Below are 72,089 nucleotides of genomic sequence, written 5' to 3'. Positions count from 1 at the left end.
AGATTAAAGGAGATTGTCAATCAAATCAAAGGAGCAGGTGGAACTATCGAAGAAAAGGATATAACAAGTAATTTGTTAAGAACTCTTCTACCAGCTTATGCAATCCAAGTCTCTGCAATTAATGAATTGAGGTCTGTACCCAATATTCCAATTTCTTTAGATGCTACTATCGGTAAGCTACATGCATTTGAGTTAAGTAACTTTGATAATAGTGGGTCATCGGTAAATAAAGTTGAGTCTACATTTAATTCTTTTCATATTGATGAATCTGATGATTACAATGATAGAATGAGTAAGTACACTAAAGGGGATCACAGTGGAGCAAGTGAAAGATTTCACAAGAACATGGAAAAATTATAAAAGCTGTATGAGGAAATCAAGAAGCAAGAAGAGTTTGAAGCACTATTAGCCAGAAGGTTATCGAGAGGCAAAGGTAAGTATAAAGGAAAACTACCTTTGAAATGTTTCAATTGTGATAAGATAGGACATATGACCTCAAACTGTCTTGACAGAGAATCAAGTGAAAAGAGAGATTAACGAGATGAAAAATAGAAAGATAATCATTATAGAGGACACCGAGACTACAGAAGAAGAGATAGAAAGTCATGCCTAATAGCCGATGAAGAATCAAATGATGATAAATCTGACGAAACTGATACAAAGGAAGTAGTTTATGTGGCTATCAAAGATGGATCAGATGAAGAAAGGTATGAAGAAAAAGCTTTAATATCTCATATAAATACTAATGATTCTTGGATCATAGATAGTGGATGCTCACAGCACATGACAGGTGATAAACACAAGTTTGTTATATTAGAAGATTATGATGGAGGCTATGTAAGATTTGGTAATTGTAGACACTTAAAAATAATTATTTTAATTATTTTTAATTCCTCACATAATTAATTAATTAATTATGTTAATTCAAATTCCTCTCAATATTAATTAAATATAATTAATATTGTCACTATAGCATATGATTGATTTATTTAATAAATCAATCTCTTTCTTTATTCTTCTAAAAAAATCAAATCCTCACAAATCTTCCTCTTAGCTAATTAATTTCAATTAATTAGTTAACCTACATGATTCCTACAAATCATCTTCTTAATTCATTCTTCTAGAAACTTCCTAAACTCACTTAACATTATTCTTCTAATTTTTTATTCCCTCCATTCATTCTCTCTCCTAGTCAAATTCTCCTACAAATATTAATCCCACTTAACATTTCCTCTAATCCCCCTCCTAATGAGTCGTTAATGGTTAATCATCATGATTAGTCACAAAGTCAACTCTTTGTCCTTTTCATGCAGCCACTAGCTTTAAATGCTCTTTTCCTAGGTGAATGTAAGATTTTCAAAATCACACATTCCTCTAGGTATCCCCTCTCCCAAGGAATTTTTAATTCCTTTTTATTCCTCCAATGCCCATGATATCCTTTTTTGGAGAATTTTTAATTCCTCCAATGCATCTTGTGGAGTGTGGAGATACGAAATGCCTTTAAGGCATAATTCTTGGTCTCCACACCCTCTCTTGGACCTTGTGTGAGATCACAAGTAAATCTTAGCCCTTCATCTTGAATTCATCCTAGCCATCCATTTTCCTCTCCCCTTCCTATAAAATAGGGCTCCATCCCTTTATTGAAAACATCTTGAAATTCAATAAATTTATGTTGCCCTTTTGAGCCCAGGAAATCATCTTGGCAACTTGATCGTCTCATCCTTATCATTTTTCAAATCCATTCCATTTGTGCACAACATTGGAGAGCCATCCACATCCAGCAATCAAAGGAGCACATCAAGTGGAGCATTATCAAGGGGTGCCTTCACTTCATCAAGCTCAATCCAAAGGAGAAGGTGAAATAGCAAGGTGAAATGGTCTTTTAGTGATATTTTAGCATTCTGCATGTTTATTTCGTTATGTTTTGATCATTTGACCTTCAAATCTATTTTCCCCTCTTCATTTTGGAACACTTGGTGGGACCCATGTCCCTAAGAACTAATGGTTTTTTTTTAGGTTTTTGTGATTTGTGAGATGTAGGTTCCAGAATAGCGTGACTGCAGAAAAAAAAAAATCATTTTTTTTGCAGGTTCCAGAATAGCGGCTCTGTATTTTTGTGCAACAACTTCTTTTCTATTTCTATTGCGTTTTTGTTTATGTTCTTTTTCTGTTTCTATTTCAGTTTCAGCATGATAGCTCTGCGATTAGCGCGAGTGTTTTTGTGGGAATTTGAATTCCTGTTATCCGATCTATTATTTGCGCTGTTATCTGCTCTGTTTAATTATAATTTGTGTAAAAGTAGGAGAGTATGCTCTTGTCTATATAGACAATTAGAAATCCAAACCTTTCACTTTTCTATTATGTTTAGCTCGATTGTATGCTCTAACCACAGGAAAGTGTGAAAATAGGAGAGTATGCTCTTGCCTATCTAGACAATCAGAAATCTAGACCTTTTGACACTTTTCTATCTGTTTAGTGCTACTGTCTGCTCTATTAATCTATCTGAAATTTTTAAGCGCTAACTGTAGTCTGCATTTCTTTTTTTTTTATTTCCTGTTATCTACTCTGTTTAAAGATAATCTGTCTGACCACATGAAAGTGTGAAAGTAGAAGATTATGCTCTTGTCTATCTAAACAATCAGAAATATGGACCTTTGGCATTTTTTTTTATTCTATTAAATTTAGGGTTTCCGCTCTATTAAATCTAGGGTTTCTGTCTGCTCTGTTAAATCTAAGGTTTAAAAAAAAAAAAATTCTATTTTTTTGCCATACCTTCTTTATCTCTACTCCATTTTCCTCCAAACTTCACCAGATTCTCTGCATTGCCATTTTCCACATTTCTTTCCTTGGAGACCTTATCCCAAAAATCCACTTTTTGAAGCCCAAAATCCCATATTTCTCTATTTTTAGGGTTTGTCATAACTCCTTCCCCTTTTATCCAATCATCTCCAAATTTTTCTCATATTATCCATCTCCAACTTTTGCTTCTTTGTCCCTCTTGGACAAATTTTCCCATTCCTTCATCTCTCCTCCAAAATCCCCAATTTTCGCTTGCCTATCCCTTGGAAAGTGGCAAAAAACCTAGTCAAACCCCATTTACCCATCAAAGCTTTCTTCAAATTCACATTTGTCTTTAGTAAAAAAGTTTTTATTCATGTTTTTCTATTCATTCCCCAAAAATTAAAAAAAAAATATTTTTGTCATTTTGTTGTTTTTTGCAGGACACTTGTTGAAGACTCTATTTTTTCAAACTACTAATCAAGTTGTTTTGCAGGACACTTGTTGAAGACTCTATTTTTCCAAACTACTAATCAAGTTGTTTTGCAGGATGCTTTTTGAAGACTCCATTTTTCAAACTACTAATCAAGTGGTTTTGCAGGTTGCCTAGCTGATTCAACCAAATATTGTGCATTTATTTAAATTAGGCACCTAGATATTAATTAAAATGGAATGAACCATTGTCTTATGTGTCTTTAAGAAAAGCGTAAAGGTAGGAAAGTATGCTCTCATCTTACTAGATGATTAGAAATCTAGACCCTCCAACCTTTTCTTGTTTGATTGTGTGTTTACCTCTAGCGGATCTACCCTCCCAACTTTCTCTTTGAGAAGGTAAGAGGGGAATGACCCAAGTGAGTACAACTGGACCTAGGGTTCCCAACTCACTATAATAAATAGGCCATTGACTATGAAAGGGTTAATGGTTGGGGCTATATGAGAGTTCACTCTCACATTGGGTGCTTAGTAGGATCCTAGATATCTCAATCATGCTTGCGTGACTACTAAGTTCTTGGTGCTTCGTTGGGCTATAGGCCTCAATTGTGCTTGCACAACTTTGAAGGGTAGCTCCTAATGGGAAGACTTACTAAACACATTGTTCATAGTGGTCAAAAACCTTCTAGTCATTGGTGTAGGAGGTTGGACCTCTGAAGTGGCCCATATTCTTATGGCCCTTAGTAGAGACACAAAGTTCGCCATGAGGATTTTTAATGGGAATTGATGCTTGGCTACCCCGAGAAGTGAGTGCCGTGGAGGGGAGCTAGTGGGGTCAAGCATCTAAGTGTCTGCTCTGGGTAAGTGTAGATGGGAAACCAATTGGGATTCAATGACTATTATCCTTGCTAGCCTTAAGAATGTTGTATATGAGCATGAGTGTCTTTGATATAATATGCATTTGATCACTGTGTTTGCTTTGTTTGATACATACTTGCCAAGAGAAGACTAAAACACATCACTATCCCCAAACACTTTTCAAAAACACTTGTCAAGACACAAACAATTGTCCAAGTCATTACCCACACCAAGTCAAAAAAAAAAAAAATTGCGTCAAAGCTCTGTCCATCACATATTTCATAAGCCTAAGAGAGAAGCTAAGAGTTCGTCATCTCCATCAACATTCAAGTTTGTCCTTTGAAACACCAACTATCATGCAAATCAAGGTGGTCGTATCCCTTCATACAACTTGCCATTCGAATCAATCCTTCATGTTCATACCAAAGATAACCTAGTCATCAAATTTCTTCTAAACCATCACTACTATACCTCCTCCATCAATCATCCTAAAATTTTCTAAGTCCTTTCATCAGAAATTTCTTAAGTCCTTTCATCACAAATATCATGTATGGTCGCAACTCAATCCCAAAAGAAAAAGATGGCTAAACAACAATATGGCATGCTAGACATTGATATCGTATATGAAGATCCCACGCAAGATCATACACAAAGTGGGCAACCTAGCGATCAAGATCAAAGTCAAAATCTTGACATGGTTAACCAAGATGAACTTTGTCCGGAAGTGCAAACTTTCCTAGCAGATTCTTATAACCAAGAGATGATGGAAAAGTTTATTAAACACAATCCTACTGCACTTTTGAAAACTCTCCTTGAACATGGAACTCAACTTCTACCTGAATTTAATAGATCCGCTCTCACTCAACAACCACAAGGAGACCTCGCTCCCACACAAAGTGTTGCACCTACTATTCAAACTCAATCAATTACAGCCCCATCAATCATCTAGGCTCAATCAATGCCACCCACGGTACCTCCCACCGTGGTCTCCATCCCACTTTCTTCCTCCTTACCATCCATACCACTATCAAATCTGATCTCATCCATTCTCCAACAAACTTCTATACCACCTCCTTCTATTCAACCACAAATTTCTATTCCACAAACTTCCCTTCCTCCCAACAATGTTGCAAATTTTATCCGGGCCATATTCAATCCCGTCACAATAGTTGGCGGACCGCAACCAACTATCCCTCAAACCCTAGTGACATCGGTCATCACATCCCATGTTCCCACCTCCTCATCATATCAATATATTGGTGGTGGTGCACCTTCTTTGGTTCATCCAATTCTTGGGGCAAATACAATTCATCAATATCAAAGTCCACAACAAGACCTCATCAAGGAAATTCAAGACATGAAGAATATCATCAAGGATATGAAACAAAGGACTAATAAAAGGAAAAATTACTCGTTTGAAGAGTTTTTCCCTTGTCCTTATGACCCGTCTATATCAGTTGCACCATATCTCCTAGGATTTGAGATTCCTAAATTCACCAAGTATGAAGGCAAAGGAGACCCCCATGATCATGTTCGAGAATTCTACATCTTATGCCAAGAAGTCTCCTATAGTGACCTTTATCTTCGCAGACTCTTTCCCAAGAGTCTCATGGGAGACGCCCTAGCATGGTTCTCATCTCTACCATGAGGTTCCATTGTCTCTTTTCCAGACTTGGCAGAAAAATTTGTGGCTCACTATGCATACAACATCGGTAATGATGTTTCTATGATGGACCTATGTAATACAAAACAAAGGCCTGGAGAAACCTTCACCAATTTCCTACAAAGATGGCAACATCTTATCAAGAAATTCTAGTGGGACATGCTAGAACAACATCAAATTGAACTATTCCAAAAGAACTTGGTGCCTGAACTTTCAAGACCTTTAATAGCTCAATGTATCAAATCCTTCCATAAATTGACAGATAAGGGCCTCGCCCTCGAATGTGTCTTGTTGGAGGAAGGAACCTTGAAACATTACCAGAAATCAACACAAAGTTCTTCCTCTTATTATAATGACAAGCCAAAATTCTAGTCCAAAAACAAAAACGTGGTCAATGATGGCTTAATTGATGCAAAGCGGGTCTAAATTGTGGCTACTCCCCCCAAATCCACCACCAATAATCATCAATTCAATAATCGAGACAATCCAAATCAATCCAAAAAACCTCACAACAATGTCTCAATCCAGGGACGATGACCCCAATCGAATAACAGGACTCCAAGAGATTTCACTCCTCTGGCTGAGCCTATTGAAGTGGTGTTTCAAAAACTTGTCCAAGCAGGTGTAGTGGTTTTTCCAATCACTCACCCATTTGACCCGAATCAACCTAAACCAAGATGGTATAATGAAACTGAGTATTGTGAATACCATCGTATCAAGGGACATGATACATGAAAGTGTATGAAACTAAAGATCTACATACAAGATCTCATTGATAGAGGTGAGATTGAAGTAGCAAATGCAAAAACTGGTAATAACAATGACAAACTCAAAATTTACTAGGAACCCTTCCCGAAGCATGATAAAGGAAAAGGCTCATCATCTAACATAATAGGTTATGACTATGCTAATCAGGTAACCGGTTTTGATTTTTTGGTAGGTCGCATTGAACCTATAGACAATAATGTCAATGTCATAACCATCTAAGGAGTTAATCCTCCTTCTTCCCAAAGTAGACCAAATCCTACTCAGATAGTCATTCAAGGTGCCACGCCTTCCACCTCCCATTTCCAGAATGACTGCAATGCAACTACATGCTGAGGAAGAGTCACCATCCAAGGAGTTCCTCCCCCACCAAACCCCCCACCCATGTCTTCCACCTGCCGATATGACCTCCTTGATCAACTTGGGAAGACACCCACACAGATCTCCATTTTGGAACTTCTCAAGACCTGCCCGGTCCATAAAGAAATTTTGAAACAAGCCCTTCTTCAATCATGCATTTTAGATAACAGCAACACCACCCAGTTCCAAGCCCTTATTGGAAACCTTGTTGCCCAACAACACATTGTATTTAACTCCAAAGATGCTCCTGCAGATGAAGACCATAACAAACCTTTGCACATCGAAGCTCTTATCCACAAGCACAAGGTCAAACGTATCCTAATAGATGGTGGATCCGGGCTTAATCTATGTACATACAAATTAATAAAACAATTGGAACCTTTTGAGGATCTGATAGACACATCAGGAAGGATCACAATAAAGGCATATGATGATGTAGAAAGAATTTCAAAGGGCGTGGTCACCTTACCTCTTCAAGTGGGGCCCATTACAATTGAAACCCCTTGCCAAGTACTAGATCTTGACCTCCCCTACAACATTCTCCTCGGGAGGCCATGGATTCATTCCTTGTAGGCCGTACCCTCCACCTATCACCATTGCATCAAATTCCCCTATAACAGAAGAGAGATCACTATCAAAGGTGATCCCCAACCTTTTCAATATTGCAAACTATTAGAGGGGAAGCATCCGTATCATTGCCCACTAAATATACCCTCGCCAATGCCTCCATCTAACACATCAAATGTTGCCTCCACATCATCCCAACCAGATAATCAAATCAAATCTTGGACAATGGCTGTGGAGAATACAAATTGGAGGATGTCTTATTAATAGGCAACCTCCCTCTCTCTCCTAAGTCATTTGGCAAACCAACAGAGATAAAAAAGGACCCAAAACTAGTCATGCAATGCCAAAACACCACCTTCCAGCAATGGGACCCACTTGATAACGAGAGCCTCGAATAAAATATCTCTTCATGGCTGTACCGGGAAGAAGATAAAGATCCAACAAGAATATCCAAAGAAATGTACCCAAAAGCATCTGCCATAGTTGAAAAAATGGGTTACAAAGGACACGGCCTGGGACCAAAGGAGAAAGGAAGAAAAACACCCATAAATCCTATCTCCTAGAGATACAACAGAGGCTTGGGGTACACCCTGGTGCCTAAGATTACTATCATTGATGCCCCTTCTAGTCCTTATTCAGATATCAAAAGTGTTGACGAAGAGGAATTCCACAAAATGCCTTATGAATATGAGAAAGATATCTTCTTGGATGCTTACATCATACCATCACTCCCATAACCCCTCCCACTTCACATGAGCTACATCTTGTACATCCTGAACTCATTGACTGGGGCCAATGAGACAAACCCACTTTAGATATCTGCGCTGATGATAATGCTCTCATTGCTCTCCTAACAATGCAAAATATGGAAGATTGTAGTAGAATCGAGGGTATTCAACTACACAAAAAGGGATACTTTGGTAGTCAAGTCAATGCCCTTAGCCACAAAAAAGATAATAAAAGAAAAAGATATGATTCCCTAGCTTAAAACCTCCCTGAGGCGCCTTTGGATGAACAAGAAATAAAAACAAAGGGCGTATCTAAAAGTGAAAACCTGGAAAAGACACTTGACAATGAGGGATTTGACCTCCCTACCATTGGTTACCTTCCATAGGACAAATCAAATTTGTTGATAGAAGAAATAGACAGCATCAACATGGGCACCAAGGTCATTCCAAAAAATGTGCTCGTTGCCAAATCCCTCACAAAAATTGAGAAACAAGACTTCATCAGCTTCCTTACAGAGGTAAAAATCAATTTTGTATGGTCCTATTCTGATATGCTAGGGCTGGACCCTGCCTTGGTGGTTCACAATCTCGCCGTCCGCCCAGATGCAAAACCTGTAAAACAAAAATTGCGCAAAATGTACCCACATATTGCACTCCTGATCAAGATAGAACTCCAAAAGTTGTTAGATGCAAAATTTATCAAACCAATAGATTATGCTGAATAGGTCTCCAACAATGTACCTATCGGCAAACCTACTAGGGGCATCCGCATCTACACAGATTTTTGAGATCTAAATATATCTTGTCCTAAAGATGATTTCCCACTCCCCAATATAGATATGATTGTGGACCTTACAGCAGGACATGAAATGTTATCGCTAATAGATGGGTTTTCTAGATACAACCAAATCAGGATAGCAGATGAGGATCAACATAAAACTGCATTCACAACACCATGGGGTACCTTCTATTACCGATTCATGCCTTTTGGCCTTAAAAATGCTAGAGCTACGCATCAATGGGCAATGACAACAATTTTTCATGACCTCTTGCATAAAATTATGGAGGACTACGTGGATGATCTGCTAGGAAAATCCAAGACAAGACAACAACACATCCCTATTCTAAAATAGATCTTCGAAAGATTGGAAAAATACAAGCTGCGCCTAAATCCCAAAAAGTGTGTGTTTGGCATCACATCGAGAAAACTACTAGGATTCATTGTTTCCCGTAGAGGCATCAAGGTTGATCCCGCAAAGGTAAAAGCTATTATGGAAATGCCTCTGCCAAAAACTCTCAGACAACTACGCAATCTCCAGGGAAAACTCTTGTTTGTCAGGCATTTCATTTCACAACTAGCAGACAAGTGCCATCCATTTGAACACCTGCTGCGTAAAGACACAAAATTTAAATGAGATTGCCTATGTCAAAAGGCCTTTGAGAAATTAAAAGAATATCTAGCATCACCTCCTGTATTGATGCCTCCTTCTCCTAGAAAACCCCTTATTTTGTATATATGTGCTACTGCAGTGGCATTGGGGGCATTATTGGCACAAACAGATGATCAAGGGAAGGAACACTCCATTTACTACATCAGTCAGATGTTGGTAGGATATGAACTCAATTACACCCCATTGAAAGAGCATGTTTGGCATTAGTGTTCAGCAAATAGAAACTACGACACTAAATGCTAAATAATAAGATAAAATTAATTGCTAAAATTGATCCACTTAAATATCTCTTGTCCAAAGCTGCTCTCACTAGCAGAACCGCCAAATGGGTCATGTTCTTAAGAAAGTTTGACATTGAATATGTGGACAGAAAGACAATCAAGGGACAAGTCATTACAGATCAGTTGGCTGAAGCTCCACTTCCCGGCGACCATCCTCTTCTCACAAAATTACCAGATGAGTTCATTATGACTGTTACCACATCCTCCATATGAAAATTGTATTTTGATGGCTCCTACGCTCAAAATGGATCGGGGGTAGGAATATTATTGGTCACACCTCAAGGAGATGGCATCCCAAAATCATACAAGATAGCCTTTGTATGTACCAATAACATAGCAAAATATGAGGCCCTCATCAAAGGTTTACGCTTGGCTATCCACTAGAAAATAAAGGAATTACAAGTCTATGGCGATTCCCAACTCATCATAAAACAAGTCAATGATGAATACCAGATAAAAGATGATAAACTCCTTCCCTACCATACCATGGTTGAAGATCTTAAGAAACATTTCACGACAATCAAGTTTGACCAAATCCCACAAACAAACAACAGGGTTGCAAATGCAATGGCCACCATTGGCTCCCTCCTTCAAATGCCAACACACAGTCAGAAGTGTGAGTTCTTGGTCAAGCAATTGTTTATACCGGTATATGACCTACCAGAGTCTGAAATGGTGTGTGTTCTCATTGATCCTGAGTCCTCTTGGTACCAAGAAACCTTCACTTTCCCGAAAGACAACACCATTCCCCCACACCTCACTAAAACCCAATAGCAAACCTTCATCCGCCGATGTGCCTGTTACACCATCCTTACAGACACCTTGTTCAGAAGGCATTTTGATGGTTCCCTCCTAAGGTTTTTAGATAAATAAGAAGTAGAATAGGCATTACGTGAAGTACATGAGGGTATATGTGGGGCACACTCAAGTGGACTCATAGTGGCTAAAAAACTTTTGAGAATAGGATACTATTGGCCTAAAATGGAAGAAGATTCATACAATTATGTGAAGAAATGCATCCCTTGCTAGCAACATGGTGATAAGATTCATGCACCATCACAAGAATTGCAGCCATTCATTACACCATGGCCCTTCTCGCAGTGGGGGCTCGATCTCATTGGGAAAATCCACCCTTCATCTTCCAATAGACATAAATTCATTTTCACCACCACCGAATAATTCACCAAGTGGGTAGAGGCTATCCCTCTTACTTTCACCACCGGTAAGAAAATATCCAAATTCATCCTGACCTACCTAATCTGCCGATATGGCATCCCAAAAGTTATCATCACAGATAATGGTAAACAATTTAAGAACCAGGATGTCAAAGAACTCTGCCAAAAATTTAACATCCAACACCGCTTCTCCACTCCATATTACCCCCAAGGCAATGGCCAAGCTAAGGCTTCTAATAAAACCCTAATAAAAATCCTCAAAAAGATAGTCAATGAAGCAGGTCGTGATTGACACCTCCAAATCCATCCTGCATTGTGGGCCTACCACACCTCCATTTGCACCCCCATAGGTGCCACTCCTTATTCGCTAGTATTTGGTTCCGGAGCCATCCTTCCCCTTGAGATCGAGATCCCCTCTCTAAGGGTATCACTGCAAAACATCCTACCAGATGAAGAATATAGAATTGCCCGCTTACAAGACCTAGAATTGTTAGATGAAAGGCACCTCAAGGCCTTGAATCATCTTTGGGTATATCAAAACCATCTGTGCATGAGTTATCATAAAAAATTCAGAACCCGAGAATTCCAAGTTGGTGATCTTGTCCTCATGGAAAATCAGAAAAATCTACAAGAAAGAGAAAAGAAAGGCAAGTTCGAGCCTAATTGGCTTGGACCATATGTAATCACAACAAAATATGGATCAGGAGCTTATCAGTTGGCTACTCTTGAAGGTGATCCTTTGGATGATCCAATGAATATCATGCACCTCAAAATATTTTATGCTTAGTCCTCAGAAAGTCTTAAATTGTCAAAAAAAAAAAAAAATCAAGAAAATTTTTTAAAAAATATATATGAGAAAAAGATCCTAAAAAATTCGTCACTTTGGTGAAAACCTGGCAAACAGACACCTTATGACACAAAAAAATAAAAAAATCAAAAAAAGAAAAAAAACAAAAACTATTCTTCCATTAGTGAAAACCACTTGGTGGCGCTATGGACAAGTACCTTGGTGAGAACCTCTGTGCAGATTCCAAGGTAAATAACTAGATCCACTGTCTATCATGTTGATACTACAAATCATCTACTATCCAGCCCACCCATGCGTAACTTTCCTTCTTTTTCGTCTCCCAATAAAATATGCATATGATGATGAAGTCTTTGCCTGAGTCATGAACAAGGAATGTCCCATTGAAACTAAGATTTTATGCCTCTGTGTGTAAGCTTCAAGAAGTCTTGAGAAACAATCCCAAGTCCACCCTAGTTCTACTCTTGGCAAGAGGTATCATGTGGTCGCAAGGAAGAGACTTGTTAGATTTTGTTAGATCTTTTCATATAGGCTTGCATCTTTTTCCCTACAACTACCACTATTTACGACTGCCTGGGTTCTTCCATATCCAGGTACGTTATGATAGGTGCATATTGGGGCATATTTCATAGTATGGAATGTTTTGGATCCTTCTTGTATAAATCGGTGACCTGGTACTAGTGTTTATCAACACTTACCTTCTCCTATACAAGAGGTACCAGTGTGTTTGAGGGTTTCCTTGCACGAACCCACAACTCTGTATTAGTGTTTCTTAATACTTGCATTGTTGTGTGCAAGAAATTCCCATTTGTCTACAGAGTCAGTCCACACCCTACATTTCTCATGGCATCTTGATTTCTATAATCAATGGTGCAAGTCACTTAGGGAAACATCAAACTAGGTTGGATCTCCACATTTGTTGTGCACAAAATCTCACCATCATTCCATCAAATCCTAAACTCAATAATCCCATGGAGTTCTCAATTGCCCCCATTTTCCTCCGCGGTCTCACATCTCGTATTCTTCTTTCCAATTACCTCATGACTACTTCATATTTGTTCCTCATCTATCTCTTCCACCTTAATTTTTCTTCCTCTATTTTTTTTTCCCTCACATAATCAATTCTGATTCTGATTCATGTCTTATACAGGATGTATCCTTCCTAAAACCAGATGCTTTGATCATGTCTTATACAGGATGAATCCTTCCTAAAACTAGACGTGATCTGATCATGTCTTATACAAGATGAATCCTTCCTGAAACCAGACGTTGTGATCAGTCATGTCTTATACAGGATGTATCCTTCCTGAAACCAGACACTCCGATCATGTCTTATACAGGATGAATCCTTCCTGAAACCAGATGTTGTGATCAATCATGTCTTATATAGGATGAATCCTTCCTGAAACTAGACATTGTGATTTGATCATGTCTTATACAGGATGAATCCTTTCGGAAACCAGACGTTGTGATCAGTCATGTCTTATATAGGATGTATCCTTCCTAAAACTAGACACTCTGATCATGTCTTATATAGGATGAATCCTTCCTAAAACCAGATGTTGTGATTTGATAATGTCTTATATAGGATGAATCCTTCCTAAAACAAGACATTATGATCAGTCATGTCTTATAAAGGATGTATCCTTCCTGAAACCAAACACTTTGATCATGTCTTATATAGGATGAATCCTTCCTAAAACCAGATGTTGTGATTAGTCATGTCTTATACAGGATGTATCCTTCTTGAAACTAGAAACTCTGATCATGTCTTATACAATATGAATCCTTCCTGAAACCAAATATTGTGATCAATCATGTCTTATACAGGATGAATACTGAATCTAGATTTTATCAATTGAATCAAATCAAATCTATCAGGATATCAATTTCACAAAACTTCAAAGATCAAATACCTCAATTGATCTCCCGAGGGGGCATCACCATACCATAATGTATCAATCAAGAGCCAGGGCATCCTATCAAACCAATATCAGTATCAAAACAAGATTATTCTTTGAATCAATGTGTCATCACACCTCACTTCAAAGAGGGGAAAAATGTAGACACTTAAAAATAATTATTTTAATTATTTTTAATTCCTCGCATAATTAATTAATTAATTATGTTAATTTGAATTCCTCTCAGTATTAATTAAATATAATTAATATTATCACTATAGCATATGATTGATTTATTTAATAAATCAATCCCTTTCTTTATTCTTCTAAAAAAATCAAATCCTCACAAATCTTCCTCTTAGTTAATTAATTTCAATTAATTAGTTAACCTACATGATTCCTACAAATCATCTTCTTAATTCATTCTTCTAGAAACTCCCTAAACTCACTTTATATTATTCTTCTAATTTTTTATTCCCTCCACTCATTCTCTCTCCTAGTCAAATTCTCCTACAAATATTAATCCCACCTAACATTTTCTCTAATCCCCCTCCTAATGAGTCGTTAATGGTTAATCATCATGATTAGTCACAAAGTCAACTCTTTGTCCTTTTCATCCAACCACTAGCTTTAAATGCTCTTTTCCTAGGTGAATGTAAGATTTTCAAAATCACACATTCCTCTAGACATCCCCTCTCCCAAGGAATTTTTAATTCTTTTTTATTCCTCCAATTTCCATGATATCCTTTTTTGAAGAATTTTTAATTCCTCCAATGCATCTTGTGGAGTGTGGAGATACGAAATGCCTTTAAGGCATAATTCTTGGTCTCCACACCCTCTCTTGGACCTTGTGTGAGCTCACAAGTAAATCTTAGCCCTTCATCTCGAATTCATCCTAGCCATCCATTTTCCTCTCCTCTTCCTATAAAATAGGGCTCCATCCCTTCATTGAAAACATCTTGAAATCCAGTAAATTTATGCTGCCCTTTTGAGCCTAGGAAATCATCTTAGCAACTTGATCATCTCATCCTTATCATTTTTCAAATCCATTCCATTTGTGCACAACATTGGAGAGCCATCCACATCCAACAATCAAAGGAGCACATCAAGTGGAGCATTATCAAGGGGCGCCTTCACTTCATCAAGCTCAATTCGAAGGAGAAGGTAAAATAGCAAGGTGAAATGGTCTTTTAATGATATTTTAGCATTTTGCATGTTTATTTCATTATGTCTTGATCATTTGACCTTCAAATCTATTTTCCCCTTTTCAGTAATGATGCACCATGTCTAGTAAGAGGTAAATGATCTATAAAACTTCTTGACAATGCAAAATGCAATGATGTTTATTTGGTTGAAGGTTTGAAATACAATTTGTTGTGTGTGGCACAACTAAACAACACAGGTTACCGCATAGAATTTTAGAGAGGAATTGTCAAAGTTCATGACAAGCATGGAAAGTTAGTTGCTACTAGGACACAAACAAAAGGTAACACATTTCACCTTGACTCAACTCAGAATAAGTGTCTATATGCAAAGATAGATGATACCTAGTTATGGCATAAAAGGTTTTGTCGTGTAAATTTTGATAATCTGATCAAAATAAGGAAGAAGCATCGAGTAAGAGGTCTACCGAGTCTTGAGAAACCTGAGAATGCTATGTGCTGAGGATGCTAGATGGATAAGATGACAAGATCAAGCTTTACAGGTAAGTCCTACACTTCTAAGGGAATTTTAGATCTTGTGTATACTGATCTTTGTGGTCCTATGAAAGTTTAGAGTTATTATGGTGATAAATATTTCATATTATTTGTGGATGATTACTCAAGGATGATGTTAGTTATGTTTTTGAAAGAAAAATTAGAAGTTTTTCAAATGTTTAAATGGTACAAGGAAAGAGTTGAAAATGAAACAGGAAGACAACTGAAATGTCTTAGATCTAATAGAGGAGGAGAATTTACTTCTGATGAATTTAACTTATTCTACAATGATCATGGTATTAAAAGACAAGTCTATGCATCGAGAACTCAACAACAAAATGGAATAGCTGAGAGAAGAAATAGATCTATTGTGGATTGTGTCAGAACCCTGATGATTGAAAAGAAAGTGTCACAAACATTTTGGAGAGAAGCAATAAGCACAATAGTTTACACCCTGAACCGAGTACAACTGAAGAAAGGAACTTTGAAAACACCATATGAAATCTGGTATGACAAGAAACCTAATGTAAGTTATTTTAAAATCTTTGGAAGTAGATGCTATGTTCACAAAGATAACAGAAATGGTAAGTTTGATCAGAAAAGTGAAGAAGGAACATTTCTTGGTTGTTCTTCTAGAAGAAAAACATTTAAATGTCTGATCAAATCATCTAACAAAATAGTAGAAAGTGCAAATGTGAAAATTGATGAATTTGCAGAAATAAATGATGAAGGAAATTCCAAGGAACTAAAACATTATGATGAATTTGTCTATGTTCAACTGACAAGCCTTACCGAGAGGACTACTGAAGGAAATGAAGAGAATATCTAGTTACCAAGTGATGAAGAAGATCATACAGAGCCTATCGAGCCTGTATTAGCCAAGTATGTCAGAAGGAATCATGCATCAAGTTAGATTATAGGAGATAAGAATGATCCAGTAATGAAAAGGAACAAACTGAGATAGAACACATGTCTGATATCTGAATTTGAACCAAGGATAGTGAAAGAGACATTTAACAGTGAAGATTGGATAAATGCTATGACAAAAGAGATTGATCAAATCAAGAAGAATGACACATGGACACTGGTCCCAAGACCAAAGGACAAAAATGTAATCAGTACAAAGTGCATTTTCAGAAACAAGTTGAATGAAAAAGGTGAGGTCATTAGAAATATAGCAAGACTAGTTTGCAAAGGTTATGCCCAAGAAGAAGGAATTGATTATGGTGAAACTTTTGCACCTGTGGCAAGACTTGAAGGAGTAAGAACATTGTTGGCATATGCTACTTACAAGAATTTCAAGGTATATCAAATGGATGTCAAATCTACATTTCTGAATGGTATATTAGAAGAAGAAGTTTTTATTGAACAACCTGAAGGATTTGTTGAAGACAATAATAAAGATCAGGTATATAAATTGAACAAAGCTTTATATGGTTTGAAACAAGCACCTAGAGCATGGTATGAGAGATTGCACTCTTATTTGATCAAGATTGGTTCTATAAGGACAAGTGAAAAAATCAATATGTACATGAAGAATGATGAAAATAGAATACTGATCTCAGCCATATTTGTTGATGATATTATCTTTTGTGGAAATGACTCTTTATGCAAGAACTTTGGAAATGAAATGAGAAAAGAATTTGAGATGTCATTAATCGGTGAGATAAAGTATTTTATAGTTTTACAGATACTGCAAATGAAAGATGAGACTTTCATTACCCAATCCAAGTACATAAAGGAAATCTTGAAGAAATTTGGAATGGAGGATTCAAAACTAGTAAGTACTCCTATGACTACCAACTGTAAACTATCAAAGAATGATGAATCTGCATCTGTTGATGAGACACTTTACCAATCTATGATTGGAAAGTTGCAATATGTTGTTCACAACTGACCAGACATAGCACATACAGTAGGTATAGCTGCAAGATTTTCTGCAGATCCCAAGGAAACACACATGACAGCAATCAAGAGAATTTTTAGATACTTAAAAGGCACTAAGGATTATGGCTTAGTATATCAGAAAGGAAATGACTTTGATTTAAAAGTTTATACTGATGCTGATTGGGCAGCAACATTGATGATAGAAAAAGCACAAGTGGAGGAGCTTTCTTTTTAGGAGAAAGACTAGTAAGTTGGCTTAGCAAGAAACAAGGATGTGTTTCACAGTCAACATCAGAAGTTGAATATGTTGCTGCAGCATTAAATTGTACCAACATAGCATGGATCAAACAACTGTTGGATGGTATAAATGAGAAAGTTACTGAGCCAGTAACTATATTTTGTGACAATACTAGTGCCATTAACATTTCAAAGAATCCTATTATGCACTCTAAGATGAAACACATCTCTATCAAATATCATTATCTTAGAGAAGAAGCTCAAGAGAAGAAAGTGGTGTTGGAGTATGTTAGCACAAAGGAACAAATAGCAGATATCTTCACCAAGCCACTGCCGAGGGACACTTTTGAATATCTTAAAAGTAAGTTAGGGGTCCTACCCCTATCTTCCATTCACTGACCGAGTTCAGTGAAAGCATCAATTTGATGACTCTACAGAATATCTTTAAGGAGTTGATGCTAATTTACACACTTTAGGAGGTTTTCTAAAGGTGTGCAGGAAACAATACAAGAAATAGGAATTGAAGACAAAATGCTCTGACTGAGACTAAGTTGATACATCACAGTAGGAAATCACTTCATACAAGAAGAAATTATGTTTTAGTTTTTCTTTTTGGCATTGTTGTCAAAGGGGGAGAAGACTATTGTATGGGGGAGAAGACTAATGATAGGGGGAGAGCATTTCAAAATCTCACAACAATCCGAATGAAGTAGGTCAAATCAATTGGTTTTGCCATCAATGCCAAAGGGGGAGATTGTTGGCATTATAATAGACAAAGGGAGATTGTTGGCATTCCAATTACAATGAGAGATTGTTGGCATTATAACAGACAATAAGAGATTGTTGGCATTTCAAGAAGGATATTGAGAAGGTTGTTGTTGATTATGGATATAACTGATTAAGGATGTTTACTGTCTTAATATTATTATTTTGTCATTGATATCAAGAAATTGATTTTCTAATTCAGTATGATGTTGCCATATCTTAAGAAGTATGATTTGGTGAGTATAAAGATGTCGGTAAAAGACACAGAAAGAATGTGATGAATAAGGCGAGGAATAAGTTATTCAATAGGCAACTATTACCGAGTTAGACAATGATGAGATCATGATGTTTAGATTATTTTGATATCCTATATATGTTGTTGTCTGTAAGGTTAATACTATACTATGTTACAGAGCAAAGAACCTAGTCGGTAAACCCTAAGGAACCTAGTTGGTAAAACCCTAAGGTTATCACTATCGGTTAATAAAGGCAGAATGTCTACCAAGTGAAGTTTAATATTTACCGAGTTGCAACCGAGTAATAACAAAATGCATTGAATGAATAAAAGAATTATTTAATGAAGGAAGCTAATGAGCTAGAACTGATTAAATGATTGGTATGATGTACATAAAGTTTGTTAAAGAATCTATGGAAAAGGAAGATCGGCAGGAAGATCTATAGCTTAGATTGAACCGCAATACCCTAGCACAAGTTCCAAGAAATGTATGTAAGTTCCAAGGTGGGGTAAAATGTTTTCAGATCAAAGGATACATTGAACCTAGTCAAGTTTGAAGATTTGATGGCTATGATTGATCATGGGAAATGTGATCAAGGAGATTTAGCAGTTGAAAAATTGTTTATAAATAAGGAACTGTTGATAAACAATGGATGCAGGCAAGTGTAAGCATAGGGATGCTACATAGTGATTACTGAGCACTGAAGCTTGAAGACATGTTTTGATAACAGAGTATAGAGCCCAGCAGAAGGACAAGATAAGTCCTATGAGTAGATTGTATTGAGAAAATAAGAATCTGCTTTAGCATTTTTAGATGTGAAGTTGGAGATATATTTTATTACTGTTATTTTGTAAAGTGATAGAAAATCTCTTAACCGAGTGGCCTTAACAGTCTTATTTGTAAAACCCTCTAGCAAGGTGACATTCTTATTGAGTGTTTGAAATCCTTTAACAAGGTCACTTCTAGCAAGGTGAAGATCCTAACAGATCTGAGGGAAATCCCTTAACCGAGTCACATCTAGCAATGTGTTTATAATCTTTAACAGGATTTGCTTTTAACCGAGCATACTCTAGAAGAGTATATTTCTTTGTGGGTCCAAAATCCCACAGTGGTTTTTCCCTATTTGGGTTTCCATGTTAAATCTGGTGTTATGAGTGTTGTGATGTTTATATGCTTATAAGTTTGCATGTTTAGCAGTTTTGGCATATTACTGAAGTATATGTTACCGAGGTTGAATCTGTTGATTTTATGAAAGATTAAATTTGTAAGATTCACTCCCCCCTCTCATCTTGTTAGCTTGGCATCTGTACTAAACATTTAGTATCAGAACTATCAGCTATGGCACTTGCCATGTTGCTAATTTTAATATCTTTTAATTGCTGACATTTTTCTTCTTTGATTGGACTTGGTAAAAGTAACTTTTATTTTGATCTTTTAAAGTGTCAAGTGGTCATTTTGATGTTAATATAGTTAGCCCTAGTGATGTGATTTGTGTAATGTCTATCATGTTCATTGAACCACTGATAGTGTGTCAAGGGAGAATACCGCAAGGAGTGAAATTAGGCACACAGAATAAACAAAGAATGTTATTTCAAAATAAGACAAAGAAAGGAATATTCTCCTAAATAAAATTATTTGCGAGTAATCTAAGAGAGGAAATTTATAACAAAAAAGAGTAAAGTAAAAGTAAAATATATATATGTGTGTGTGTGTGTGTGTGTGTGTGTGTGTGTGTGTGTGTGTGTGTGTGTGTGTGTGTGTGTGTGTGTGATCTAGACCTAATGAATTGTGAAAGTGATGATAATTGTAGACTGGTAAATTTGGCATGTGAATGGAGATGATTGTGTGGATGAGATCAAAAAAAAAAAAAGTATTATTAATTTTCATCACTCCCTTAGAATGGGATGGTTGTTTACCTTAATGTTTGGGTTTTGCGAATAATGTACCTATGAAACTAAAACCTTGGTGCCTAGGAATACCAAGCATTGTGGGCCCTAGGAGTAGAAAGTATCCCTACCTATGGGTAGATTCAAAGAACTTAAACTTGATTATTCCTTGTTGCCTAAGGATGTTCGAAGAAATCATGCACCTAGGGTGTTTACCAAATATGTAATTAACCCCCTTATGAGGCACCTTGATGTAAAATAAGTAGATTCATTATGGATAAACTGTGATGTCAATTCTCTTTAGTGGCGAGCATGGATGACAATTGTAGTGGGATAAACATGTTTTACACGAACCCTTAATAAGTATGACTCCTAGAAATTAATAAGTAAACTATCATGTGTAACCTTGATTATGGGAGTTGATGTGTGTTATTGATATGATTTGGATGGTGCATTAATGTAAGTTGTTGAAAGATAGAATTTTGTAAACACCTACCTGAGATTGAAGGGAAATGTAAGAATTTAACCTTATGAAGATAGTAAGCTAATTACAATAATAAGTTGGTTTTGGTAATGCATCTTTCTAGTAGGCAAGATAAGATTTAGAGTAACCTATTGAAATTGTGGGAAAAGTTATGTCCCTATTTCGTATTCTATTCATGTGACTTCTAGGAGTAAGTCGATATCTAGGGGAGGAGGATGTAGAGCCCCTCCTCGATCAAGCCCCGGTTAACTCAGTCGACCATGGTTGACCTTACTAATAAATGCTATAATTCAATAGGATGGGCTATGTTAGATGGATAGATTGGTGAGAAAAGTAATTGCACCAGGTTACGAAATCATTCAACTTGAGGTGTACATTTTGATGTGCAATAGATACATAACTTTATATGATTCTAGAATAGGATAAATTTGAGATGATGTATGTCATTATTGGATTTGCAGGACTTTACTATGATGATAGAAATAGGATGCATGTCATATGTATGGATCAAAATTATGAGGATTACGATAATCGCTTATGTGGATTTATTTGGATATAAGATATATCAATTTGTTTAAATGTAAATTGTATGCAGAGTGTTTGATGTGTATTCTTATTCAGGTGTTTAATATTATATGACGTTATTTGGAATTACTAATATGTAATTGAGGTGCATAGGAAAATTATCCATGTGACCATGGAAACATTATGGAGAACCAAACCTAGACCTATGTACGTTCGTAAAGCCAGGGGTTGTCTATTTGGAGAGACAGCACCCCGTATGTATCATATTTTATTTGTAATAGTAAATGATGCATGTGTGTTAAATGTTATTTATTGATTTATTTTAATCCAACAAGAGACAATTTCCATGTGTAATTTTGTAATGTATTTTATTGTGTCACTTGACACATGTTGATTGATGTCTTGAATTTTAACTTGTCTCATGAAGGGAGTTGTTCAACTATAGCTTTTTCAAAAACATTCGAATGTGGTTCTAAATTTTCCTTGGGTAGAGAGTCTTTGGAGTGATCAACATAGATTGGACCCGAAATTTAACTTCAGATGGGTTTATAAGGGGTCAAATGGACTCCTAGGGGTAGTTTAAAGGTGTTTCATAAAGCCCATAAGGTATACCTATGAGTTAGGAGTGTTTTTCGGCATGTGTCTACTCCCTTGTGACTGTTTAGTCATCCCAAAAAGTGGGTTTTTAAGATGTGCGAAAATTCAAAATTAGAAGGTGCCATCTAGGTTAGATAACCTTCCCTTTTGTTGAGAGATCCTTTTTGATCTTTTTCTTACTTTTTCCTTTTTCAGTTTTAGAAACCTATGAGAACTCTCACTAAGGTCTTCTTAGGCAAGAATGAGAGATTTTGTGGGCAATCACCCACTCTCCATTTTTGGAGACTATGCATTTTGAAAAGTTTGGTTTTTGGATTTGAAAATTTTGGCTAAGTGTGGAAGGAAGATTTGTGGGTTTGGGCTGCTCATCCTCAAACTAGTTCTAGTATACCTTTGGGCAGATTGAAGGTTGGTTTATCTTCTCCTTGTGTTTCTTCCATGTTGCATGTTTGTGTTGGAAAGTTAGTTTGTATGTAAAAATGGTTTTCTTGTATTTTCTCTCATGAAAATTACTTTGTGACATATCTTTTATTTGCTTGTATGCATTTTCTATGTTTTGGGAGTAACCAAGACCTTCTTCTCTTGGGAGAGTAGAATGGTCTTGCGGGTGGTAGAAGTTTGACAGCCTCGAGTGAGAGACTCTTTTTATGAGAGCGAACTCAAGGGGGTATTTGTGACCCTTGCTGCATGGCCTAGTTTGTGTATTTGGGGGTCATAAGCGGAGAAAGTATGGTATGAATGCCTTGGGGAGCATAAGGAATGTGGGGTTATTGATCTTATCAAATAACTTTGTTTGCCATGAGGTGGCATTATGTTCTACCATTCTTGCAATCTCCTCACTATACTTGGTCCACTACCACCCATGTGAAATCATCACATGTTGTGATGAAGTTTAGCCTTGGTTGGGAAAGTCTTTGCTATATGTTTTCCCTTGCTTGTTATGTTTGCATGTCTGTAACCTATCTAGGGCTTGGTTCTCCAAGCTCGGGGGTGGCTTCTAGTAAGCCTAGGCTGGGAGGTGAGCACTCCATGGTCATAGCCTATGATTTATTTGTCGATTGTTGGATGAAAAGAAAAGGACAAGTAGAAGTTGCTGGAATTATTTGTCTACAGAAAAAGAATTGGAAATAGAATATTTAATATGTTAAGTTGCAACAGTGTGAATGGGAAACTATATGTTGTAAATACTTTGAAAAGAAAATGTATTTATTTTAATTAAAGTCCTCATTTAATAGAAATGAGAGACTAGTCGGGTACCACACCCATTTGTATTGATGGCTATAATGTATTTTAAATGTACTCTAAAGAAATGCATTTATTTTGTTAAAGTATCATTTTGTTGCAAAAAAAAAAATGTTTATCTTGGATTATGTTCCCTATAGTTATTGAAATTATATTTGTAGTATGCATGTTAGTTTTGAAAATGAAAGTTTATTTTTCATATTATTCTGAAAATAAAAGGATCAGTTTATTTCCTTATGCATATCTCTAAGGATAAATTTAAATAATATCACATTTATATAGTTGTTGTTGAATTTATTGAATTCTATCATTTACTTATTTGCAGAAAATAAAATCTAGAGTTAAATAGCTAGTTAATTTAAATAATATCATATTCTATAGTTGCTGTTTAATTTTATTGGATTTCTGTCAATCATTTATTATAGAAAATAAATCTAAATTATTTAGTCTATCTCTGATTTAAGTAGCAAGGTTATCAAATAAAAATAAAAATAATACATTGATCTAAAATTGAATAATTTAATTAATCTATTCAAAGGATTAAAATAATAACATATATTGGCATGGTAAAATCCGTCCTAGAAATCTAGTGCATCTAAAATATATATATATATATATATATATTTTGCATATATATATATATATATATATATATATGCAAAATATATATATATATATATATTTTTTAGATGCACTAGATTTCTAGGACGGATTTTACCATGCCAATATATAAACATGTATATATATAAATATATATTAATTTATTTTTAAAACAAAAAAAATATATATAATAAAATGAAAATAGATAACGGGGGTTTCGGGGGGGAAACTGAACCCTCTGTGTAATGCACAGGGGTCGGCGCCCGTGGGTCCCCTGTGTGTGGACACACAGTGGTGCCGCGGCCTCCACTGTGTGGACACATAGTGGGCGGCGCCCACGGCCCACCACTGTGTGGACACACAGTGGGCAGTGCCCGACACCGCTGCCGCTGTGTGTACACACAGTGGTGGGCGCCACCACTTCCCCCCTGCATGTAATCCTTTGCTCTCCTCCACCTACTTGATGCCCTCCGCCATATGCCATTCGGCCACCTCCACCATTCTTATTCGTTCGGCCCCCTGCATCAAGAAGAAAATTCGAAACCCTGATCTAGTTTGGGTTAGGGTATTCAAAAATATAATAGAAGTAATAAGGAATGAAAAAATTAAAAGGGCATTTTTATAATAATAAAGAAATTAGGGTTTCATTATTATTTAATATTTTAGGTAAGTTATATGGGACATTTATATTTTAGAAAATAAATATTTCCATATATATGTGTTTTGAATAAAAGAAAAATATGTAGTTCTAAACATGAATGTATAAATTGACTATAATGTAATTGTTTATTTAAAATATTCATATTTTATAAATGTTAAATAAACATTTAAATATAATGAATAGGGCAAATTGTAGATTAAATATATTTGTCTAAAATTTGAAGTGGAATTATTCTTTAAACTTGAGTTAATGTAGTTCTATAAGCTAGTTTGGAATTTAATGGAAAATATAGTGAATTTTTCTACAACATTATCATATTTGGGTAAATATATTTGAGAAGTTTAATTGATTAAACTTAAAGCAAGAGGTAATGTGTATATTGAATACGAAATATTTAATAGTTGATGTTTGGAAGAAGTAATTTATAACAACTTGATTTAAATTATATAATTACATTTTAGAGATCTAAATGGTTTGTATAATTAAATGGAATAATTTAATATAGTTAGTTAAATTATTTATTTAAGAGGATATTGTAGTGGCGTAATATATTTTTTCTAAAATAAAATTAATGGTCTAAGTCTTGCGATCCTTGTTAACCCAAGTGGATACTTTTATCAGATAATTTAATTATCATAATGATGTTGGACACTTTAATTGTATCTGCTCAATTATATAATATTAATACAATGAAATAGTATTATTGTTGAATTAATAGAAGCCATATTTAGTTAGGAAACTTGATATTTATTAAATAAATGATATTGAACCAAGTAACTATATTAATGCCTATTTAGTAGCGATTGAGCTAATTAAGTACTAATAAGAGCAACTAAAATGAAAGGGACTTATGAGTGAATTTAATATTACCCTTTTAAACATTGCTCGTTCCACTTGATAATAGGAGCTATCGTATTTGTTATGTTAGTAATTTTCTTAATCCTATCGTCCAGGAGTTTTATCGAGACCTAAGGCTTCTTGTTAAACTTTATTACATCGCTCACTTTAGTAACTCATTTTAATATCAATTAAGAATTCATTTGGAACAACTTGATAAGTTGTCACAACTATTTTAGCAATGGTTGCATGTAATTTAGTGTTTAAAAAAAAATAAAATTGTTGTTTGTGTTTTTGCCCAAAAGTTTGGGCATGACATGATTCCATCTACTAATTCTGTAGAAGTTTTAGTCGGAACCTTACCAGAATCAATGCCATTCTTCTTCTTCTTCCTCTTTGCAATACTAGATGTAGCTGAAGATGCTGCCTTTGGTGCATTCTTTTGTGCCGGTATTTTGATTGTAACCTTCCTAACCGGTGGCTTCTTAGCTTCTACCTTTGTTTCTTCGGGTTTCTTCCTAACAACCCTCTTAAATGCTAATAGTGTGTCATCCTTAGATTCTGATTTTGTAGTAACAGGCTCAATATAAATTTCAAGATCCTTCTGCTTTCTACCTTTCTCCAAGACAATATCAATTAATGCTTTCATGTCTTTTGAGACCTTCTCCACAAATTTGCTTGCTTTCCCTTCATTCTCCTCTCTTTTCTTCTAGTTGAACTATGTTTCAAGCTCTTGAGTTTTCTATTGAGCAGTACCACATGGCTTCTCTACCTCATCTATTGGTGCATCAATCAAAATTTTTGCATAGGCATCAAGAATCTATGCATCCACTTCATAGCCCATTTATTCAATCCAAATATTTTGGGGCTTAACTGGTTGCATGAGTGTCTCATCCTTCTTTACCATAAAGCATATGTCAGTTGAATATTTTTCTAAAATATGCTCAGGTACCCTTACCCTAGACCTCATAGATTTCTAGAATGCTTTGAAATATCCCCATGCCTTATCATCTCTCTAACTTCCTAAAGCAGCAATTGACTATTTCAATTGTCTTCCTACTAGGATATCGAATTCCCATTGCCTCTTACCAAAACCGGGTGTATCATTCATGAAATATAACATTAGGCAAACTAAAAAGTTGCCATACCAAAATGTATCCTTATTTTTACCTTTAATCTTCTCTAGATTTATTAACAACTCATCTAGCATCCAACCACATAGATCTAATTTTACATTCGCTCTCATTATTTTGTATGCAATCAAAATGCATGAACTGGAAATAGAATTTAGTCGGTTTGACTGAGTTACCTTATACCCAATGATCATGCTACCAAATTTGATGTCTATGTTAGTGAGATTTCTCACTTTCATGGATCTTTTATTAGATGTCGCACCAGTGATCTTCCTTACAAAATCATTTGAAACCTTCTTGTCTGGATGTTGTGCAACTGATGGCAAACTAGTGATTGTCCAAATGGCTTCCTTAGTTATTTGGTAAGGTCTATTTAGCCATATAAATTCCCCATGTACTCTTGTCAAAATGTATCTGATTATCTCATCCTCAAATTTTGGAATATCCAGAATGTCTGTAAACCCTAGGTCTTCAATATGTTTGTATGTCGGTTTGATATTTCTAGATTCTCCCACAGTTCACTCATATACATGCCCTTAATTTCTGAAGTTCCTAAGTCCTTGATGTGATAGTGAATATATTCCCTAACATCCTCTACATAGACAACTCCCTCTAGAATGCAATAAAATGCTCTAGTCGAATCTTCCAGGGTAGCCACATGTAGATACCACTTGAAAAATGGCCTAAGGTGGTCCATGACCTCTACTAAAATTGGGTTTGCAACAAAAATAGGAATAGATGATGATCCTGCTTCCATGCTTAAAGATAAATACCTTTTGATTTCTCTTGGTTAAAACCTCCAACAAATTCTTCCAGACAACGGTGAGATCGCTCAAGAAGAAATCTGATTTCTCTGAATGCAAGGTGATTAACAATGAAGTGTATTCGACCTTTTTATCATTCGATACAAACCCTAATCTTCTATTGACATAAATGACTATCAGTGAAAGATACCAGATCTCGCTTAGAAAATATCCATGCTAGATAATCATCTCCAATATTTGGAACATCTTCCAGAACCTCTTCTCGGGGCATATGCAACATCTTCATGAATTTTTCCTACCCCTAAGGCATCTGCCTTAGTTACCAAATGAGCTACCTGCTGGTGCAGGAGCAGCTTCTTTTTTCGGATAAGTAACCAGGACACTCCCATATAATGATTGTACTTCAGTCTTCCTAACCCATCTCTGAGTATGATCTTGCCGAATTTCACTAACCTTCTCTTTTCCTTTCTCACTTGATCCTCCATTACCAACTAGTGGATTTTTGCTTCTATAGAACTTAGCAATATGTCCAACCTCATTACATGCAAAACATGTAGCATTGTTCCTTTAAATTACTTTGCTAAAATTGGTGAAATTGCTTGACTTGAACTGATTAGCCATATGTCCAAACTTTCCACATGCATAACATTTAACATTCATTCTGCAATCTTCTATGTTATGACCAAACTTATTGCATCTAGAACATTTATCGGGAGCAGAATCAGGGTTCTAATTTTCTCTATTTCTACTTTGCTTAGCTAGGTGACCAAATCTATTGCAAATAAAACATCTACCATTGAATTTATAAGCATTAAATTGTCTTACTAGTGCCTTATGGTTTTTATCTTCATTAGCAGTCCCAGAACTCTTTCGTTGCTCAAATCCAAGTCCACTAGAATCTCCAATTTCCCTTTTTCTCTTCAATAACTCATCAAGTTGTGTTGAGATGATCTTGAATTTTTCTTCATACTCACTTGCAGTAGTTAAATATTCTCTTAGAATCATCATTTGTCTCTCAAGAGCTTGTTCATTACTTTGGGATTGTACCAAATCTGTTCTCAACATATCATTTTCATGAACCAACCTACCACATTCTTCAAATTTGTTCTTCAAGGATACACCAAGATTTTATTCCTTCTTCTTTCTATCCTCAATCTCCTTTACATCCTCATAGTTATAACTTGCATTTCATTTTTCATAACCATGTTGTCCTGACTCCATTTTTGACATTGTTCCTTAAGTGAATCTTTCTCTTCATCATCCTGACTTTGCAAAAGTTCATTCCTTCTAACTTGAACAAATGATAGGCTCTCTTGTAGGACATGAATGAATTCCTTAGCAGAATTTAATTCATCTTGTAGCTTTATGTTCTTCAATCTTTTAGAATCATAATCTTTAAGTTTCATCTCAAGTTTCTTTTCCAAAGCCATATCCGTGGATTCCAATTTTAGGATCTTCCTTAAGCTGTTAAACTTCCTTTGAGGCACAAGGATTTGATACCAATTGTTGGAAACCAATAACACTAAGAGGGGGGGTGAATCAGTGTTATACCAGAATGATAAGTTTTAACCTTAATAATGTTGGCATTATTGGATGAATTGATTATGTGTTGCATTGATGTTTTGCCATTGATGTCAACACTAGCTATTATGTTTGGTTACTGATAGATAGGTTTTCGTTGCTAGTAGAAGATCTAGTGTTACTGATAGAAGAAACTATTTGTTGGACACTTCTAACATGTTTGGATCTATGTATTATGTTTGGTTACATGTGGTATGTGATCCTTGAGCATGTTTTGGTCAGTTACTATTGACATGCTAATCGGATGCTATCATACATTCTGGTAAACCCTTGCTGACATTGGTTTAAGGCTTTATTGGCAGAGCTCTCACTGAGGAATCTTGACATGATGCATAACTGGTGTTGGTGTAGCTTCTAGTTGGATTTTAGGATGTTGAATATGTTCTTTGATCATGGCTCAACTGCTTGAAGATATTGCTTTGGCGTGGTGTACCCAGAATAGGTCCGGTACCTATCTAGGTTATGGACTGGTATCATGATAACGTGTAATCTCCACATTACTGAGATGTTTCAAGATAATTTATGGATTTATTATTATTGTTTTGGTCTTAATACGACATGGAATATCATTGTAATATGGACTTATGTATTTATCTTATTGTAATATCATTTAGGTGGTTGACCTAATTGGTTTAGGCCTTAGGGTTTGTATAAAATGATGTAAGATCTCATTGTAGATCGTGGCATATGTGGAATGGGAATGGAATAAGTGTTTGTGGTCTTGGAATGCAATATCATATGCAAAGGAGATTTGGTTGATCATACATGATCGAATTGGGATTAAGGAAGAGGTCAAAGGCCTCTGGTATTGAGCTTAATCGAGACTATAATCAGGCATGGTAGATGCTATTTATGGCAGTTCAGTCTATTGGATTGTTGATCATTTATCTTGAGATGGTTGTAGCCTTTCTATAATCAGTGAGAGTCTTTTGTAATGAGCAGTATGCTCTAGGCAGTGTGCCTTCCTATATGTGTTGTTAGGTCCCAGAGACAACTAAGAGGGGGGTGGGATGAATCAGTTGTCAAATAAATTCAAACCAAAAACCACTTAACCAACCTTAATGCTTAATACTGGTAAACCAAACTTAATGCCAGTAGCCAGTTTATCAATTAATTGCAGTACTAGTAAAGATTAATGCATGAAACAAAAAGACAATAACATCCACAACATGACACCAATATTTGTACATGGAAATCCTATAAGGGGAAAAATCACAGTGGGAAACCTTACCCACAATCAAATGATACTACTGTAGATAGTATGTGTATACAAATGGGTTTGCACATGTAGAAAGGCCAAGCGCTTAGAGCTCACTACTCAAACAAAAATAGGAGTCACACTGACTACAATTGGATGGTTAAATCCAATAATGGTGTACTACACAAAATAACATCTTCATATGCTAGATTCAGTACCAGTTTAGTTCTGATATGCCTTCACAAAACCTTCCTTCAACCTTCAAATGATGTTTGCATGTATAGCTCTACTTATTCTTGCATATACTGAATTACAATCCTTCTCACATTTGTACACTGATCTCACAAATGAGATCTTACATTTATACCAAAGCCTAAGACCAATTGAGTAGGTCGGCTCTACAAAAGATATTATAATAAAATCAATTTATAAGTAAAATAATAACCGATGCAATATTCGATTCAACATGTTGGCTTAATGTATTTATAACAATATTAAATCATCTCCATAGTGTGTTGTGCTGATCTAGAATAGATAAGCCTGTCGGTGCTTATCCTAGACCTATTTGTCGATAACAATAAATATGCAAACTCTAATATACCAATGAATAAATCTTCAAGATAAAGTGTCTAGATGATGTCTTCATCATAACCAAGTGTTTTCCATATAATTTCAAGTGCTGGTGAACAATATATCTTGCTGGTGTACCAGATACTAGTGACTCTGCATAAGTCACTTGCTTGCCGGTGAACATTGCCAATTCTCCAATTGCCAGAGTTGATAAATGTTAATAGGTGTTGACATCAATGACAAAACCATATCAACATATCCAAAATACCAACAATCTCCCCCTTTGGCATTGATGGAAACACAAAATAGAAAAACCATCAAAGTGCCAAAACAAAAATGCTAAATACCAAAAACCAACAATCTCCCAAAAAGAGATCAAAACAAGAAATCAAAATTCAGGTACAGAGAGTAATCAATCTCTCCCAAAATAAAAATCTCTTTCCCTAGGAGTAACATGCATTTTTCCATATCAATCTCTTCCCCTTTGACATCAAATGCTAAAGTAATATAAAAACCAAGTTCAAATACAAAATACCAACTTATTCAGTATACCAACTACTCCCCTTGAGAAGTAGCTCTCCTCATCAAGGCCAGAATAAAAGATTCTCTGTTAGTTCTGTCGGTTGATGACAAACATCAACTATCTAAGTCTCTACCGGTGGGGGTATGACCCCAAGCTGATCTCTGAGATATTTAAAATTCTCCTTAAGCAAAGGCTTAGTGAAAATATCTGCAATATGCTCTTTAGTATTTACATAAACCAGTTTTACTTCTTTTGCTTCAACATTCTCCTTTAGAAAATTTAGTTTGATAGAAACATGTTTAGTTTTAGAATGTAATACCGGATTCTTAGATATATCAATTACTATTGTGTTATCACAATAGATAGTTATAGGTTCCTTTCATTTTACCTTTATGTCCTTCAACATTTGCTTAATCCATAATACCTGTGTACAGTTAGTTGTTGTTGCAACATATTCTAATTCTGCTGTTGATAAAGATGTGCAACTTTATTTCTTACTCAACCAAGAAATTAATTTGCTTCCAAGAAAAAATGCTCCTTCGGTGGTTCTTTATTTGTTATCTACATCTCCTGCCCAATTTGCATCTATGTATGCACATAATTCAAAGTTTTATCTCTAGGATACCATAGGCCAAGATTTATAGTGCCTTGTAAGTACCGAAAAATCCTGTTTACTACTGATTCATTATTTTTGCCAGGATTACTTTGAAATCTTGAAACAATACATACTGCATTCATAATATCAGGTCTTGTTTGTGTCAAATACAATAAACCTCCTATCATAGATTTGTACCTAGTCGGATTAATAGGTGTAGATTCATCCCTTAGTGATAATTTGTCATTTGTAGTCATAGGTGTGCTTACCGGTTTAGATTTTTCCATACCAAATTTCTTTAGTAACTCCTTCAAGTACTTGGATTGACTCAAGAATATACCTTTATTAGTCTGTGAGATCTGCAATCTTGAAAATAATTTTATCTCTCTAATCATAGACATTTCAAATTCTTGCTGCGTTTCAATAGAAAAGTCTTTACATAATCCATCTTCTCCTCCAAAGATTATATCATCAACAAAAACTTCTATAACCAAGATGTCATCATTAGTCACTTTATAGTATAAATTGTTGTCAGCATTACCTTTAGAAAAAATAATCTTCAAAAGATATTTATCCAATCTAGCATACCAAGCTCTTGGAGCTTGCTTCAACCCATACAAAGCTTTCCTTAACCTACAAACCATATCTTTGTGATCCGTCAAAGAAAATCCATTAGGTTTCTCAATATAAACTTCTTCTTCAAGATCTCCATTCAAAAATGCACATTTAATATCCATTCAATATACTTTGTAGTTCTTGTGTGCTGCAAAAGCTAAGAATAATCTGACTACCTCAATTCTAGCTATTGGTGTAAAGGTTTCATTATAATCAATTCCTTCATTATGAGAATATCCCTTACACACTAGTCTTGCTTTTTTTCTGATTACCTTACCATGTTCATTAAGTTTTTTTCTGAATACCCATTTTGTTCCAATGACATTTTTGTCTTTAGGTCGAGGAACTAATGTCCATGTGTTATTCTTTTCAATTTGTTCTAATTCTTCTTCCATAGTTTTAATCCAATGTTTATCTTTACATGCCTCATTAATTGATGATGGTTCAATTTGAGAAATAAGACATACCTCTTCATTTGCCAGTCTTCCTCTTGTCATAACTCCTTGATATTTGTTCCCAATTATTTGATTTTTCAGAGTGGTTCAGTCTTACATATCGAGGTGTCTCTATTAGTTGTTGTTCTTCAGTTACAGTGGAATTTTTAGATGATATCGATGTAACTGGATCTTCATTTTGTAGTGGTGTGTTTAATGTAGGCTCATTTGTCAGTATCTTTGTTGCCGGTTTAGAGTCTATATACCTTGAAGTTCCTCTAAACTGTTCATCAATTTTCACATTTGTACTCTCAACAATTTTATGCAATCTCTTGTTAAAACATATAAATGCCTTGCTCTTAGATGAATAACCAAGAAATATTCCTTCATCACTTCTAGGATCAAATTTTTCAATATACTCATCTCTTCTAATATAGCATTTACTTCCAAATATTCTAAAATATTTAAGAGTAGGAGTAATACCAAACCATAGTTCATGAGGGGTCTTACCAATTTCTCCTTTGATGTGAACTTTGTTGAATGTGTAGACTGTTGTGCTTACTGCTGTTGGCATTATAACAGACAAGGGAGATTGTTGGCATTTCAATAAGGATATTGAGAAGGTTGTTATGGATATAACTCATTAAGGATGTTTACTGTCTTAATATTATTATTTTGTCATTAATGTCAAGAAATTTATTTTCTAATTCAATATGATGTTGCCATATCTTGAGAAGTATGAATTGGTGAGTATAAAGATGTCGGTAAAAGACACAAAAAGAATGTGATGAATAAGGGGAGGAATAAGTTATTCAAATGGGCAACTATTTACCGAGTTGGACAATGATGAGATCATGATGTTTATATTGTTTTGATATCCTAGATATGTTATTGATTATAAGGTTAATACTATACTATGTTACCGAGCAAAGAACCTAGTCGGTAAACCCTAAGGAACCTAGTCAGCAAACCCTAAGGTTATCTCTATTGGTTAATGAAGGTGGTATGTCTACCGAGTGAAGTTCAGTATTTACCGAGTTGCAACCGAGTAATAACAGAATGCATTGAATGAATAAAAACATTATTTAATGAAGGGAGCTGATGAGCTGCTTATGATTAAATGATTGGTATGTCGTGCAAGAAGTTTGTTAAAGAATCTATGGTAAAGGAAAATTGGCAGGAAGATCTACAACTCAGATTGAACCGCAATACCCTAGCACAAGTTCCAAGAAATGTATACAAGTTCCACGACAGGGTAAAATGTTTTTAGATTAAAGGATACATTGAACTTGGTCAAGTTTGAAGATCTGATGGCTATGATTGACCATGGGATATGTGATTAAGGAGATTAAGCGGATGGCAAATTGTTTATAAATAAGGAAATGTTGATAAACAATGTATGCAGGCAAGTGTATGCATAGGGATGCTACATAGTGATTACTGAGCATAGAAGCTTGAAGACCTATTTGAATAACAGAGTATAGAGCCCAGCAGATGGACAAGATTAGTTCTATGTCTAGATTGTATTGAGAAAATAAGAATCTGCTTTAGCATTTTAAGATGTGAAGTTGCAGATAGATTTTTATTACTTTTATTTTGTAAAGTGATAGAAAATCTCTTAACTGAGTGGACTTAACAGTCTTATTTGTAAAACCCTCTAGCAAGTTGACATTCTGATTGAGTGTTAAAAATCCTTTAACAAGGTCACTTCTAACAAGGTGAAGATCCTAACAGATCTAAGGGAAATCCCTTAACTGGGTCACATCCAGCAATGTGTTTGTAATCTTTAACAGGATTTACTTTTAACCGAGCATACTCTAGAAGAGTATATTTCTTAGTGGGTCCGAAATCCCATAGTGGTTTTTCCCTATTTGGGTTTCCACGTTAAATCTGGTGTTATGATGTTTATATGCTTATGAGTTTACATGTTTAGTGGTTTTGGTTATATTGCTGAAGTATATGTTACCGAGGTTGAATCTATTGTTTTCATGGAAGATTAAGTTTGTATGATTCATCCCCCCCCCTCTCATCTTATTAGCCTACAATTTGTACTTAACATTAAGTATCAGAACTATCAACTGCCTCTCTCCAATATACATATGGTAGATTTGCTTTTGATAAAATACTTCTAGATGCATCCAAGATAGTTCTATTTTTCCTTTCTACAACTCCATTCCGTCGTAGTGTCAGGGGTGTTGATAACTGTCTTCTGATTCCATTTACTTCATAGAATGTATTAAATTCCTTAGATGTAAATTCACCTCCTTGATCTGATCTCAGACATTTGATTTTCATACTAGTTTCATTTTCTACCATTGCCTTGAATAGTTTGAATTTCCCAAGTGCTTCTGATCTTTCTCTGAGAAAAGTAACCCAGCACATTCTAGAATAGTCATCAATGATTAGCATGAAATATCAATCACCTTGTAATCTTTTAGTTCTAGTTGGACCACATAAATTAGTATGAATTAAGTTAAGAGCATTATTGGATTTTTCTGGAATACTTTTAAAAGATGCTCTAACCTATTTTCCAAATTGACATTCCTTACATACCGGATTGTGAGGTTTAACAATCTTAGGTAAATCTCTAACTGATTTAGTTGTACTGATTTTCACAATGAAATCAAAATTTACATGACAGAGTCTCTTATGCCATAGCCAACTTTCATCAATATGTGCAATTAAGCATGTCTTTTCATTTCAAATGAAAGATATTACCTTTAGTTTGATTACCGGTTGCAATTTCCAAACCAGTTCTATTCATAATTTTGTATTTCCCATTCTTGAATTGCAACTAAAATCCTTTTTCAACTAATTGACCAACACTCAAAATATTATGCTTTAAACCTTCAACATAGTAAATATTATCGATATTATGCTTACCATCAAGAGATATAGTACCCTTTCCTTTGATCAAACAAGCTTTATCATCTCCAAATCTTACTATACCTCCATTATATTCCTAAAAAGTCAAGAATTTACCTTTATCGCCGGTCATATGATGTGAACATCCTGAATCAATGATCCATTCATCCTTAACTTCAACTTTAGCTACCAGGGCCAGCTCTATCAGTTGAATAGTAGGTGCTAGTTGATCTTCTATTACAGCAACAAAACCCCATCCATTGTCTATTGGATCCTCATCAGAATCATCAGTGACTCCCTCATCAACAAGATAACAAGATTTGTCTTTATTCTTCTTAAATATGTATCTCTAATATTTAGGGTTAGGCTTGTATGTTCTTCTAGCTTCTTCTCTCAATCTTACATGTCTATCAGGGCATCTTGAAGCCATATGACCAATCTTATTATAGTTAAAACATTAAAGGGTGCTTTACCTTCATACTTATTTCCAACTGGACCTTTAGGCATTTTCCTTGCAAATAGTGCTTCAAGTTCTTCAAGTTCTTCATTTTCTCTTCTACTTTCTTCAAGTTCTCTTGCATAAAAGGCTTTCCAATTAGACTTGTCAAATGATGATGCAGATGATGTTGAGGCCTTAAAAAAAAATTTGTCTTTATAGTAGCAACAGGACCAAATTCCTCAATCTCAAAAGCTGAAAGTTTTCCAATCAATGTGTCCCTAGTTACTGATTTATTAGGCATTGTTCTTAACTCATTTATAGTAGTAACTTTCATTTTGTATGGCAGTGGAAATCCTCTTAAAACTTTTGAAACAATTTCATCTTCACTTAAGGTTCCTCCACAACATTTAATACCCAAAACAATTTCATTAACTCTTTCCATAAAAGTAGAAATCCTTTCATCTTCTTCCATTTTCAGATTTTCATACCTAACCCGGAAGCTTTCAAGTTTTGCAATTTTGACTGTGGCATCTCCTTCATTCAATGTTTCCAAAGGGTCCCAAATATCTTTAGCAGTAGATCTATCAGATAATCCCATGATTTGTTGATCTAATAATGCACTCAAAAGTGCTTCTCTTGCTTTGCAATCATTTTCTTTATCTTTAGCCATGTTAGGTGGATTAGGTTGACTTTGAGTAGGAGCAGTATAGTAATTCTTTGTAACTTCCCAGATGTCCTTTCCAATGTAATTCAGATGTGTCTCCATCTTGATCTTCCATATGCCATAGTTGGTTCCATCAAGTTTAGGACTATCCTTCCTGAAATAGTTAGAAGACATTGGATCTCCTCAAGCTGTCAAACATCTACAAAAAGAGGACTAAGCTTTGATACCAATTGTTAGGTCTCAGAGATAACTAAGAGGGGGGGGGTGAATTAGTTGTCAAATAAATTCAAACCAAAAACCACTTAACCAGCCTTAATTCTTAATACCGGTAAACCAAACTTAATGTCGGTAGACAATTTATCAGTTAATTGTAGTACCCATAAAGATTAATGCATGAAACAAAAAGACAATAACATCCACAACACATAACACCAATATTTGTATGTGGAAACCCTGTAAGGGGAAAAACCATGGTGGGAAACCTTACCCACAATCAGATGATACTACTGCAGATAGTATGTGTATACAAATGGGGTCTGCACATGCAGAAAGGCCAAGCACCTAGAGCTCACTGCTCAAACACAAATAGGAGTCACACTGACTACAATTGGATGGTTAAATCCAATAATGATGTACTACACAAAATAACATCTTCATATGCTGGATTCAGTACCGGTTTAGTTCTGATATGCCTTGACAAAATCTTGCTTCAACCTTCAAATGATGTTTGCATGTATAGCTTTGCTTATTCTCGCATATACCGAATTACAATCCTTCTCACATTCGCACACTAATCTCACAAATGAGATCTTACATTTATACCAAAGCCTAAGACTAATTGAGTAGGTCGGTTCTACAAAAGATATTACAATAAAATCAATTTACAAGTAAAACAATAACTGATGCAATATCTGATTCAAGATGTCATCTTAATGCATTTATAACAATATTAAATCATCTCCATAGCGTGTTGTGGTGATCTAGAATAGATAAGCATGTCGGTGCTTATCTTGGACAAGACAAAGTGTCCAGATGATGTCTTCATCATAACCAAGTGTTTTCCATATCATTCCAAGTGTCGGTGAACAATATATCCTGTCGTTGTACCAGATACTGGTGACTGTGCATAAGTCACTTGCTTGCCGGTGAACATTGCTAATTCTCCAAGTGCTAGAGTTGATAAGTGTTAATAGGTGTTGACATCAATGACAAAACCATATCAACATATCCAAAATACCAGCATGTGCAGGCCCCTTATTATATCATACTTTTTGGAGATGTATCATCTGACTGTAGGTAGGCTTCCCACCGTGGTTTTTCCTTTTTTGGGTTTTCCATGTACAAAACATGGTGTTATGTGATATGGTTTCTTTGCATTGATTATCTGTTTAATTGTTAATTTGTCTTGTTTACTGGTATTTGTTCCTACCGGCATCTATATGTGCTTTACCGATACTTGATCTATTTAAACATTATGAAGTGGATTAAAAGGTATAGTATGTTAACAACTGATTCACCTCCCCCCCCTCTTAGTTTTTCACTGGTCATCCTAACAATTGTTATCAGAGCTTTGGTCCTCTTTTGCATAAGCTTAACCACTTGAGGTAGATCCTATGGTAGCTAACACTTCTAATCCACCAACAACTATTTTCAGAAGAGAAATCCCTAAGCTTGATGGAACAAATTATGGGATATGAAAAATTTGAACAGAGACTCATCTTAGATGTCTTGGCAAGGATATGTGGGAGATCATTGAGAAAGGATATACACCTTATGATCTGGTATCTAGCAATCCTACTCCTGTACACTTGGATAAGAATATTGAGAATGACTGCAGAGCTAGAGAATCCCTCTTGTGTGCACTTACTGATCAATAGATCATGGGATTAACTGATAAATCATCGGCTAAGGTCATGTGGAATAAATTGCAAACTCTAAATGAAGGTGATCCTACTATCAAAATTTCTTAACTTGATGGTTACCAGGTAAGATATGAAAACCTAAAGATGGAAGATAATGAAAGAATTGTTGTGTTTATGGAAAGAGTAAATGAGATTGTTATGGGAATTCAATGTCATGGAGGATTTATGAGTGAAGATGAAATAGTTTCCAAAGTTTTGAGAGCCCTTCCATCAGCTTATAAGATGAAGGCAAATGCAATTAATGAGTTGAGAACAATGGCCAACTCTTTAGTTAACAAAGACATTCTGACTAGGAAATTATTTTCTTTTGAGCTTGAAGAATTTGGATATTCTAGAGCTGTAAAGTCTGAACCTGATTTTCATGCATCATCATCATCATCATCATCATCATCTACCAACAAAAGTGATTGGAAATTTTTATATGCAAAATAATTGGAAGACATGAGGAAAGAAGATGAAGAATTTGAGAAACTTGAAGCCTTATTTGCTAAAAGAGTACCAAAAGGTCTGATAGGAAGTAAGTATGAAGGAAAAGAACCTTTTAAATGTTTTTCATGTAATAAGATTGGTCATTTTTCATCTAGATGTCCTGAAAGGAATGCAAGGTTTGAGGAAAGAGTTAATAAATCATTTAAGCCTAACCAAAACAGATATTGATTCAAGAAAAGTAAACAATGCTACATAGTGGATGAGGAAGGAGTAACTGATGACTCTGGAGATGAACCTACATAAAACTCTACTAGTGGATCTGGCAATGGAAAGGAATGAGTGTTCTTTGCTTTAAAGAAAGATGAACCAGAATCAGCTATCAAAAATGAAGAAAAGGCCCTTGTAGAAAAAGTTGAAGATAAGGATGAATGGGGTAATTGATAATGGATGCTCACATCATATGACTAGAGATAAAGGGAAATTTTTGTCCCTGTAAGAATACAATGGTGGTCAAGTTAGATTTGGAGATGATAAAGCATGTATGATCAGAGGTAGGGTATTATTTCTCTGGATGGTAAGCATAATACTGATAATGTCTATTATGTAGAAGGTTTAAATCATTATCTTTTGAGTGTTGGTCAATTGGTAGACAAGGGTTTCCAACTTCAGTTTAAAGATAAAAAATGCAAAATCATTAAAAAGACTAGTTTGGAGATTGCAATTGGTATTTAGGTTAGAGGTAATATCTTTCACCTAAATACTAGTAATAAGACATGTTTGATTTCTCATATTGATGAGAGTTTGTTACAACATAAGAGGTTGTGTCATGTTAATTTTGATTTTATTGTTAAGATCAGCTCAACTAAGGTAGTTATATATATACCTAAGATTATGAAGCCTCATAATATGGTATGTAAGGAATGTCAATTGGGAAAGAAAGTTAGAAGTTCTTTTAAGAGAATACATGATAAATCTAATGATGTACTTGATTTTATTCACACTGACTTATGTGGTCCAACAAGGACTAGAAGCTTTCAAGGTGATAGGTATTTCATGTTAATTATTTATGACTATTCTAGGATGATGTGGGTGAATTTTCTAAGGGATAAGTCTGAAGCTTTTGATCAATTCAAGATCTTTAGAGAAAAGGTTGAAAGAAAACTAGATTGAAAATCAAATGTCTAAGATTAGATCATGGCGGTGAGTTCACTTCTCATGAATTTAATAGTTATTGTGAAACAAATGGAATAGTGGAAAGAAAGAACAAAAACCAATTTGGATGTAGCAAGATCTATAATGATGGAAGCCAAATTTCCTCATATCTACTAGAGAGAAGCAGTGAGTACAACAATCTACACATTCAACAGAGTTCACATCAAAGGTGAAATTGGTAAGACCCCTTATGAATTACGGTTTGGACATACACCTACTATTAAATATTTCAGAATTTTTTGAAGTAAACGCTATATCAAAAGAGATGATTCAATTAGAAAGTTTGATCCTAGATGTGATGAAGGGATATTTATTGGTTATTCAATTCAAAGAATTGGCATATAGATGTTATAACAAAATATTGCAAAAAATTGTGGAAAGTGCTAATGTGAAATTGGATGAGGAGTATAGAAATCATTCTATATCATATGATAGGGAACTGACAGTGGAAATGATAATAACTAAACCAGCAATGACTCAACCAATACAAGAAATTGAGACAGTTGCATTGATGCAATTAGAAAATTCAACTTTGTCTGATGATCAGAGTAGTGAACCTAAAGTTTAGAAGACACCGAGGTATGTAAGATTAAATCATTCTGAAGATCAAATTTTTGGAGATAGGAACAAGGGAGTTATGACAAGAAGAAAAATAGAAAATGAAGAGGTATATCTTATTTATCAAGTTGAACCGACAACTGTTATTGAAGCTTGTAAGGATAAACATTGGTTAAAGGCTATGGAAGATGAATCGGATCAGATAGAGAAAAATGAGACTTGGTATTTAGTTCCCCGACCTAAAAATAAGAATGTTATTGGAACTAAATGGGATTTTAGGAATAAAATGAATGAGGATGGTCAAGTTGTAAGAAACAAGGCTAGATTGGTTTGTAAAGGATATTCTCAAATGGAAGGAATTGATTATGGTGAGACATTTGCACCTATAGCTAGAATTGAAGCTGTTAGAATATTTCTTGCCTATGCAACTTATAAGAACTATAAGGTTTATCAAATGGATGTTAAAAGTGCATTTTTGAATGGTGAAATTTGAGAAGAAGTATACATTGAGCAACCTGAAGGATTTTCACTGATAGATGATAAAGATATGGTTTGCAGATTGAAGAAATCTTTATATGGATTGAAACAGGCTCCTAGAGCTTGATATGCAAGGTTGGATAAATATCTTTTGAATTTTGGTTTTACTAAAGGCAGTGTTGATACTAATTTATATTATAAGATCACTGATAATGATATTCTAATTATTGAAGTATTTGTTGATGATATCATTTTTGGAGGAGAAGATAAATTGTGCATGGAATTTGCTAACAATATGAAGAATGAATTTTAAATGTCCATGATCGTTGAGATGAGATTTTTCTTAGGTTTGCAGATTACTCAAAATGACAAAGGCTTTTTTATCTGTCAAACTAAGTATCTGAGGGAATTGTTGAAAATTTTTGGTATGGATAATTCCAAACCAGTAAGTATTCCTATGGTGACAAGTGAGAAATTATCTATCAAGGATACTCCTACACTGGTAAATTTGATAAGATATAAATCTATTATTGGTGGTATGTCATATCTAACTCAGACTAGACCAGATATTATGAATGCAGTAAGTATTGTTTCAACATATTAAAGTAATCCTAAAGAAAATCATAAATGTGCAGTAAAGAGGATATTCTGGTATTTGCAAGGAACAATAGAATATGGTTTATGGTATTCTAAAAATGATGATTTCACTTTATGTGCATATATTGACTCAGATTGGGCAAGAGATACTGATGATAGGAAGAGAACTTTTGGTGGAGCTTTCTTTCTTGGAAAGAAACTGGTTTCATGGATCAACAAAAAATAGTCATGCATTTGTTTATCTACTGCAGAAGCTAAGTATGTTGCAGAAGCAACTAATTGCACTCAAGTCTTGTGGATGAAGCAAATGTTGAAGGATATTAGGGTAAATTGTAGTGAACCAGTAGTTATCTACTGTGATAACTCTGCAACTATTGACATGTCTAATAATCTAGTATTTCACACTAAGACTAAGCATATATCAATAAAGTATAACTTTTTGAAGGACAAGGTAGAAGCAAAGGAAGTCAAATTGGTTTATGTGAACACTAAAGAACAAATTGTAGATATATTCACTAAACCACTATCTAAGGAATCATTTGAGTATCTGAGAGATAGGTTAGGGGTTTCTGCCCCTTCAGTAGAGACTTGATTGATGCAGTTTGTCATCAATCTGACATGCATTATCATAGATATTATTCATTCTAGCACTGATGAGTGGTGCTACTACTTAGGGGGAGTAGTCAACTTTGAGATTTAGAGGTTTACATTATTGCTTTGATATTTTTTGTCAGATTTCTAGCATTGATGTCAAAGGGGGAGAGATAGCAATGTGAAAAAATAAATGCAAAACTTTATAGATATATCATTCATAGGGGGAGAGTTATTGATATTTAGGAGATTATTGGTTGTCTTCCACAGGGGGACACTTGTTTGGTATTTTTTTGGTACTTAGATATTTTTCACATCTAGTGTGTTGGCATTTTTGATGATGTTGTTGTGATTGTAATTGATGGACACACACTTGCTTTAAGATCACTTTTTGTATGTATGAGTTATGCTCAACCGGTATTTGTTCCAAACTGGTATTATGTATTATAGCCTTTAGGCTATCGGTTTTTGTAGAAAGTGTCTACCGATCCAAAGCGGTATGAAGACCTCAAGCGATTTGAGGATCTCAAGCGGTGCAAAGGAACTGAAGTGGCAATGATCATTTTTCCCAGTCTTCATTTTGGCAAACTGGTAATCAGTATAATATGTGAACCTGTAATAGGTAAATGTATGAACTAACATTACTCTATGATGAGTTACCAACCAGTATTATTTTTGTGATGAGTTATCATCCACCAACACTTTGGTAGTGTTTCTGTGTCGTGTTACCAAATGTGTCCAGATGCACTGAACCTAGGAACTTGCAATGTAATCCTATTGGACCGACATGAAATCAAATTCCTTTATAAGGACATCATGTCTAGGGTTTTAGAGGAAGTTAGGGTTTTTGTGTGGTTGATGAAGTTTCTATATGTGCGATCTTAAAAGAGAAGATCAAGTCTGTGTGCAGTAACAGAGTGTGGATTAATTGAAGACTGAAGTAATGCTGAAATGCATTAGCAATGAGCTATCATGGTTCTAATCAAGCTGACTATGATATTTGCTAGATCATTCACTTGTTGATTACTCACATCTTTGATGAGTCTATAACCCTTAACTTGGTAGGCCTGACAAAGCCTTTGTAAATCCTTTAACAAGGTTGTTTACAATTGTGGATCTGAAATCCTCTCACAAGGTAGTCTTTAATTGGACTTATCTCCTAACAGAGATTGAGATTCCTAACAGGATCTATTCTAGTAAAGAACATTGTATGACCTTAACCGGTCTGGTTACTATTCTGCAAATAGTTACTTGTGAGTTTCATCTCACCTTGGTTTTTCCCATTTGGGTTTCCATGCCAAAATCTCTTGTGTTATGGTGATTTTACTTTTGTGGGTGAATGCCTTATTTGTTGTTTGGTTTGCATTTGTGTTAACCGGTTTGTTAGTAAAATTGTTATATCGGTTTATTGCTAAACTATTTAAGTGTTTAAGTTTAGTATCTTTTGGTATACGAATTCACCCCCCCCTCTTAGTATTCATCAATTAGTATCAGAGCCAACCTTTTTATAAGTTTAACCACTTGGAAAGAGATATGAGGGAATACACTATGAGGGAACTTACTCATTGGCTCACTTAGACTGAGAAAGCCTTTGATGAACTCAAAGTCAAATATAAGGCCTCTCTGGCAAAAAGAAGAGAGCATGCTAAAAAACTGATGGAACTAACTGAAAATAGTTCCTTTGATGAAGCAGACATGGAAGCCCTAGTTGAAGAAGTTGAAAAACTAAATGATTCTAATGCCAACCTGAGAAGGGAACTTGAAGGATGAACTATCAGGATGTGTCAATAACTTGAGAACCGGAGAAAAGATGAAGACCTAGTAAAAGACAAAGATAATGAGATCTCCAAGCTGAAGCAAGAAATCAGTGCTCTCACCGCTCATCTCCAAGAGAGAAAAGTAGAAAAAGAGGAAATGCAAGGTGAACTAAACATGGCTATTTATAAGAATGCAATCTTGAAGAAGTCCAATGCTGCTATTTCCAAAGAACTCACTAAGTCAAAGGAAATACTTGCCAAATTAAATAAGAGCATTATTAAGCTAGAACAAAAGCTTGAACCAACAAAACTGGTGAAGAATACCACTGGACTTGGTTTTTCTAGTTATGAGGAAGGTGAGATCTCTGGAACAAAGGATGTAGCATCAAAGAAGCAACCAACATCAAAGGATAAAGGTAAGAAAAAGTTCAAACCTGTTTTCTTTAATTGTCTCAAGGAAGGACATACCACTAATGTATGTAGAAATAAGGCTTACAATAACTTTCCTTACTTTCTAAACAATAAGCCTAGATCCAATAGATTCAATGGAAATTGTTATGCATGCAACAAGTTTGGGCATAAAGCATTTGAATGTAGGTCTGTCATGCACAACACTAGAGGGTATCCTCAAAGGAGTCAAGGAGTTTTTCCTGAACCCTTTGGGAACCGGAATCCAAACTGGTTTAATACCTATAATCATCAGTTAGGTAGCAGTGGCTATCAAGAAGCAACCGGGTGGAGAGAAACCTATTTGATCTATCATGGAAATGGTCACACAGCTGCAACATGCATAAGGAAGAATAGAAACATGAATAATGGACCTTGGAGATCACCTGGAATGGTTCGATATCATTGCAACAAACTGGGACACCCTGCTGGGACCTGCAGAATGAGAAATAGCATATCAGATGATATACCAGTCACTCTGGAAGGAAAGATTGATGTTGAAACTATTAAAACAAATATGAAGACAACATGGAAGAAGAAACCTAAAGAAGTGTCACAAGAAGAACCAGTTTCTGCACCTAGTGTGGAAGTCACTGAACTGGCAAACTAAGCCACAAAAAATCTTAGGGGGAAACAAATCAGTGAAATACTTCAAACCCCTGGTTTACACTGGTAAAAGACCTTAACCGATATGTGATACTTGTCAATTGGCAGATGACCAGAAATGGTAAAAGGTAAATTAGGGTTTACACCCTAATGGTGGAACATTTATTATGATAGGTGAAGAATTCATTTAAAAGGGATTTTCAAGTCATTTTCACTTATCAATTTGCGAGCAAAGAAGTTTTCAAGTGCAGAGTGACAAAAGGTGATTTGTCTTGCGATTCAGAAAGATTTCAAAACTTTGAAGAAGAATCAAAAGATAATATCAATCATTCAAGTGTAGAATTCAAAGTGGTAATCCAGCAACCCAAGTAGTGTGTGGCAAAGCAGAATTTGCAAGCCCTAAATCTTGATGTGCAAAGGTATTCTTTAAGTTTCTCTGTTTATCATGGCTTCTGCATCACACTCTAGTTCTATTGCACCCGTTGACTCAGTTGATTTCATCCAATGGAAGGAAAAATATAATGCCCTATCCCAAATACCTACTGGCGTTATAGTTGAGGAAGGGATTTCAGATTATATTGTCTATAAAATTGAAGACCAAGGGTCTCTAGTGATCCATTCCTAGTTAAGCCTATTCTATGGGAAGGACAAGAAGATCAAACAAGAATACAACATCTTGGGAAAGAAGAAGCTTCACAATGCAGTCTATTTTCTTGAAGAATTTATAGATGATCACATCTACATCATTCTAAGAAGAGTGCACAATGACAAAATGTATTTGGAGCGGACACATGACATCACACCAGAAGTGATTCATGTCATCACCAGTTTCTGTAATGTTGGAGATGAGCCTGCCCTAAGGAAAGTCATTAAGATGGAAATGACCAAGCTCACTAATTTTGTGAGCGACCAATGGGGAATGACCGTCAATACCATCAAGGACGATCTAGTCAAATATGCCTGCATGGTGATAGGTTACCGGACATTCCATGCTAGTAGAATTAACTCTATCTCTACTGCAGCAATAAATGCCACCTATGGGATGATCATGGAAGATGCCTCATTTGATTTGTGCACCTGTATGAAAAGGCAACATCTAGTGAATCTAAAGTCAATCAAACAGGACAATGCCTTGAAGTTTAAATTTGGACAACTATTGGTCGGATTATTTTTCTACTTCCAAGGCTACTTCCCAAGAGTCGGTGATATTCAGTGGTCTACTGACCAACCAGTTATCAAAGAAAGTCTTCAAGTGGTTGGAACCAGTTATCCTAAATTCCTGAACAAATACTTTGATGAGTTTAGATGCAAGATGAGCCAAAGGGTGAGAATATTTGGTGATATTGTCAAGAAGTATGAAGAGGGCATTTGCTTCACCATCAGAGTAGATGAGTGTATAATGGAGGCAGTTGAGCCTAGAAATGAAAAGGTGGAACCTATGAGATATGAGGTAATGTATTTTATGCTAGACAGGTGTGCTTCTACCCTACTTGCCTCACCACTTGATCCTAAGAAGAAGAGAACCAACACCTATCTGGAAAGGGTTACACCGGTTGAAGAGCCTTTAGTAAAGAAGGGAAAGGTAGTGCCATCTATATCGACACCGGTTACTCCAGCAAGTCCTAAAGTGACCAAGCGGTCATCGGCAAAGAAGAAACCAAAATTTGTACCCACCAAGGTATTTGAGAGGAAATGGAAGACAAAAGGCAACACGCCGGACTCAGAGGACACAGAATCTAAAGAACAACCTAAGAAGACTAGGCAAACAAGGAAGAAGACAAAGACAACCATCAATGAACTCGCATCATCAGCATCGGTAAATATTGATATTTCCTCTTACAAACCTTTGACACATTGTCAAAGAACTATCAAGAATATTAGGAGAAAAGTGCTGAGTGATTTAGTAGATTGTTTTGATGATTTCAATGACAATGAGAAAGAGGAAGTTGAACAGGAAGTCATTCAATATTTATGTATTAATGACTGGTCGTCATCAGAAATTAAATCTGTGACACTAGATACTTTATACAATTCTTTAGATAAAAAATGGCGCATTGCCATAGAAAAGGAATAGGAAATAAGAGAGGAAATATTTGCTCAATATTTTATTGATGTGTCTTATTCAGAACATTATGAAGTTATGGAAAAATATAAAGGCCTCTTCTTCATGAGAAGAAGGAGACTCTTGTTGCTAGAAGGGAAAGTCCCTGAAGTGGTAAATGATACCCACTCTCATGCCAAAGCCGCTCTGAGATTGCACCAAGTGTCCGAAGCCAACAAAAAGGCTGAACAAGAACCGGAAATTGAAAAACTAGATGAGGTGTATAATAATGAAGGAGAACATGTCACCGATCAAATGGACCCTATTGATGTTGATGCTTTCGATGGTGAAAATGTCACCCCGGATATAGAAAAGGACAAATATGACAAAGAGAAAGTGGACAAGGAGAAATAGGACAAAGAAAAGGCTAACATAGAGCAAGCAGAGAATGAGAAAAAGAAACAAGAGGAGGAAAAGAGAAAATAGGAAGAGAAGAGGAAACAAACAGAAGAGGAGAAAAAGAGCAAAGAGGTGGAGGAAAAGAGAAAACAAGAAGAGGAGAAGAAGAAATAGGAAGAGGAGAAGAAGAAGAATGAAGAAGAAAAGAAACAAGAAGAGGAGAAGAAGAAGAAGTAAGAAGAAAAGAAATAGGAAGAGAAGAAGAGGAAGAAGGAAGAGGAGAAGAAGAAACAGGAAGAAGAGAAGAAGAAGAAGGAAGAAGAAAAGAAATAGGAAGAGGAGAAGAGGAAGAAGGAAGAGGAGAAGAAGAAGTAGGAAGAGAAGTAGAAATAAGAAGAAAGGAAGAAGGAAGAAGAGAAAAGAAAGAAAGAAGTAGAGGAGCAAAAGAAGGCAGAAGAAGAAAAGCAAAAAGCCAAGGACAAGGAGGAAGTGGCAAAGAGCATACAAGTGGAGACCCCAAAGGCAACCAATAGTCAAGCCAAACCGGTTGACATTACCATTCCCATTGACCTCTAATCTGCAAATGAAATGGAGCTATTGCAAAGAATTAAGCTTGCCCAAGAGCAACTGGAAGTGCTAAGGAGGAAAAAGGAGGAAGGTGTTATTCAAACTGCAGTGGAAACTCTTACTAGTTTGATTCCTAGTACCAATCTCCCAAGTACTGATTCCTCTCTAGTTCAACTAAAACTCCTATGCACAGTTGTAGAGGACCAGGTGCAATGCTTGGAAGATGTTGCTGAAGCCAATGCACAAAAGAAGCATCAAAAGGCTCTAAACACTACCTTAGTGAAGAAGTTAAATGATCTTCAATCAAAACTTCATAAGGCACAAAAGGACATAAGAGATGCTATGGATGAGGGGAATCTACTACTCAGTAAGATTAGTCAACCCCATCTATTTTGTGATGATGTGCTTGCACAAAAGGAGAAGCTACAATCTGACCTAGAAGCATATATAAGCACCTTCAAGATGCCCTATGACTCCACCACATTTGGGAAAACCGTTCACTGGGTTCAACTCCATACTATAAGAATAGAGTTAGAGATCAACAACCAGACATGGGATCTATAAGAACTTCAACTGGTTCTACTACCACAACTGCAAATACTTCAAAAGTGTTATCTCTATCTAGATGCTTTAACGGTAACTCAAGAAATGAGTACTTTGGATGCCATTGAGAAATAGGTTTTCCAGATGCAAACGAAAGTAAGGTTGCTACCTCATTGCTTGAGTCATGGTCTTTATCTATGAAGACATTTATGCAGGACTTTAAATTAGTTTTTGACAAGTTTCACTCTTTATTGTCATAAACACTTGTTATTTTAATGATAATGGAAATAGGGGTTATTTAGTTGTACTGTCATTATTGGCAAAGGGGGGGTAGTATTCTGTATTTAAAATTTTGATGCATGTTATATATACTTTCATGTTTATCTCTGTAAGAGAGTAGTATACATTGTATTTTCTACAAAAGGGGTAGTGTATATGATTAGGGGGAGTAATTTTGATTATGGCATTTTTTTGTTGTAAAACACTTAGATGTCAAAAATTTTCCTAAGTGTTGCCATCAATGCCAAAGGGGGAGATTGTTGGCATTTTTTATGATGTTGTTGTGATTGTCATTGATGGACACACACTTGCTTTAAGATCACTTTTTGTATGTATGAGTTATGCTCAACCGGTATTATGTATTATAGCCTTTAGGCTATCGATTTTTGCAGAAAGTGTCTACCGATCCCAAGTGGTATGAAGACCTCAAGTGGTTTGAGGATCTCAAGTGGTGCAAAGGAACTAAAGCGACAATTATCATTTTTCCCAGTCTTCATTTTGGCAAACCAGTAATCGGTAAAATATGTGAACCGGTAATAGGTAAATGTATGAAATGACATTACTCTGTGATGAGTTACTAACCGGTATTATTTTTGTGATGAGTTATCATCCACCGACACTTTGCTAGTGTTTCTGTGTCGTGTTACCAAATGTGTCCAGATGCACTAAACCTAGGAACTTGCAATGTAATCCTATTGGACCGACATGAAATCAGATTCCTTTATAAGGACATCATGTCTAGGGTTTTAGAGGAAGTTAGGGTTTTTGTGTGGTTGATGAAGTTTCTATATGTGCGATCTTAAAAGAGAAGATCAAGTCTATGTGCAGTAACAGATGTGGATTTACTGAAGATTGAAGTAATGCTGAAATGCATTAGCAATGAGCTATCATGGATCTAATCAAGCTGACTGTGCTATTTGCTAGATCATTCACTTGTTGATTACTCCCATCTTCGACGAGTCTATAACCCTGAACTAGGTAGGCCTGGCAAAGCCTTTGTAAATCCTCTAACAAGGTGGTTCACAACTATGGATCTGAAATCCTCTCACAAGGTAGTCTTTAATTAGACTTATCTCCTAATAGAGATTGAGATTCCTAATAGGATCTGTTCTGATAAAGAACATTGTATGACCTTAATCGGCCTGGTTACTATTCTGTAGATAGTTACTTGTGAGTTTCATCTCACCGTGGTTTTTTCCATTTGGGTTTCCACGTCAAAATCTCTTGTGTTATGGTGATTGTGCTTCTATGGGTGAATGCCTTATTTGATGTTTGGTTTGCATTTGTGTTCACTGGTTTGTTAGTAAAACTGCTATACCAGTTTACCGCTAAATTGTTTAAGTGTTTAAGTTCAGTATTTTTTAGTATACTAGTTTAGCCCCCCCTCTTAGTATTCATCATAGTGTTGTCATCAATGCCAAAGGGGGAGATTGTTAGTATTACTAGATGAATTGATTATGTGTTGCATTCATGTTTTGTCATTTATGTCAACACTAGTTGTTATGGTTGGTTACCGATAGATAGGTTTTGGTTACCTATAGAAGATGTAGTGTTACTGGTAGAAGATACTATCTATTGGACACTTCTGACATGTTTGGATCTATGGATTATGTTTGGTTACATCTGGTAAGTTCTCATGGAGAATATTTTGGTCAGTTGGTATTGACTTGGTAATCGGATGCTATCATACATTCTGGTAAACCCTTACTGACATTGGTTTAAGGATTTACTGACAGAGCTCTCACCGAGGAACCTAGATAGGATGCATAATTGGAGTTGGTGCAACTTCTATATGGATTTCAGGATGCTGAAGATGTTCTTTGATTATGGCTCAATTGCTTGAAGACATTTCTTTGGCATGGTGGACCCAGAATAGGTCCGATACCTATCTAGGTTATGGACTGGTATCATGATAATGTGTACTCTACACGTTACCAAGATGTTTTGGGATAATTTATGGATTTATTATTGTTGTTTTGGTCTTAAGACAACACAGAATATCATTATAATATGTAATTATGTAATGATCTTACTGTAACATCTTTTAGGTGGCCAACCTAATTGGTTTAGGCCTTAGGGTTTGTATAAAATGATGTAAGATTTCATTGTAGATCGTGGCATATGTGGAATGGGAATGGAATAAGTGTTCACAGTCTTGGAATGCAATATCATATGCAAAGGAGATTTGGTCGATTATAGGTGATCGAATTGGGATTAAGGAAGAGGTCAAAGGCCTCTGGTATTGAGCTTAACCAGGACTATAATCAAGCATGGTAGATGTTTTTTCTGGCAGTTCAGTCTATTGGATTGTTGTCCATTTATCTTGAGATGGTTGTAGCCTCTATTAAGTTGTGTTATTTACTGATATCTATTCCTACCAACATTTGTATGTGCTTTATCAGTACTTGATCTGTTTAAAGGTTATTAAGTGGATGAAAAGTTATAATTTGTTACCAACTAATTCACCCCCCCTCTCAATTGTTCACTGGTTATCCTAACAAATAAAACATGCATACACCAACCGGTATACTATTACATATAGAATTGAAAGAAGTAAAGAAACCAATAAGCCAATCACATAAATGAGAACCATAACACATGCTTTATATGCAGAAAACCTCAAAGAGGAAAAACCACAGTGGGATTTGTGACCCACAATATCAACTCACTGGGCATATGAAGAGATAATACAAAAGATGGGGGGCCTACACTTGCAGGAAGGCTTACAGCCTAGAGCACACTGCTCAATAAAAAAAGGAGGCTCATTGAGTACATAAAATTCTAGAGTACAATCCAGAGAAGTGTGAACTACAGAGATAACATCTTCTATGCTAGGATATAGTCCTAGTTTAAGCTCTGTCTATTCCAGTCTGAAACCCTAAATCCTTTACCGAAATAACCCTTACAATAATTTCCTCACATACATGATCTCTTTGATATATTTTGCATCATATTACATTCACATATCCATAATCTCCTATCATATGTCTCTTGTCTATATCTCTATCTATATCAAAATGATCTATCAAAATGTCCTATATACCCTATACCAATTTTTATGCCTTATGCCAGCTTACAAGGATATATACAATATCAAATTAGATGTCAGCCAAATAACATAAATGTATAAACATTAAAATCAATTCCCAATGCCAGATCCAAGATATGTCGGCCTTCAATATTGATAACCTTTACTATACCATGTTGTCTTGCATTGCCGGTAACCATATAAATCCTCCTACCATGCTAGTGTCAGTGCCAGTGCCAATGAAGTATCTATGAAGTTCCTACTGGTACACCATAAAACCAAAATATGAAGTCGGAACACAATATCATGTTGCCATCAATGACAACATAGTGAAACCAACCAATTGAGTGTCAATTGCCAATAATGATAATCACATATGAAAAATTCAACCCCTACAGGAAATAATGCTAAATGAGAAAGAAAGAAAGGGAAAGGAGTGAAAATCCTTGCCCCCCAAGTGAGGATAACAAGGAGAAACATTACACATTTTCTAATGGTGATTAGTTTCAATATATATGTCATCCTAGTGGAACCAATCCTTTTAGGAAGGGATACATACTTCTCAAGAGATCATTCCCTGCTAAGGGGCATATCATACTTGTGAATAATTGAAACCATAGAAGAGGTAAGATTTCCAAGAGAATGAAGAGAAGAAGTGCAGTACTCATTAAATATTTCTCTCTCCAAGCAAAGAGGAAAACCAAAGATAAATTATATGCTCACATAAGAATAACCCTATGTAAGAAAAGAGATCTAATAATGAATAATGCACAAAGATAGAGATAAATTAGAAAAAAGAAGAAAAATGGACTTCATGTTGCTGCCCCAAAGTATGTTAAAGTGAAAAAATACCACCACTAATGATAAAGAGCTCCCATTAAATGGGCTAATTATGCCATAGGGTGAAGAGAAACATTAAGGGAAAAGAAGTGCCAAGGCACTATGTTTTTACTAAAAAATATCACTAGATCTTCTGTGAGACAAATTTGTGCAAGATCATATTGCAGTTGAACAAATTTCTTAAATGCATAACATTTTCCAAGAGAATGTGAATATGAATCATAAAAAATGAAATATTCAATACCTTTCACTTGCTTAAGATGTTTGTTTTTTATTTTGAGGAGGAAAGGAAATGTTCTTGTCATATTTCAATCTCTAATACACTCTTGCAACTAATCTATTAGGATGATAAATATCATCTTGACATAAAGGAGAGGTTTTGTTATAAGAAGAAGTTTCATTATCCACAATTCTAATTTAGCCACTATCTATGCCATCTTGAATAGATTTTTGAAACTCAGGGCAATCATCAGCATTATGGTCATTGGTTTGATGAAATGAACAAAAAGGATGCTTTGAAGAAGAAGCATTCTTGCGCACTCTCTTGATTTGTTGTTTTTGAAGGTAATCTTTAAAATTTTGAAGCCTAAGGAATTTGTCCATAGAAAGAGGGGTTCTACTTCCTAGGCCTCTTGTAATAGTTTGTGTAGAAGGATTTATAGGTACACGAATTCCATGCTCAAATTTCCCAATTCCTTGTCCTTTAAAATCTTGTTTTGTAATTATGTGAAAGCCACGACTATAAGAATATTGCAATTAACTAGATTTAGGAACATGATCATGGATTTCTTTCAAATCTTACGTGTAAGAAAGTAGAAAAGGATTTGTAGATGAAGGAGAATTATCATGTGAAATAACAATATCTTTTCCTTTATCAATCTTATCCTTTTTGGAAGATTGGGGAGGAACATCTTTATCATCTTAAAGCTCATTTTTATTTATTTCTATGCAAGGGGAAAGGTCATGAATAAAATGTTAGACAGTTCAAATAACTGGAAGACAACTGAGAGGGGGGATAAATCAGTTATAACCTGATTACCAAAACCTTAAGCAATTAAAACATTATTATTGGAACACATAAGATCAATACCAAAATACATAAACCAATTACCAAAATAGCAGATATATCAATTAAGAACAACCAACAATTAGAGAATAAATACCATCCACATGACACCAAGATTTATACGTGGAAAACCTGGTAAAGGGAAAAACCACAATGGGAAGCCTACCCACAGTCAGATAATACTTCTACAATAATTATGTGATTACAAATTGAGGGGCCTTCACTTGTAGGAAGTCCAACAACCTAGAGCACACAGCTCATTAAAAAAGGAGTCTCACTGACTACATAAAAATCCAAACTACAATCCAAAAGGAAGAATGACCTACAATAATAGAATCTCCTATGCTTGAGTACAGTTCCAGTTAAGCTCAATACTAGAGGACTTAATCCTCTAACATAAAGCCAACTTGATCACCAATGATCGACCAAATCTTCTGCATGAATGATTATTACATTATTCTCTTGCATACCATTCCATACCATAATCAAGAATGAGATCATACACATATATATACAAACCCTCGACCTTACAATTAGGTTGACTAGCCAAACAATAAAAAATATTACATAATTATAAAACATACTGGCCTAAGCCCAAACAAATAATATCCAACCCATAAGCCATCCCAAAAACACATCGAGAAGACCAATCAACATGTTACATTAAGTCGGTCCAAAATCTAGATAGAGCATAATAGGTATGGTTCTAAATGCAACACCACCAATCAATTAGAACACAAACATGATAACCATCAACATCTTGAAACTCTACTAGAAGCTACACCAACACTACTTATGCATAATATCAAATATCTTTAATCAAGCTCTGTTAGTGAAACCCTCACCGGATCAACAAAATAGGCTTACCAACATATAAGAAAGCATTCAATCACCAAATCAAAACTTATTGATTGAACATGTATCTAAGTAGAATGAATAGTAGACCTAAGCCAAAGCATACCAGAGTATATTGGATCATCATGATCTTACCAACTAGAAACCAAACATCCTACCAGGAGAAAAAGAATATCGGTAAACAACCAAACCAACTAGTGTTGATATCAATGACAAAACATCAATTCAATACATAATCAATTCCTCCAAATGGCCAACAATGTCCCCCTTTGGCATTGATGGCAACACCAGATTTGAAAAACATCCAAGTGCCAAGAAATGTCAAACAAATCTCCCACACAAGAGTATAGAAATGAAGTTCTGATCCATACTCTCCATGTAGATGATATCACAATTAAGTTCTACAAATTTCTTGCCCTAATGTATACAGACCTTAAGTTTTTCACATGAATATCTCTCCCCCTTTGACATCAATGCCAGAGATCTGACATAAATATCAAAGAAAAATCATCAACCACTAAATCACAAGACTAATTACTCCCCCTGAATAGTAGCATCACCACATCAATCCGGAATGAATAATATCTCTCATAATGCATACCGGACTGATGTGAAATAGCATCAATCAATTTTCTGCCAGAGGGGCAGAAACCCCTAATCTGTCTCTACAATCTTCTCTTTAGTGTTCACATAAACCAATCTTACTTCATTTTATTCCACCTTCTCCTTAAAAAAGTTATACTTGATAGATATGTGCTTTGTCTTAGAGTGGAATATCAGATTCTTTGATATGTCTATAGTAGCAGAGTTATCACTGCACTTTTATGCCCTTTAACATTTTCTTCATCCATATAACTTTTGTATAGTTAGCAGAAACAACAACATACTCAACTTCAGTAGTAGATAAAGAAGTACATGACTTTTTCTTGTTGATCCATGAAACAAGTTTCTTTCCAAGAAAGAAAGCTCCATCAGAAACTTACTCTTTCGATCATCAACATCACCTACCCAATCTGCATCTGTATATGCACATAAATTAATGTCATCATCTTTAGGGTACCACAAACCATATTCAGATGTTCCTAGTAAGTATCTAAAAATCCTTTTCACCACTCTCATGATTTATTCTAGGATCACTTTGATATCTTGATGCAATGCAAACTACATTCATTATGTCCTATCTCGTCAGAGTCAAATATAGTAGACCTCCAATCATAGACTTGTATCTTGTAGGATTTACCAAAACTAATTCATCTTTCTTTGTCAATTTATCACTTGTAACCATAGGAATACTAACCAGTTTAGAATTTTCCATACCCAACTTCTTCAACATCTCCCTCACATACTTAGTTTGATAGATGAAAATACCTTTATCAATTTGAGTAGTCTGCAAACCTAATAAAATTTTTATTTCCCCAATCATAGACATTTCAAATTCATTCTCCATGTTTTAAGAAAATTCCATGCACAACTTATCTTCACCTCCAAAAATGATGTCATCAACAAAGACCTCAATAATCAGTATATCATCTTCAGTGACTTTATAATATAGATTACTATCAGAATTACCTTTAGTGAAACCAAGCTTTAAAACGTATTTTTCCAACCTTGCATACCAAGTTCTAGGTGTCTGTTTCAATCCATATAAAGCTTTCTTTAACCTACAAACCATGTTTTTATCATCTAAAAGTTAAAATCCATCAAGTTTCTCAATATAAACTTCCTCATCAAGATCCCCATTCAGAAATCATACTTGATATCCATCCGATAAACCTTGTAGTTTTTATGTGCAACATAGGCAAGAAATAATCTTACAGCTTCAATCCTAGCTATAGGTGCAAATGTTTCACCATAATCAATTCCTTCTTTCTGATAATATCCTTTACAAACCAATCTAGCTTTATTCCTCACAACTTATCCATCTTCATTTAGTTTGTTCCTAAAAACCCATTTAGTTCCAATAACATTCTTATTTTTAGGTTGGGGAACTAAAATCCATGTGTTATTCTTTTCTATCTGATCCAATTCTTCTTCCATAGCTTTCATCTAACATTCATATTTACATGCTTTAGTTACTAATACCGGTTCAAATTGAGAAATTAAACTTACCTCATTAGTTTCCAATCTTCTCCTTGTCATCACTCCATTGTTCTTATCCCCAATGATCTAATCTTCTGAATGATTCAACCTTACATACCTAGGAGTCTTCTGATTCTCTATTCCTCTTTCCTAATCTTTAGTTACTATTGAATTTTTATGATACTACTAGAGTAATTGGTTCCACATTCTATTTCAATAAAGGTGTTACCAATTTATTTATGATCATTTCCACTACTGGTTCTTGCTCATAAATTTTGATTTGACTTCTATTTTGCTCAGCCACCTTGACATTAGCGCTTTCCACAATTCTCTACAATCTTTTGTTATAACATCTATATGCTTTTCTTTCATTAGAATAACCAAGAAATATTCCTTCATCACATCTAGGATCAAACTTGCCAATGAAATCATCTCTCCTAATATAATGTTTACTACCAAATATTCTGAAGTACTTAACTGAAGGTGTATTGTCAAACCATAATTCATAAAGCGTCTTACTGGTTTCTTCTTTGATATGAACTCTGTTGAATGTATAAACTGTTGTGCTCACTGCTTCTCTCCAGTAGATATGAGGTAGATTAGCTTCAATCATTATGGTTCTAGTAACATCCAAGATAGTTTTGTTCTTTCTTTCTAAAACTCCATTCTATTGAGGTGTCTAGGGAGTAGAAAATTGTCTCCTTATGCCATGATTCTCACAAAAGTTATTAAACTCACCAAATGTGAATTCTCCACCATGATCTGACCTTAAGAACTTAATCTTCAATCTTATCTTAGTTTCAACTTTATCCTTAAATATTTTGAACTTTTCAAAAGCCTCAGATTTCTCCCTTAGAAAAGTAACCCACATCATTCTAGAATAATCATCAATGATTAGAATAAAATATCTATCACCTTGAAAACTTTTGATTCTAGCAGGACCACACAAATCGGTACGAACAAGATCAAGAACATCATTAGATTTGTCTTGTATACTCTTAAAAGAGGTTATGACCTATTTTCCCATTTGACATTCTTTACATACCGGATTATAGGACTTCACAATATTAGGTATATCTCTAACTGCCTCACTTGAACTAATCTTTACCATGCAATAAAGATTCACATGACATAGCCTTTTATGCCAAATCCAACTCTCATCAATTTGTGCAATCAAACATGTCTTCTCACTAGAATACAAATGAAATATATTACCTTTTGCCTGAGTATCGGATGCAATCTCCAATCTAGATCTATTAATGATCTTGCATTTTCCATGAATTGTAATTGAAATCCCTTATCCACCAACTATCCTACACTCAAGAGATTATTCCTTAAACCTTCAACATAATAAACATTATCAGTATTGTGCTTACCATCTAATGATATAGTTCCTTTTCCTTTGATCATGCATGATTTTTCATCTCCAAATCTAACTAGACCACCATCAAATTCTTGTAAAGATAGAAACCTCCTTTTATCTCCATTCATATGATGTGAACATCCACTATCAATTACCCATTCATCCTTATCTTCAATTTTAGTAGCAAGGCCTTTTCTTCAAGTACATTCTCTTTTAGTGCTAGATCATCTTCCTTGATAGCCAGAAACACCCATTGCTTTCCATTGTTGGAACCACTAGCAGAGTCTTGTGCTAATTCATCATCAGAATCAATCACACCTTCGTCATCCGCAAAGTAACATGATTTATCTCTGTTTTTCTTGTACTTATGCTTGTTCTGATATCCAAGGTTGGGCTTAAAAGATATTCTATCTCTTTCTTCAAATTTAGAAATCCTTTCAGGACATCTAGATGTAAAATGACCTATCTTATTACATGCAAAACAATTAAAAGGTGATTTTCCTTCATACGTATTTCATATCAGCCCTTTAGGTACTCTTCTAGAAAATATGGCTTCAAGTTGCTCAAATTATTCATCCTCTCTTCATATCATCTAATTCCTTTGTATACAAAGCTTTCCAATCTTGCTTTCCGATTGATGATGTAAATGCATTGAAAGCAGGTTCAGAATTCACAACTCCAGAAGGTCCAAATTCTTCAAGCTCAAAAGCAGACATTTTCCCAATCAAGGTATCCATATTGACAAATGTGTTTGTCATTGTTATCAATTCATTAATTGCAGCAACCTTCATCTTATAATCCAGTGGTAAAGCTCTCAAAACTTTAGAAACTCTCATCTTCACTCAGAGATCCACCACAACATTGAATTCCCATGACAAGTTCATTTACCCTTTCCATAAATGTAGTAATCCTTTCATATTCTTCCATCTTCAAGTTTTCATATCTTATCCAGTAACCATCAAGTTTAGCAATCTTAATAGTAGGATCACCTTCATTAAGAGTCTACAACTTGTCCCATATAGCCTTTGCTAATGATTTGTCAGTCAATCCCATTATTTATTGATCAGAAAGTGCACACAAGTGGGATTCTCTAGGTCTAAAATCATTCTCAAGATCCATGTCCAAGTTTTCCAGAGGAGGATTTCCAGATGTCGGATTAAAAGGTGTAACACCATTCTTTATGATTTCCCAAATTTCCTTACCAAGACATCTCAAATGAGGCTCCATCTGAATCTTCCATACTCTGTAATTTGTTCCATCAAGCCTAGGAATTTCTCTCTAGAAGATAGCTATAGATGAACTAGATGAACTTGAACTGTTAGATGCCATAGGATCTTCCTCAAGTAGTTTAGCTTCTGCAAAGAGGACCAGATCTCTGATACCAACTGTTAGACAATTAAGAGGGGGGGGGGGTGAATCAGCTGTCGCTAGATTACCAGAACCTTAAGCAATTAAAACATTGTTACCAAAACACATAATATCAATACTGGAATACATAAAACAATTACTGAAATAGTAGATATATCAATTAAGAACAACCAACAATTAGAGAATAAATACCATCCACTTGACACCAATATTTGTATGTGGAAAACCCGGTAAAGGGAAAAACCACAGTGGGAAGCCTACCCATAGTTAGATAATACTTTTGCAGTAAGTATGTGATTAAAAATTGAGGAGTCTGCACTTTAAAAAGGACAACAACCTAGAGCACACTACTCATTACAAAAGGAGTCTCACTGACTACAAAAAAATCCAGACTACAATCCAAAAGGAAGAATGAACTACAATAATAGAATCTACTATGCATGAGTATAGTTCCAATTAAGCTCAATACCAGAGGACTTAATCCTCTTACATAAACCCAAATTGGTCACTAATGATCAACCAAATCCTTTGCATGACTGATTATTACATTATTCACTTGCATACCATTCCATACCATGATCAACAATGAGATCATACACATATATATGCAAACCCTCAACCTGAAACAATTAGGTCAGCCACCTAGACAATAAAACATATTACATAATTATAAAACATGTCAGCTTGAGACCAAACAAATAATATCCAACTCATAAGCCATCCTAGAAACACATCAAGAAGACCAATCAACACATTACATTAAGATGTTCCAAAACCTAGAAAGAACATAATAGGTCTGGTTCTAAATGAAACACCACCAATCAACTGGAACATGAACATGATAACCATCAACATCCTGAAACTCTAATAGAAGCCGCACCAATACCGCTTATGCATAATATCAAAATATCTTCAATCAAGCCTAGTTGGTTAAACCCTCACCGAATCAACAAACCAACCTTACCAACATATAAGAAAGCATATGATCACCAAATCAAAACCATTTGACTGAACATGCATTTGAGTAGCATTAATAGAAGAACTAAGTTAGTTCCATAAGCCAAAGTATACCAGAGTATACTAGATCATCATGATATTACCAACCAGAAACCAAACATCCTACCAGGACCAAAAGGATACCGATAAACAACCAAAGCAACTAGTGTTGACATCAATGACAAAATATCAATGCAACACATAATCAATTCTTGGAAATGGCCAGCATAAAATTCATAACATCATCTTCCCTACATATACTTTGATTTTGAAGATAGGTCTTAGGAGAATAAGGAGGATCTAAAGATGTAAGAATGTTCATGTTTTGATTTTTCCCCCCTTGCTCAAGGGTATGTATATGAGAAGAAGATGGATCCATGTTACTTTCCAATGCTTGGTCTTTTTTAGAGAGGTCATTGGTTATAGCCTTAGGTCTCATCTCATTCACACAAGATACCCTAGGAGAGGTACAAGGGTTAGGATTTTTTGGTTTAGGATGTTCAAAAGCTTTAAGGTGATTAACATAGGAAATGTATTTTGTTAACAACACCACCATAATGCAACATAAATGATACATGAAAGATTTGAAATCTAATTGAAAAGAAAATAATTTGGAAATCCTAACAGCACAATATGACCAAGTGCTATGAATAAAGAGAAGCAACAATAAATGAAATAAACTCTTATCTGATGCATGATTATAATAAATATATGTAAAAATAAATGTAACCACATGTGAAAGAGAAAGTAAATTGAATTTATTAATTTCCATTAAAAGTCTCTTAAGTGAAATCTGAATTTGCTAGAAAAGCATATCTGAAATTAGAACCTTTCTATGAAAATTAATTTTAAAGTTTGAATTTGTGTTTGACCTTTGAGAGTGTTAAAATTGATAAAGTACGCTGATTTTCTGGATTTGAGCAAAAAAATACAGTCAATTTCGTCTCCCAAAATTTTGGGAAAAAAGTCGAAGACCGTGGCGGGATCGAGAAAAACAGCCGATTTGGAGATGTCTAGACCAGTCAAACTTGCAGTCAAAGGTCAAAAAATAGAAGAATCTTAAAAATTAGGGTTTTATGATGTAACTACTGAATTTTCAGAATAAAGAGATAGATTTGAATTGTAATTTTGAAATAGAAAGCGAATTTGAAGCAAGCAATTAAAATTTTATACCTCACAAGCTTAGTTTTCTCAAAATGAAAAATTAGGGTCTTTATGCAATTAACCTCTAAAATTTGCAAATAGATAAAACTTGAAAATGAAAATTTGAAATTCAAATTGCAATTAATTAGATCTAATAATGAGAAATTAGAATGAATGTGTAAGACGTTGGGTTCGCCAAAATGTAAAGTGGAAAATTGGACCCTAGTGACTCCCCATCTACGAGAGAGAAAGGAAGTCACTAGGATGATTTTTACTTAGAGGAACTTTACATTCAAAACAGGGGCTTGAATCCACTAGATCCAAATCCAAGGGAAACAAGGATGTGAATTCCAAGTGGGTTGCAAGGGTTGAAGTTTGATTCGCCCTCTTTTGTAAATGAGAAAGTTGACTTTTTAACTATGGAGAAAAGAGAGAGGAAATGAGTGAAATGAGGAGCTATCGGTTTGGGATTGCATTGTAACTTTGAATTTGAGCTAATTAGATTCATACAAATCTACCTTGCAAATTTGGAGAAAAGTCATCGAGACCTTGGTGAGAATGTACATGGTTCTCCATAAAATCCACGAAATGAAAGGGGTTCTTCCGCCTCTACAAATGAAGCCCAAACCCATAATTATAGATGTGCACCAACAACCTACACATAGAAAAGAGAGGGATAATGGTTGTGGTAGGGGTTTGCTTCAGTCAAACCCTGATTGAGGAATCAACCATAAAAGAAAGTAATTGCAAATACTTGAATGTAAACAATGGAAATGTATACCTTGTATATCTGCAACTTTTTGATGATGATTTCTTTGCTTCTTGAATGTAACTACGAATGTTCTATGAAATGGCATGTAACATGAAAAAACCCTAACACACATACATGCTTGTAAATGAATGTTGTAATGTTGCTCTAATGGATGAATGAAGAAGACTTGAATACTTGAATGCTTGATGAGGACCTTGAAATCCTGTATCTTATCCTTATGCCTATCATCCTCCCCTAATGAGGGAATTGAATCCCCTTTAATATATGCCTCAAGGATTAATTTCCAACCACTGAAGGCCAACAAAGAGGAATTACAAACCCCAAAGGCAAATTAAGCATAGGAGACTTGGAAGACCTAACTTATGGCCACCCTAAGGGGTGGGGATAGGGGCATCACACCCTTGTCTTGCAGCCACAAGTCTTGCAGGAGGAAGGGTGAAGGGGTGAGAATGCAAAAATAGGTCTTGGTTGGGAAAGAAGATGTCGTCACCAAGTTGAGGACCTAAATTATGGCTAAAATTGTAGGGGTCACAATTTTATAACACTGCACTATCATTTGATGAAAATGAATGGGTGAGGTATGTGTTGAGCAAAATTAATGCTGAGTTTATGTGGCTTGACCAACCCTACAAGATTACTTTAGAAGAAATTAGGGCAGTAATTTTTTTGAATCAAATCAGTGACAAGCCAGGGCTACACAAGGTCAAAAACCCTATGGTCAACAAGTTAACCGGTGTAGAATTTGATGGGCATTCAATGAAGATCAACATAATCAAGGAAGATGATGCTAACTTTGTTGCAATGGTTATAGGTTATAAGGTGTATCAATCTAACAAACTAAATTCCATATCCAATACTACCATCCATGCATCCTACCAGATTGTTGAGGAATATGCTCATTATGATCTATGTAGTGGTCTATTGGAGGAATTGATGATAAATTTGAAGAAAATTAAGCAAGATAAAAATCATGTCTTCAAATTTGGTTCCTTGGTTATCTATCTGGCACTTTACTTTTTGAATTAGATCCCCGGAATTGGTAGAGTGCAGTGGGATTTTGAAAGATTGGTGGCCCAATAGATAAAGTAGGGTTTTGATAGACTTGGCAATAGGGACAATCAAAATGCTGCATTGTGGGCATTCTTCAAGACGTTTTAGGACAAGATGAAGCACAGGGTCAGAATCCCCAAGGAAATTGTCAAGAAATATGAGGGGACAATTTATTTTATGGTGAACAAAGATGAATGTCACATGGATGCAATTGATCCTTGGACAATGTGGATCATGCCTATCATCTATGAGGTTGATTCACAAACTTTATTTGCCTATGCACAACACCTGTTGAACACTCCGATAGATTCCAAAGAAGGAACATTTAGAACTTACAAAGAAAAATCAATGGAATTGCACACCAAGTTCATTGAACTGGCAAGGAAAAGGATGTTGAACACAAGATGCCATTGAGAGGGGGGTGAATAAGTGGTTTCCAAACTTTAACCTTTTAATCCTAAGTGTGTGTATATCAGTTAGTATATCTAACACAAATCAAACCTACTAGTGAGATAGGAGGATGACAGAAATGCAACCACACACAAAAGGAAAGTCACATACCACCGGATATAGGAGGAAAACCCAACATAGGAAAAACCTCAACGATAAATGTTTTTGGAGTCTACTGCTCCAATCCACCCTCACAGTGAAAACAATGGTTACCACATTTACGGAACCAACCTAAAGAGTACCACCCCTACTGATTTATGACACCAACCCAAGGAGCACCAACCCCTACACTAAGCTCTAACTTAGTAATTACAATAATTTATATCTGTAGTCACATAAATCTGTCCACTTAATTAAATGAATACTTAGTATTTATTTGATTATTTAACCATCAATTAATAATTAATTAAATTAATATTTAATTAATTCATCTTAACCCTATTCTCCTATTAATTAAATAAATTATTCAATTTATTTGATTTAATTCACTTAACCAAATTCATACCATTAATTAAATAAATAAATCATATTTGTTTAATTAAATCTTCTCTCACATTTAAATAAATTAATATTTATTTAAATCCCCCAAAATCCCACCTCTCACATTTAAATAAATTAATATTTATTTAAATCCCCCAAAATCCCACCTCTCACATTTAAATAAATAAATCATTTATTTAAATCACCTTTATCCTCCACCCACTTGTATTTTCCTACAAAAGCAAGTTGCACAATTTTTTTAAATAAATTATTTATTTAAAATCCTATTTATCCTCACCCACTTGAAACCTTTAATGGTTTCCCTTAAAGTATTCAAACTTGATGGCTTTAAAGTCTTCAAACTTGATGGCTTCCTTCTATAATCTTCTTAAGACTTTAATGGTTTTCCTTAAAGTCTTCAAGCCTTGAATATTTATCCAAATGCAAATTACACCATTTAATTGAAATAAATGATTTTATTTTAATTGAAAATACCAAAATTTCTCCCACTTGCATTTTCCTACAAAATCCACTTGCATGCCTAAACCCCTTCTAGATTCTTCTAAACCCTTCCTAATTAGCCTAATCCATCCCCTAAATATTGTCACATTCCTAAGCAAATTGGAGTCACTTCTCAAAGACTCCAAAGTCTTTGAAAAGCAATTAATGCTTTGTGTGTTCAACAAATTAACCCTCAAAGTCTTGGATAACCTTTGAAAGCTTCCAACCTTCAACCACTAAATGGCTCAAAGTCTTTGATAACCATTGAAGGCTTTCAACCTTCAACCACTTAATCCCCAAAGTCTCCAATAACCATTAATGGTTACCTCAAACCCTCCCACATGGTTAAAACATTTGTTTTGACTCAACCTCTACCCAACCCAAAGGTCTCATCAGGCCATTAATGCTTTGACCATGATTATCTCTTAAACATTTGCACAAAGGTTTATCCTTGGATTAACTCTTAATCCAGTGGGTAATCTTAATTTAGACTTGACCCTTGCCTTCTAGATAACCATGAGGTCTTCTCAGGCCTTTAATGCCTCCAACCTCTTCTCTCAACCCAATCCTATGTTGAAACTTGTCACCATTTTATTGGTGCCAATTGTGCACATGGATCCCCAACTTTCAAACTTGGCCCTTGATTAAACCACTCAATCTTAACCCTTCATTTCCCTATTTCTTCTATAAATAGAACCCTTCTCCTCAAGCAAGAGAGAAGCATTTTTAGAGTATTGTTGTTATACTGGCATTAGCATAGAGCTTTTTCATAGCATCACTATCTACTCTTGCATAGTATTTGCTTATCATATTCAACCATCTTGAATCTCCATATGGCATCCATGGCTAGTGCTAAAAGCTGAGAGCTACACTCATTTGGGACTTGGAGAGGAGAGAAACAAGGGAGAAGCATCAAAAGGCATCATGGAAGCATCTTAGGGAGGCTCTTCTCCTTTCTTTTATTTTGTTAAACTTCTTTCATGCTTTTTGAAATCTCTCTTGATATGTTTGGAATGGTTTTTAGTTCTTTGTTTTGTTTTTATGGTTGAAACTAACTTATTAACATTGAACTTTGTTGTTGCCTTGTCCCCATTTCCATGACATCAATATCAATACAAAAGTAGTCTCCCTATTATAAATTAATCCTATAACCTCTGCAATCTTCCTTCTGGTTTTCCTCTTCTCAATCGATCTTCCTCTACTCTTCTCTCTATCAGTTCTTTGCTCATCGGTTCTCTATTCTTCTTTCCTCTTTGCTGCAACCATACTGATTCAACCTCTACCTCTTCTCTATCAGTACTTCATTCTCTACCAGTTCTGATTTCTCCTTTGCTCAATCACTATTGTGTCTTATCTTCTCTAACACTCTCATCGGTTCTCTCACTACTGGTTCACCCCACTATCAAACTCTTTGACAATCTACCATTTGCCTTACCTTTTTTAGTTTATCTCTTCTTACTAGTTCGCTCTCATGCACTTGGTCTCCTTTGTGATTTTTGATGTGTACTTGAATGATTAACTCTCTAGTTTAAATCCCTTCATCGACTTCAATCTCTTGTTCAACAATGATAGATATGGTCTTCAATCTATATATTTATACTATGCATTCTATCAAAAATCGATATTAAAACTTCTAGTGTGCTAGGGTTCCTTCATCAATCATGAGACATATCAAATCCAAACAGATTTCCATCCAGAGATAGAGCACCTACAAAGGATCATTCAACTTTGCCAATCCCACTGCTTCTAGAACATGTTCGCTGTATTTAGAAAACATGACAACCTACATCCTAATATGTTGGCCTTATGTTTTGTTGATTATCTTGCATGATGTGGTTTCCTTCAGCTACTCCAATATGCTCGATCAGTGCATCCTAGATCTCCTCATTTGGTCTCAAGATGCAAACCCCTTTCAACACACCCATGATTTTCAAGGTTGACCATAAATGTAGACTCAGTCAGTAGCTACCTCACCAACCCACACTTCACTGACCACTTACCAACACACAACTAGGTTCAACTGGTGGTTCTCTGGCCCTACCAATTATACTCTAACCGATCAACCTTCAAGCCTGCACTTTTTTGTTCTTTAGGTGTGACACCTTAACCGATCATTAGACATGCCAATCCACATCATGCTCATCTTAATCAGACAAGAGCTCTTCACTTGTCATAATGTTAGATTTACCAGTGGACATACTTATCGGTAACCACCTTGATGACACCATGTCATCAATCTCCAACTATTTCCATCTAAATGCATCTAAATTCTAGTTGCACTCTTTATCTACAGCTGCTCAACCTTGCCTTCTTCTTCATCAACCCAGACAACATCTCAACTAGTTTTTCAAAGTGACAAACCCATCACTTCTTTACTCTTCCTTCCCTGTCCCAGTGGCTCAACTTGCCAACTCTATCTGATTCGATGCATATCTTTGATTTCATGCACCTGAGGCATCCTTGTGTTTCACCAATTCATCTAGTGTGAGCCTTCAATCATTTGCCTTTAATATCTCTCACTTATCCCAGAGTATTATCACTTACTGGTGGGAGTGGATCCTTTACATTTGCTTCTAATATTGCACCAATATACCTTAGCTTACATTGAGCAGATACATCTTCAATTAGGCATATATGATCTAGTTGGGCACACTCACTATCAATCATATCATCAACCTATGATATCATCTTCATCCGGTGGGAGTCTTGCCAATTGACATCCAACTGCATACCGGTTCTGCACTTCTTCATTAGCTCACCCTGCTTCCTCACTAGTCATATGCTCGTTGGTTGGTAACAATGTATTGCCAACATATCACTTACCGTTGTTATACCATACCAATCTCCACTACTTGTCTTCAACACAAGACAACACTAGCTTGTGTACTAGTGAAACCAATGATCACAATGCAGGTAGACATCCTCTTCTTACCGGTGACAAGCTATATTGGTAACGTGCTATACTAGTTGACATTAATGACACCATTACTAGTTGACATCAAAGAAATCTATACCAATAATATCTCAAACCAGTTTCCATACTATACTAGTTGACATTAATGACAACACAATGCCAACAATCTCCCTCTTTGGCATTGATGTCAACACATGTAGTATCAGACATACTATAGATTCTCTCTACCCCTTTGACAACAATGGTAAAGGGAATTGATAGAGTTTCTCTCCCTTTTCTCTACCAGTAGCTTCTCCTCCTTTAACCATCATACTCTGAATCCTCTCAACCAACAATACTTGAGATGGAGGCCTCAGACACCATTTTCTAGTCAAACTGCATCATCTCCCCTTTTGTTATGCAGAAGGTTATTCTAACCTTGATTTGCTGATAATAAGTGTTGAAGCTAACACTCATACAAAATGTATGTTCTCCTCCTATGTAGGTAACTCTCCCGATGGTTTGATTGTGATTTCAATTAAGTACAGATTGAATAAACATTGAAATAATTCACAAACACAGACCCATGAGTACATTTCAATGTCTCAATCATACCGATACAACCATAGACACTTTCTCTCCCCCTAAGCCATAGATCTCAGGTCATCTTATCCTATCAGGTTCTAAACTAGAGCTCCAATCTGCACCTTATATCGGTTCAGTTATGCATATATGATCAATTGATGATCTTTCCACTCCATTATATCCATCACAACATATGACATGATATTATATGAACACAATGCCATTGTTGGCATTACTGATATTGACAAAACCGATTAATCTAGTGAACTGGTATATTAGATGAGATTTGTCTTTGATGACTAACACTGACTAGTGGAGTGGTGTATCTTAGTAGAAAAGTTGATGGCTTGCAAAAAAAATGGAAGCAATATTAGAGATATATGATCAAGGTTCAATCCGTTTAAGGGAAGACTAAATAAGCCAACCAGTCTGTCATTCAAGAAGATTGACATTAAGGTCAAATCTTCAAGTTAGCTATTCTGATGATGATGTAGTCACAGAAGGTGACTTAGGCAAGAAGGTTTGAGGTCCTATGTAAGCAGGAACCTCATTGGCTAATAGGAAAAGAGGCTTGATGGAAGTACTACAAACTGGTAGAAAAAATGAATGGTTAGTGAAGAGCGTAGTGGTATACTAGTAGGCCAGTGAAGTAGAAAGAAGATAGGTGGTCACATTAAATCTAGGAGTAGTGATCAGTTACAAAGTTGCAATGGCAAAAGGTGAGTTGGTTAGTTTGTGATAAAGCCAAACTAAAGGTTAGTGAAGTCAACTTCAGTCATCATGCAGTTAAGCCATGATTTCTTGTGAATTTTTTGGTTCACATTTAAAAGACTGAACTCGACCTAGAAGTTGCTACTTTTGGGGGATGCGATGGCAGATTGGATGAATAGTTGGTGGAATTGTTGCAGGGTGCGTAGAGAAAGAGTGGGTAGATTTGAATTTGAAATCCACTAAGATTTCTGATTGCATTGATTAATGAAACACTTGAAGGTTAACATAGAGGGATTATAAAGTGTTTTGAGTTCATGCAAAACATTTTTTGATCAAAAAATTTGCAAAGTGCAAATCCTGTGAGAGGCAATCCAAACTGTAGAGTGAAGAGTGAGGAAGTGCTAACTGATTTAGCAGAGTAGAGTGTGTGTGAATTAAACCAACAGATTGTAGAGCCAAGGGTATGAGCAAAGGACCAGCAAAGTGTAGAGCTGAGGGTATGAGCATAGAACCGGTGTAGTGCAGAGTAGACACAACTGGTGCAGACAGAGTATGAGATTTATTGTGATCTGATCAAGCTATTAGTATCTATTCCAGTAGATCAACTTCCTATTGCTTTCAAACCATTGCAACTAAAAACCCCTTAACTGGGTGGACTTTAACAGGTCCCTTTGTAAAATCCCTTAACTAGGTGACATCTTAATTGATGATCCTAAGTCCTTTAACAAGACTACCTCTAACAGGGTAAAGGCACTAACAAGCCTTAAAGAAAACCCTTAATCGGGTGGCACCTAACAGTGTCTTTGTAATCTCCGAACAGGGATGGCTCCTTATAGGGCATGCTCCAGAAGAGTACAAATTTTGTGAGCATCAACTCACACTGTCGTTTTCTCCCTTTTGGGTTTCCATGAGATAATTCTTGATGTTATTGTGTATCTTTTCATTCTTGATAATTCTCCTACAATAATTGTTTGTATTGATGAATATTAAGTTGGTGCAGACTTGAGTAAAAGGTTTTTAATTCTATATAACCTGTCAGTAACTGATTAACCCCCCCTCTCAGTCACCGGTAGGGACCAACAATTGGCATCAAAGATCTGGTCCTTAGATTCAGAAGAGCTTAATAACTTAAGGAAAGATCCAAGATGATGTGAGAGGAAGGCCCCAAGCTGTCTAAGGAGAGTTATACATTATGGTGTGGTAGAATTAAGCTCTACCTAAGAACCCTAGGATATCAATACTGGAATCATGTGAGCATAGAGTACATTGAACCTATAGGGGTTCTCACTGCAGATCAGATCAAAGAGAGGAAAGACAACATTTCATCTATGGGAGTGATTGCTAGCACTCTATCTGATAATGAGTATGCTGAGGTTCAACATCTGAAAAAAACCTATGAGATGTGGAATAAGCTGAAAAGTGGTTATGGAGGAGATCCTCATGTACAAAAGGCTAAGGTAGATAGCTTAAGAGGCAAATTTGATGAGATGAGGATGCAAGAAGGAGAAAATATAGAATAGTATAACAAAAGAATAAAGGATGTGGTAAATTCCATTAAAAGTGTTGGAGGAAAGCTTGAAGAAGATGATGTGGTCAGTAAAATCTTGAGAACCTTGCTACCACAATATGCCATAAGGGTTTGTACAATTTAGGAACTCATATCCTTGGGAACAGTTAGTGTTTCACTTGAATCACTGATCGGTAAGTTAACTATCTTTGAACTAAGCAACTATGATAACAGTATGCCAAAGTTTGATTCTTCCTTCAAATCTTGCATGATACCTGCACCAACAAGGAGAAGAAAAGAAATTGGAAATAGTTCTACTACAAGAACCGGTCATTCCCATGAACGTGACAACCTGTTATCTGAAGAACATGAACAAGATGAGATTGAAGCTTTATTAGCAAGAAGGCTGTCAAGAGGAAAAGGAAAGTATAAAGGTAAAATTCCCTTGAAGTATAAATCTCTTGCAATAGAATAGGTCATATTGCATCTAGATGTCTTGACAATGATAAGAAGGATAATTTTAGAACCTACAAATACAAGTGAAATAAGGAGTGCTATCTTGCAAAAGGAGTTACTAATGAATAATCAGAAGGATCTGATGAAGATGGAATTGCATTTGTAGTAGTAAAGGAAGATAACACAGAGGAAAGTGATATGGCACTAATCTCTAGTTCAAATCGGTGTGGAGACCGGGTAATTGATAGTGGTTCCACTCACCACATGTCCAGTGACATAAATAAATTCCTCAGCATGGAGGACTGTAATGGAGGAACGGTGAGATTTGGCAATGATGCTCCTTGTGTTTTAAAAGGTATGAGATCTATAGCCCTAAATGATAAAACAAATTGTGAATATGTTTATTGGGTAGAAGGGATAATATATAGTTTGTTAAGTGTTGCATAACTTAATAATAAGGGTTACCAGTTAGAATTAAATGAAGGAATATGCAAAATAAATGACAAATCAGGAAGTCTGATTGCTACTGGTAAACAAACTAGAGGAAATTTGTTCTACCTAGACTCCACTATAGGAAGTTTCGTAGTGGCAAAGGTAGATGATAGTTGGCTGTGACACAAAAGATTGTATCATGTAAATTTTGATAGTATAGCAAAGGTTAGTAAAATGAATTCTATAAGAGGTATGCCTGACATTATGAAACCTGATAATTCTACGTGTAA

This window comes from Cryptomeria japonica, chromosome 6 (assembly GCF_030272615.1).
Source record: "Cryptomeria japonica chromosome 6, Sugi_1.0, whole genome shotgun sequence".
NCBI lineage: Eukaryota > Viridiplantae > Streptophyta > Pinopsida > Cupressales > Cupressaceae > Cryptomeria > Cryptomeria japonica.
The sequence above is the reverse complement of the archived record's forward strand: the minus strand, read 5'-3'. Positions refer to the sequence as shown.